Source organism: Procambarus clarkii, chromosome 81 (assembly GCF_040958095.1).
Source record: "Procambarus clarkii isolate CNS0578487 chromosome 81, FALCON_Pclarkii_2.0, whole genome shotgun sequence".
NCBI classification, from domain to species: Eukaryota; Metazoa; Arthropoda; class Malacostraca; order Decapoda; family Cambaridae; genus Procambarus; species Procambarus clarkii.
Genome location: NC_091230.1, coordinates 15,415,315 through 15,487,403, shown reverse-complemented (window position 1 = coordinate 15,487,403; position 72,089 = coordinate 15,415,315). Strand labels below are relative to the sequence as shown.

Here is a 72,089-nt window from a genome sequence, read left to right as displayed (position 1 = left end):
GTATTTAGTTTTGGCTCGTCTAATTATTTTAGATAGCAATAACGAGTAATTCTTTGAGAATTCTTTGGAGACTGTTCCTAGCCTATACTTCTTCTCAAGGTCATGTTTTTTGTTAATGGATTTAAGTATTCCCTTTGTAAGCCAAGGATTGTTAAGTCTTTTGCTTGTGACTTGTTTTGTAAGCATAGGACAGTGGGTGTTATAAAGGCTAAGAGTTGTTTGTAGAAAAGATTTCACTGCTAGGTTGATGTCCCCTATGTTACCTAACTCGGACTCCCAGTTGACATTATATAAAACTTCCGGTGAACTAAATCCATAAAAATATAATAAAATTATGTTGTAGTGAGACTATGATTTTGGTAATGTGGTATTATGGGATTGTGGAAGTGTGATACTAAGACACAAGTTCTGTGTTACAGGCACAGTACATCTTCAGTCATCAGTTGCTACAGGAAGTGTTGTCGGGGATCACCACCAGCTATACCTGTGACAAATTTCCTGAAGTGGTGGAGGACCTGCGTCTTCCTCACCCTCCCTCCAACACTTCCATCATACTCCAGCAGTTTCAGGTGAGATGTATGGTATTCCAGCATCAGCCCAGCACTAGTAGCAACAAAGTAACAACATCACAACCCCTTAACCCCAGCACAACCCACCCTCTAACACCAGCAGAAGCAGCAGCACATACTGGAGCATATTGTAAGTCCTGAAACGCTATGTGTGCCTGCCCGTATGTGTCAGTAACTGCCCAAAACGCTATGCGTGCTAGTGTGGCTTTACAAGAATGTAAAATCATCAATGCTATGTACTCTTATAAACCTAATGTACCTTCTTGTGTATATAAATATATATATATTCAGTGAAGAATAGAGATACCAGAGGCACAATCAGAGACCACTGTATGAACATCTCAGGTCCACAGCTATTTAATATCCTCCCACCAAAGTTAACACCCATTGCTAAAACAATAGCAAACATATTCAATAAAAAATTTGACAAGTTCCTGCAATAATTGCTGGACCAACAGGGTTGTAGTGGATATGCAGACCTACACTCTGCTCCAAGCAGAGTGGTGTAGGCCTGTTGGACCAAGTTATCAAAAGTCAAGCCTGGTGCCAGGCCAGGTTTGACGAGTAGAAGAATTCCCAGAATCCTCTCTATGTATTCTCCAGGTATACTGTACCCTCCCCTAAACCAACACCAGCACCACTACATTATAGTGGGAGATCTATACCATGGGAATCACCAGGCCTAAACTCAATAGTCCTCTGACTTATACTACACAGTGAGGACCGCTTAATACACACAGGATCTGCCAATAAACTGTCAGATTATTACCCAATATCTCTTCGCAGTCTTTTCTAGTTTATACCTTTAGTAATCTGTAGTGTTCTCCCAGCACCTTAAGATTATTATTTGTGTCATTCTCCTCAGGCTGTCATTGTACTGGCATGAAGCACTCTCTTTTACTGCTGTAGGCAACATTGCACAACCTCAACCAATAAGATTATTCAATACTTCAGCAGTCTAATACATACTCGGTAAACATAATATGTGTATTATATGCATGTAATACATGCATATAATAGTACTGTATTTTATTTATAATTATAATTTGTAAAAAATATGGGATCAAATTACATTGGTTACTTAGTAGGGACAGTATTTGTATATTTTATAAAACAATTAATTATGTGCAGCATTTTGGGTATAACCTTTTTTTATTATTTATATATATACAAGAATTCTACATTCATGTAAAGCCACTAGCACACATAGTATTTCAGGTAGGTTCTTAATCATACTTTTCCTTGGAATATGACCTGCCAAATCATTTAACAACCAAGTACCCATTTACTGCTGGGTGAATAGAGGTGTACAGTTAAGGATTGGGATCCAGTCAATCCTCCCCAGCCAAGATACAAACCCAGGCCAAATCTCTGACAAAGCACGGGTTGAGTGTGTTACCACTGCACCATGTGGTAAGATAATGAAAGATAAACCTAAGATAACCAACCTAAAATAATGAGTGTATTGAAGTGTATATTTTTAGGCTTATACTTAATGATGTTACTGTATTGTGTTATTGTTTGCAGTACCTTAAGAGCTTACCCAAGGACTTGAGCTTCAAATTTGGCAACAATCCACGTTGTGCTCACCTGAACAGGAACCTTAACATTCTGCCAGGTAAGTTTTGACTTGACCTGTGCTCACCTGTACAAGTACTACTACTACTACTACTACTACTAGTTGTAGTAATAATAATGTTAATAATTGCATAGTAGGCATTTATATTTTTATAAACCTACTACAGTATACCATTTGCTGTGTTTCGGAGAAACCTAAAGTTAATGTTTAGCTGTTACATTTTGAGTATTATGTATATAACATTATGAAATGCAAGTAAGTTAACATACTGTACAGTATATGAAAATGTATAAAAATAATGCTTAGGTTTGACTAACGTGTATCTGTCTGAGCAGGAAAAAGAACATTTTTCTAGTTATTTAAAGTTGTGATTAAAATGGATATACAGTACAATAATGCTGGTAACAATAAATATAATAATAAGACTACCTGTTTTATGTTGGCCAGCGGACAAAAGGATGGTGTTCCTACAGAACTTGGGTGGTGGCCTCGAATCCCAGTACATCAATGTGGTCAGGGTCAATGGCATTGACCAGAAGGTAGGTCAGCCTTCATTGTCCGGGGTCAGCAGTATTGTATTCTTTTCATCGGTTGGTGCTAATCTTGCCAGTAAAATCCCACAGACTCAGACACATATTAACACATATCTCTCAGGCAGCTATCCAAACTCTCTTCTCCTTTCACCAATCAGCCCGGCAGATGTTGTGTCCATCATACACTCTCTAAAAACCAAGGCAGGGAACACCAGTGAAATTCCGTCCATTGTGTACAAGAGAGCCTCCCATGCCCTTGCCCCACCCATAGCACTACTGTTCAACAAATCTATAGAGTGTCACACCTTCCCTGATATCCTCAAAAAAGCAAGAGTAACGCCAGTCCATAAAGGAGGCAATCCGGCGGACATAAACAATTATAGACCAATATCAAATCTACCCATTCTATCAAAAATATTTGAAAAAATTATTTACAAACAGCTCTATTCCTACCTCGTAAAATTCGACATACTCAGCCCCTGCCAGTTTGGCTTCCGGTCCCAAAAGAGTACCAATGATGCAATCATTAGTCTCCTTGACATTATCTACTCAGCCCTTGACAAAAATGAGTTTCCGATTGGACTCTTCATTGACCTAAGAAAAGCCTTTGATACTGTTAATCACAACTACCTCTTATTTAAACTCCAGCATTATGGAATCCGAGGCCTTGCCCTTGACTACATCCGATCCTATCTTAGTGACAGACACCAATATGTAACCATCAATGATACAACTTCTTCCACTCTACCAATTACCGTTGGAGTGCCACAGGGCAGCATCTTAGGACCTCTTCTATTTCTTATATATATAAACGATCTGCCTAATGTCTCTAATATTCTCAAACCTATATTGTTTGCTGACGATACTACCCTTATCTACTCAAACCTCAACCCACATACACTAAATAATGTTGTGAATAATGAATTAAAAAAAGTCCACTTATGGATGTCAACGAACAAACTAACATTAAACATCGAAAAGACTTACTACATCTTATTTGGAAGCAAATCATCAAATGCAATTCAGCTACAGATAGACAACATTAACATCAGTAATAAAAATGATGGCAAGTTTCTTGGCCTATTCCTAGACAAGAGACTCAACTTCAGCACCCACATTCAACACATAACTAAGAAAGTCTCTAAGACAGTTGGTATACTCTCCAAAATCAGATATTATGTTCCTAACTCTGCTCTCCTCTCACTATATTATGCACTAATCTACCCCTATCTTAATTATGGTATCTGTGCATGGGGGTCTACCACTGCAAACCACCTTAAGCCCATCATCACACAGCAAAAATCTGCTATCAGAATAATAACTAACTCTGCTTTCAGACAACACTCAGCTCCCTTGTTTAAATCTCTAAACTTGCTAAATATTAACTCCCTCCACACATTCTCTTGTGTCAACTACATTTACAAAACCCTGTTCTTAAATGCAAACCATGCTCTGAAACTCTCCCTGGACAGATGTAATAGGACCCATTATCACCACACCAGAAATAAATATCTCTTTGATATCCCCAGGGTCAAACTTAATCTGTGTAAACACTCTATGCAAATTAAGGGACCTAGTCTATGGAACTCACTCCCTAGTGAATTGAAAAACTGTAAAACTTTTGCCTTATTTAAAAGCAAAACCAAAAAGTACCTAACTTCATCTATTTAGTTTCCTACACTGAGCTTTAAATTTGCTCTGTACCTAGTGGTACCCAATCTCCTAATTTTTATGTAATATCAAACAACCTTATCATTGTGTTCATTGCTGTCTTCTTTTATGTGCTAGCCATATGCTGTATTGTGACTACCAATTTTTGTCAACTACCATTCAAGCTGTCATTGCAATCAATCTTATATTGTTTCTGCTGTATTGTGCCTACCAATTTGTTGTCAACTACCATTTTAAGCTGTCATTGCAATCAATCATAGCTACCTATGTGCTTTAATATACTGTACCTATAATTTTCTCTCATCTTTTTTTTTTTCATTCCATGTAATCTGTTATCATTTTTTTGTCTATAAATTTTGCAAGTATTTACCTCCTTAAAATTTTCTTAGATTAAGGACCTGCCCGAAACGCTGCGCGTGCTAGTGGCTTTACAAGACTGTAATTACCATAATTGTATCCTCACATTCCTTATGTACATTCTTGTATATGCATAAATAAATAAATAAATAAATAAATAAATAAATAAAAATAGGAGCATGAGTCAAGGTTCATTTCCCAGAGTCATCAGTAGTTATGGTTCAGTGTCATATAGTCGATCTTCTATCAAAGATCCACTATAACTCTCACATAAGAGAGAGCTGTACCTCTGTCAACCAGTTTAAGATAAAAACTAAGTCAAATCAAATCATATCAAATGTTTATTCAGGTAAAAGTACATACAGTACATAGAAGATTAGTTACAAACATAATGTTGGATTTATAGATAGAGCTAGTACATACAATACCTAAAGCCACTAGTATGCATAGCTTTTCGGGCAAGGTGAGGTGGGGAAAAAACACTTAGATTAAAACTTAATAGTAATTGAGCTCAAAGTATAAATTGCATTGAAAGAAAAAAATAAAAGGTATAAAAGGCGGGAACATTGTAGAAAATAGCAAATATAAAAGTTGGTCAACAAACAACATTGTTTAAAAATAGTAAGACATGGGTTGACATTTAGGGGTAAGGTAGGTTACATGGAGTTAATTAGGTAGTACTTAGTTTTCATCTTAAACTGGTTGAGAGAGGTACAGCCTTTGACATGATTGGGAAGGTCATTCCACATTCTGGGCCCCTTGATTTGTAGAGTATTTCTAGTTTGGTTAAGGAATATTGAGTTACAAGCAGAACGTTGGATTTCTAAATAGAGCTTGTATATACCAAGCCTAAAGCCACTAATACGCACAGCGTTTTGGGCAAGATGTGGGAAAAAATACAAATAAATGAATTATAAGACTTGGTGCCCTCTATAATAAGGTGCAAAATAAATCAAGAGAGCACAAAATGCCTATAAGATAATATAGACAGACTTTTAAAATGGATGAAAGATCCAACGTAATACTGAACAATGTAGGGTTCTGACCCTAGCTAGTGGTTTTCCCTATAGTGTTGTTAGTCTTTAATCCCTCAGCCATTGCTGTAAAGAGAGTTGACTTAGTCCTGGGATGATTTTTGTCACCACATTGAACTTCAAAAATAATGAAAACCATGAACATCTATTTAATGCAAAGAGTGATGATGTTGAACAGTACCATTTTATACTAGTGATCACATTAAACAGAACAATATTATAAAATTATTTTTTTGTTCAAGCATTTTATACCAGTGAACATGGAGAAGAGCATATATATATGCTCTTCTTGTAGTGATCATATTGTAGCAGACCATATTATATCAGTGATAATGTAGTAGAGGATCATTTCATATCAGTAAATATGTAGTAAAGGATCATAAAGTATAAGTACTGTAATCATGTTGTACAAGACTATATTATATCATTGGTCACATTGTACAGGATCATTATATCAGTGATCATGTTATAAGGGAACATATTATACACTAAATAGTAACCATGATGTACAGGACCATAAAATACCAGTTGAATACCAATATGTTGAATATTGTTGTAAAATATAATAAAATATAATAAAATACCAATATGTTGAACAGGATGCATACCTGGCTGGAGAGCACCCTCTGCCGCACACTGTTGGAAACCTGTGGAGATTGGTGTACGAGAGACGAGTCCCAGTATGGATTCAGCTGCACACATTGCCTCAACACAACCTGGTATGTTGCTCACCACCACACCCCTCTATGTTTTCCACCGCACCCTGCCTCAACTCCACCTGGCATATACAGTACCTGAATAAACCTGAGAGCCACTATCTTTCTAGTGGCCTCAATGGGAATAAGAAGCAAGTACCTTATGAACTTATGAAAGGTCCCCCCCCCCCCACAAGCATTTTTTTCAACTGAATTTTTAACTGGAACTTTTAAGAACAAGAGGTCATAGATTTAAACTAGCTAAACACAGATGCCGAAGAAATATAAGAAAATTCACTTTTGCAAACAGAGTGGTAGACGGTTGGAACAAGTTAGGTGAGAAGGTGGTGGAGGCCAAGACCATCAGTAGTTTCAAAGCATTATATGACAAAGAGTGCTGGGAAGACGGGACACTACAAGCGTAGTTCACATCCTGTAACTACACTTGGGTAATTACACTTAGGTAATTACATGAAATAGATTCTGTTACCATCATTAATAATTTTGTTTTTTTGTGTCTAGCGTCAGACACGAGCATGTTACAGTTATGTCTTAAAGAGATGAGATCAATTAAGGATGATAAAGTCACATAATAATTATAAAATCGTTTTCAATTACCCAAATACAATTAAGGACAGGATTAGTAAGAATAGAGTAGGAGAGGATAGAAATCCAGAAGGTGTTTATATATTATATATGTTTATATAAATAAGCGAGAATAACCCCTGTCCACAAATATGGTGACCCCACTGATGTTAACAACTTCAGACCTATATGAATTCTGCCAAACTTTTCTAAAATATTTGAAAAACTTATCTACAAGCAGCTTTACTCTTATCTAGCCAAACACAATATACTTAGCTCTTGTCAATATGGCTTCAGACCCCAAGAAAGCACTAACGATGCACTTATTTGTATGATTAACTTGATACATGCAGCTCTTGATAAAAATGAGTTCCCTATTGGGTTATTTGTGGACCTGCGTAAGGCTTTTGACACTGTCAACCACCAAAACCTTCTTCTTAAATTACAACATTATGGAGTCAGAGGTCACTCCCTGCAGTACCTTAAGTCTTACCTTACTGACAGACTCCAATATGTTTCTGTGAATAATTCAATTTCTCCCACCCTACCCATCAACATTGGTGTTCCCCAGGGCAGCATACTTGGCCCTCTCCTCTGTCTCATCTACATTAATGACCTCCCAAATGCCTCCCAACATCTCAAACCAATTCTATTTGCTGACGACACGACCTTCATTTACTCCAGTCCTGACCCCAATAGAGTACCCAAATTTAAAACAAAGTAGATGGCAAATTCCTTGGTGTTCTCATTGACCGCAAGCTGAATTTCCTGGGACACATTCTAAATATATAAAAAAAAAAGTTTCAAAAACTGTTTGCATTCTTTCTAAGATCAGATATTATGTACCTCGCCCTGCCCTGGTGACACTCTATTACTCTCTCATCTATCCTTATCTCAACTATGGTATTTGTGCTTGGGGTTCTACTACCCAAAATCATTTACGTCCTCTAATTACTCAACACAAAGCTGCTATTAGGACACTATCTAACTCTGGCCCTAGACATCACTCGATGTTGATTTTAAGAGATGTGAAATAATCTATATAAGTAATATTAGAATTAGAAGGGTGGTGGAAGGGGTTCTAATAAATACTCTCAATACTTTTGTTGGAAACAAAAGCTTTACTTCTTTAAAGCTTTACTAGGAAAATGATTCCGAGTGATTTAAAATTAGTTCTCAATAAATGGATGAGTGAAAGCAGTCCCATTAGCAGTGTTCCTTTGGGTATGGAGAGGGTTATGAGGTATAGCATCCAGATAAACACCTCTATTAATAACGAGTCCAGTTCCCAGAATAGCAGGATTACAGAAAGGATACATGACCATATTTCCGTAGACGATATTATCGCAGGTACATCACCAGTTGGGAATAGAAGTGACATGGTCAGGCGGTCAAGAAGGATAAGGGGATTGGACCCAGGATAGCAGCCTCATTAGACGTTGAGATGTAAGTCTCATCCTAACTACACACTCAGACCTTGACAAAGCACTCAGGAGAGTGCGAAAGACTTGGTGTAAATTCCTTACATAAATTTCACAAATACACGAGTGTGGGTTTTTGTTCTATATTATTATTATTATTATTATTATTGTTATTGTTATTGTTATTATTGTGTTGTCAGGACTACCCTGATGTGTGCTCCAGAGAGTTGCAACAGACAGTTGGTAACATGGTGATCACAGTGATTAGTCGACATGACTTCAGCAACTTTATTGAGTACAACGTGGAAGTTATTGCCCTTCAGTCAGTAAGTTGACAGTATTATGGTTTGCCTTATGGTTTGGTGCCCATCAACTTTTCCTAGGATGCAGCCCACAACAGTTGCCTATCTCTCAGGTACCTAGTTACCGCTAGATGAACAGAGCATCAGGTGAAAGAAATGTGCTTAACCATCTCTGTCCTGTCTGGGGATCGAACACTGGAGTCTCAGTTGTTAACTGAAAATGTTGCCCACTGCACCACAGTCAGTAAGTTACAAGATATATGGAGAAGTTCAGAGTTTTACAACCTGGATTCTGTGAACATTCCTCAGGGGTTTTATGATAAATTAATAGCACAGAAAATATAAATAAACTACCTGAATTTTCCTTGAAGACCACTAACATACTAGTGGCCTCGATGAGGACAGGAAACTGGTGGTCTGTCAATATTTTATTTATTTAGAGATAAAAATTTATTTTCTGTGAGGAAGCCCCATGGCTCCCTGGAACTATCGGACTGATATACGCTATGTTAGTCTAACGCATCAGGTAATTGGAGTTCAGCCTACCGAGGACCACAAGTCAGAACCTGGCCCCCCTCAGAGAGGCAAAGGAAGCAATGGCCTGTGGAAACCCCCGTGTGTTTAGAAGCATTCCATGTCTCCCATCAACCAGGGTTAGGCACCCAGAAAGGTAGGCATAACAAAACAGACCCCACTTGGTAAGAAAATTGCAACCAAACACCGAACAGAGAGGCAGAACTCCCCCAACCCAAAGAAACTAGCAAACAACATACACCACCACCGTGCTGCTTGTCCGCACAGCCCTCTCCTCCCTAGGAGGGGGAGAAGGGAACCCTAGGCCTCCCTGTGCCAGTTATTTACATCTCCAGTTCATAAGGCTGATGCGCTCTGGGGCGGTCATTGACTCTGGCCTCAATTTCTTGGCAGTACTTCTGCCTTAGTGGTGTAACCTGCTGTTTGTGGTGCAGTGGTCAGGTGAAATTAGAGTATTGGGGCTGCATGTGCTTAGGGCTGCCTTCCCTATGCACCCTGTACATACTACCCTTGGGTCTAGGGTTACCTTCCACAGGGCCTTCGGGACTCCATTTTAAACAATGCTGTTTGTTGACCAAATTGTATTTTTGCTTTTTTTCTGCCATGGTTCCCCCCCCCCCTTTTTTCCATTTTTTCTTATTTTTTCTCATCACAATTTATACTTTAATCTCAATTTGTATTAAGTTTTAGTCTTAGTGTTTTTCCTGCCCAAAACGCTTTGCGTAATAGTGGCTTTAGGCATTGTATGTACTAGCTCTATCTATAAATCCATCAACTTTTGAATCTTACCTTGTATGTATGTACTTTACCTGAATAAATATTTGTATTTTAAAAGGGGTTGTTGTTGCTGCTCGGCATTTACCCTGCCCTTGGAGCCGACTAGGGTTTTTGTAGCCTTTGTTTGGCCTTGGGTAAGAAGTGGTATTGTTGCTGGTTGGAGCACAAGGTACTGCACAGCTTGTCTACCTATGCACCGGCCGTGTTCCTGTTCCTTCTGGTGACGTACTTTTGCGGGGTTTTACTTTTATTTTTGTTTTCTTTACCATGTAGGGGGTCTGCCTTGTTTGGCTATTGGACCACTTATGGTATTTTGGTGGCCTTCCTGCTAGGCTGGTCTGCTTGTCTGCTCGCCTGCTCGCCAGGGGTGTGATTTTTTCCCAGCTTGCCGGGTTCAGGTTCCTGGTGAACTGGAGGAAGTCCCATCTGGTTCCAGCCCAGGTTTGGACCTAGATGGGCCTTGTGTGGAATTTTCGAACCGCTTCCTTGAGGCGCAACCTCAGCAATGCCTCCAGAGGCGATGCTGAGCTGTGATCCTGCCTTAAGCTGTGTTTTTTTTTTTTTTTTTTTTTTTTTTTTTTTTTTTGAAGGGGGGTCCTGGATCACTCAATGGTTGTTCAAGCAGTTGTGCAGGAGCCTGAACTTTGCTGTGCTGGTTTACCCACCGGGCCGGGTCTGACTTTGGCATCTGTTTTGGTTTCTTCAAGGCCATCCCTTCCACATTTCTCGTGATTGCTGGGTTCGGCCTCCGAGGGCCTTGCATCGGTTGCTGTGTCGTTGGCTTCCTCTTCTGGTTTTTTTGGGTTCAGTGCCTTGGCGCCTACCCAAGCCCTCACTCAATGTGTTCACAGATGCCTTGTCTCTCGGCTGGGTCTTTGTGACCAGTGCTTACCAGGCCGACCAGGGGCGGTGGGCGCCTTCCTTCTGATGGGCTCACAGCATGGTGAGAGAGTTTGTGGTGGTTTGGCTGTCACTTCAGAGGGTTCGGGTCACTCAGGGTTCCACGATCCGACTCTATTCATACTGCTCTCCAGTGGTTCATTGTCTGAACTGCAGGGGTTCTCTTTGGTCCTTTCCTCTTTGGGGCTGGTTGCTTTGAGTGACTTGTCTTCTGGATTCTCAGGGTTTGGCTTTCCGTGTGGTTCATATCTGGCGAGTGTCCAATGTCCTGGCGGATGGCCTGTCTCAGTTCATTTCCCTGGCCACAGATTGGACGGTTGACACCGACTCCTTCAGTTGGCTCTGCCGGACATACAGGATCCCGGAGGTGGACCTCTTCGTGTCGGTGTAGTCTCGGCATCTTCTGATATATGTGGGGCCCTTTCCCAACTGCAGAGCCACTGCAGTTGACGCCTTTCAGCAGGACTGGTCGAGGTGAAGTTACCTGTACCTTTTTCTCCCGGTCCAGCTGATGCTTCTGGTTCTGGCTCATTTGGAATCTTACGGCGGGAGAGTCATCTCGTGGCCCCTTGGTGGTCGGCCCAGCCTAGGTTTCAGGCGCTGCTTGCTCGGTGTCATTATTATGACATAAGGCATTATTATGCCTTATTATATTATACCTTTCTGGGTGCTTAACCCTGGATGATGGCAGACATGGAATGCTCCCAAACACATGGGGATTTCCATAGGCCATTGCTCCCTTTTCCTCTCTGAGGCGACCAGGTTCTGGCTCGTGGTCCCCAGTAGGCTGAACTCCAATTGACTGATGCCCAATTCTAATATAGCATACTGTATATCAGTCCGATAGCTCCAGGGAGCCTATGGGGCTTAACCAGAAAATGGTGTTTAATTACAGTCCACGCTGGTGTTTTATATAGTCTCTCTTTCAGAAATTTAACAGTACTACTTGGAATTTACTGCCTCATTAAGAAAGTTGGCAGCACTATGTGGAAGTTCTCGTTCTTCATTCATTAAGTTAATGGTGCTGTGTATAAGTTACCAGGTCCCAGTCAGTCAGTTAAAGTTTTTACAGAACAATCATGGGCCCCAGTGTGTAAGTTTGGATACTTGATGAGTATTTAATGGAAAATACTTTCCTGGCATGTTCAGGATATTTTAACAACTATTGGCAAGTTGTGCTTAAGTCGTCATGTTAAACATATTTACTGAAAGTTGTTGCAACCATTAAAGTGTAATGTAATCTAGCTCTCTTGGTACTTGTTACAAGATTTGTCTTATGATTTGGACAGCGTTTATCAGTACCCCATAAGTGTAAACTGCTGATGATGAAAGGTTGGCCTCATGAAGACTTGCTGCCTGCCTCCCCAGATCCTCTGCTGGCCATCATAGAGAAAACAGAGTCCACTGCTGACATGCAGAGCTACACCCTCTTCACTTGCAAGTACGTCATTCACTGCTATTTAGTTTCTTCCTTATTTACATATTACATAATATAACTTACCCAAAAAATTATTGGGTAATTTTTATGGACTCTAATACAGTACTGTATTAGACCTGTAATACAGTACTTGCTCAATCTGCAAAGCTTTACTAAAAAATATATATTGTTGCTAACTTCAACCACTGACAACTTTGCTGCAGCTGGTGTATAATAACTATAACACTATTTGACAGGGACGGGGTGACAGGGTGTGGAGTGATGATGGCCCTGCTGCTGCTGGTCGCCAGGATGAAGCTGGTGCAGGAGGTTGACGTCTACCGCTCTGTCCTCAGTGTCATCTATGACAGACCTCAGTTCATCACAAGTATTGTAAGTGACATTGCTCCATTACCTCCAGAGATCTTGTAATGTAAATTTTGTTGAAATAGCAGAAATGCAAGATTAAATTGTTCTTGTTCCATATGGGACTGAAGTCTTACTTATGGTTTTTAACAGGCATTAATATTATTTCATTATCTGAATATTATTTTTTCAAAGTACGAAGGGTATACTGTAATTTAAATATAACTGTTTAAAATAATTATATGTATTTTGTATTAATTTCATATTTTGTTGACATATGTGAGCGATTAATTATTTATCAAACTTGGCAGGAACAGTATGACTTCCTCCATACAGCTGCTATCTCTTATCTCAATGGTTTTAACAACTATGTCAACTTTAACTGAATACCAAGTCAACCTGGAGCAACTGAAGTCTCGTCAGTTAATCAGCTTGGTGATCTACAGTGACATGGGAACTTCATATGGTTGTTTTGTTGAGATTGTCATAGTCATTGAAAATTAGCAAATTTTCAACCATTCTGGTAATCTATAGTGAAAAAAATCATCCCAGAACTAAGTCGACTCATACCAGGAACAGTTGAGGGAGACACATGACTAACAACATTGCAAACCAGGCATGACAGGGCTGATCTCATCAAGACCTAAAATACTGAACAATTTGGAGGATATTAATCCAGACTACTTCTTTAAAAGATCATATGTACCACATACAGGGAGCAGCAGCTTCACGCTCAATAAATCAAAAGCCACAATATAGGACAGAAAACAGGAGATGCTTTTTTCAACCATAGGGTTATAAACCCATGGTACTGCTTATCCACCAACGTTGTAAATGCAAAGATACTAATTCAAACTCCAGTTTGAAAAAATCCTCAGGGACAATGTGCAATCTTTGACATGCAATCGGTTTCCTGTTCCTATCAAGACCACTAAATAGATGGTGGCCCTCGGGCAAATTACACGCTGAGATACGATTTCCTGATGTGTAACTCTGAGGGGCAGTTACTTTATGTAAACTTAAGGGACAGTCATCTCAATGTGTAACTGAGAGATGGCTACCACATGTATAACTTAAATACTGTTTGTATAATTAGCTGATTGCTCTATGTTTGCAGTGATGTGATACAATAATATAGTCTCCTGTGCTCCTGTATGTCATTAGTACCTACAAAAAGTACCTAATTTTATCTTCATAGTTTCCTACCTAGTATTTTAAATTCGCACTGTATCCAGTGCTATTCAATCCCCCAATATATGTACCTAAGCCATATAACTTTACAATTGTAATCATTGATATCATCTTATATCATGGTTGTTATATTGAACACATATTGTGTGCTACCCAATCCCTCAATATATGTACCTAAGCCATACAACTATACCATTGTGATCATTGCTGTCATCTTATATGTGCTATCAATGTGCTTACTAATCTTTGTCAAATTATCAATCAAGATATCAGTGCTATCAATCAAAGCTATCAATGTGCTTTAATGTGCCTACTTGTCAAATTTTTTTACAATGTACCTGTTAACATTTTATAAATTTTATTAGAAATTACCTACTTAATATTATCTGTTAGGTTAAGGACCTGCCCGAAACGCTATGCGTACTAGTGGCTTTACAAAAATGTAAACACATCATGCTATGTACTCTCATGTACCTTCTTGTGTATATATATAAATAAATAAATAAATAAATTAGTTTTATAATATGTGTTTTTGTATTTTTCATTAATTCAGTACTGTATTACTATTAATATAATGGGTGTTAATGCTGTGATACATTCTCATTTGTCAGTACAATATTGGCTTAATGGGATTTGTAATATAATATGTAAAAATTATGAAGATGTGATGTAATACTGTACAGTCCTGTTCTCCCGCATTAATTCATTGTGTTGAGGATATGCAGCCAGTGTAAATATATGTTAGATTTATATTGCAGTCCTCTCCAGGGTCAAATTACTGACCTTTTCCAGGATGCAACCCCACAACAAGCTGACTAACTCCTTGGTACCTTTTTACTGCTAGGTGAAAAGGGCATTAGGTGATAGGAAATGCGCCCAGCTATTTCTGTCCCGCCTGGTATTTGAACCCGAATTCCTGATTGTGAGATGAGAACAAACCCGACGGTACAGTACTACTGGGACCCTATAGTCTTCAGCCACTAGCTTTAATTCTTTAAGAATGACTCATCACATTTTAACCTACAAATCAACTATTTAGCTTTATGAAGCTCTATAAAGCTTACGAAGCTTTATAAAGCTCAACTAGCTTTATGACTTACCTGAAACACTATGCTTGTTTGTGCCTATATGCGAGATGGTCCCAATTACTATAATCACAAAAATGTTTAACAAAAGTATCCATGTACCTTCTTGCAAATAAATAAATAGTTTTTTTAACCTGTGTCATATGAGTTATACAGTATATTGTAATATTTGTCTGGCAATATTAGGCTTTGTCTTGTAAACTTTGTCTTTTAACCTATACTGTACCGTATTTTAATTTTTGTTTTGTATCTCTTTTTGTAACTTTTTGTTAATAAGGGTTTGTATATCCTCTAATATACAGTAATGTACTTTGAGTGTTTTTATCTATAATGTAAGACTAATTTTAAATTGTTTAACTTTTGTAATTGCATTTATATGACAAAATAATTAACTGTGCACCTGCTTCTCAAACCATTTCAGGTAATGTCATTACTTTTATATTTGAAGTACAATTATAATGATAAGTACTGTATTCATAATATTACATTTTATCATTATTAAAAATGTATTATATTTTTTTGTAAGATTAAGCTAATTATAGATGTACAATACAGTATAACCAAAGATGAATACAGTGTTTAGTCTGAAATTATTATTATTTTTATTTTATTAATCATTTATTAGTAACTTTGGTTGTTGCAAAATTAAACTGCACATTTTATGTTCTACGGTATAATATATTGTATTGTGAGTTTACTCTTGATCAAACAAAAAGAAGAGCATGATAATTTGGCTGCAATATCTGTCATTATGGTGGACTATTTATATGTACAAAACCTTGTTCCTAAATGCTAATCTTGATCTGAAACCTTTCCTTGAAAGGTGTAATAGAACCCATGAGCACCACACCAGAAATAAATATCTCTTTGATATCCCCAGTCACACTAAATCTGTGCAAACACTACATGCAAATATAAGAACCCAGTATATGGAACTCACTCCTTGACAAATAAAAAAAAAATTGTCCAACCTATGCCTTATTCAAAAGTAAAACCAAAGAATACCTAATTTCATCCTCATAGTTTCCTACCTTGTGCTTCAAACTCACACTGTAACTGTTAAATTTCCTTATGTACAGTACTTAAGACATATATCTTTACCAGTGTAATCACCTCTGAATTTATATTGTTGTTATTTGTTGATGTAAAACCTTGTTACAATGGACGTTTTCATAAGGACCTGTCTGAAATGCTATGCGTGCTAGTGGCTTTGCAAGAATGTACGAATACGAATCTAATGAAATCTCACCAACCCATTGCACCTTCTTGTGAATAATAATAATAATAATAATAATAATAATAATAATAATAATAATAATAATAATTATTATTATTATTATTATTATAGAAGGTATCCATACAAAAGAGATTCTAAACCCTTTACTCTGTGCAGCAATCAGATCATTTATAATGGCTAGTATGAGGTTCTTGCTGTCGATCTTGCAGAATTTTTCAACTCTTGAAAAGCAGACACTGAAATACAAAATAATATTCCTCCTGTGCTTTTAATATACCCTTTCCACTACTGCCCACAAGATGGGTATGGCATGCATAATAAATGAACAATATCAAACTCTGGTCCCAGACAGCACTCGGTACCCCTTACTTAAATCTTTAAATATGTTAGATATTAAGTCACTGCACATCCTCTCATGTGTACTCATATATATTTAAAACTGAACAGTACTGCCAATCCTGACCTTAAATGCTTCCTAGAAGGTTGTAACATGGGCATCACACCAGAAACAAATACCTATTTGATATTCCAAGAGTGCGCCTTAACCAAACCAAAAATGCTCTACAAATCAAGGGACCCAGAATGTGGAATGACCTTCCCAATCATGTCAAAGGTCTGTACCTCTCTTAACCAGTTTAAGAGAAAAACTAAGTACTACCTAATAAACTCCATGTAACCTATCTTACCCCCAAATTGTCAACCCATGTCTTGCTATTTCCAAACAATACTGTTTGTTGACCAATTTGTATAATGGCTGATTTCTGCCACGTGTCCCCCCCCCTTTTTTTCCCTTTTCTGTACAATTTATATTCTATTTATATTCAATTCTGTACAATTAAAGCTTAATTAGTATTAAGCTTTAATCTAAGTTTTTTTCCACACCTTGCTTGAAACATTGTGCGTATTAGTGGCTTTAGGTATTGTATGCACTGTATTGTATGTACTAGCTCTATCTATAAATCCAACATTATGTTTGTAACTCATCTTCTATGTATGTACTTTTACATGAATAAACATTTTGATTTTGATTTGATTTTGAACCTAGCGAATGCTAAACTCTACGGACTTTGAGTGGCACATTTCATATCCACCAACTTTATGAAGGAAGGTATAGTGGCCAAGCTGTACCCTCCTTCATGATAGGGCCGACCTCGACCCACATATTATTATTATTATTATTATTTATCTGTTATTATTAGTAATAATATTATTATTATTATTAGTGTTCATGGGTTAAATGGGAACCCTGGGTTCCATGGGTTAATAACCCTGTGGGTGAAAATCATATTCTGTTTTCAGTTCTATATTGCGACGTTGAGCTTGAACAGAGCATGGATACGAGGCAGACATTAAGTACAGCATGCTTTGTGCATATCAGTTCGGTCATGGATGCTACTTTTAATGTGCTTGAACAGACTACGGATACGCATTAGACATTAAGCACAGTAGACTTTGTGTTTATCAGTTCGGTTATGGATGCTTCTTTTAATGATGGCTGTGAGCTTGAGGGCCCCGCCAAAAATGTTCGCAGTTGGGCTCAGAAGCTTTGAAGGTCGGCCCTGCCACCCAGGGTGAGGACTGGATAACGCAAAGACTACAATAGGGTGTCCTTATTTTTGGGAGATTGTGATGAACACGACAGAAGAAGAAAGTTCAGATATTGTGGACGACTAAAAATGGACATTCCCCCAATTACTCTTAACAGTTCCAGCAGTTAAGAGATAAGTTTTAAGAATGAGACTGTATCAGTGACAGATGCAGCCTAATTTCTGCTTCAAAGGCCTGGCTAAACCTAACACCACTAAGTCCTATGAAATAGACAATTAAATTATTAGGGCAAAAAAAAAAGGATATGACAAAAATGAGTGGGGCGGGTGAAATTAATCAAATGCCGCTCAGAGTGCAGGGTCAAATAGAATTTCGCATTTGTTCTAGTCTATCAATACTTTTGCCATGACGTAGGAGTAAGGCTGGAGCATGATAGGCTACCAGATCAAGTATATATGCTAAGCACACATTTTTTATTTTAATATTTACACCGTATTGAGGGCTGTATCCCACTACCGTTCGAAGAGCCCTAACTTAACATTGTTAATGTAATTTTTTGACAGTAGTTCAGGTACAATTAAGGGACTGAAACACCAAGGTATTTGAAAAGTGAAGACATTGTCTATTGGTCTGTTATCAGTCTTTAGTATTTGTGGTCCACTTTGCGATTACCAATTTGTCTGTTAAATACCTTACTTTTTATGCGTTGATCACAAGACCAAGGCTCTCTTAAGACCAAGCACAAGACCAAGGCTCTCTTAAGACCAAGCACAAGATCAAGGCTCTCTTGATCACAAGACCAAGGCTCTCTTAAGACCAAGGCTCTCTTAAGACCAAGCACAAGATCAAGGCTCTCTTAAGACCAAGCACAAGATCAAGGCTCTCTTGATCACAAGACCAAGGCTCTCTTAAGACCAAGGCTCTCTTAAGACCAAGCACAAGATCAAGGCTCTCTTAAGACCAAGCACAAGATCAAGGCTCTCTTGATCACAAGACCAAGGCTCTCTTAAGACCAAGCACAAGATCAAGGCTCTCTTAAGACCAACCACAAGATCAAGGCTCTCTTGATCACAAGACCAAGGCTCTCTTAAGACCAAGGCTTGTGAGAGCTTATAGGGCTCTCACAAGCTGCATGTGTGTACTTTAAGATAAAAGCGGTTGTGCTCTCTCCAACTTTTGTTTACAGTTCCTCGCTATCCTTTCATTTGTAGGTGTAACATTTAAATATGGTAATTATATAACAACAGGTTTTGACATTTATATCCCCAGAGACATGATTACACTTTATCCAGCAGTTAAATGTGAGGCTCTCTGATCAGTGAAACTGTAGTCCGTGCATGTTGCTTAGAATTTGTTTTCTGCGCTGTTCAGTTAATCACTTCACGTTGTCTATGCATTGGAAAAAGCATAAATACTTAAAGGATATGTCGGAAAGCATCACAACTCAATATACATCGTAAATATATAAGATATTCTATATTCCATATTCTGCCATGTTCCCCCCTTTTTTATTTTTTTATTTTCTCAACACAATTTATACTTTAATCTCAATTAGTATTAAGTTTTAGTCTTTAGTGTTTTTCCCGCCCGAAACGCTTTGCGTTATAGTGGCTTTAGGCATTGTATGTACTAGCTCTATAAATCCATCAATGTTTGTATCACTCCTTGTGTGTATGTACTTTACCTGAATAAACATTTGAATTTGAATTTGAATTTTTTTGAAGACTGCAAGGCGTCCGGGGGCCACTCAACGAGCATATTCTGGCTTGCCAATTAATTTATAAATCTAATAAGAGAATATAATAAAAAAATAAATTTGTATGTTTTATAAAATTAAACTTAAATCGTCCTGTGCTGTAAAAATGTGTAGTATTATAGTGATTATTATTACTAATAGTCGAGAGAGGAGTACTACGCCGCGGTGGCCAGGTGAGTGTTCACGTGTTTGCAGCGGTTGAGACAGTTAAGGTGGGGGAGCCTGCCAGTTGCCATCAAGACTTGGGGGAAGGTGGTCGCTCCTCTCCCGCTGGAGTTTGTGAGAGAATTGAGTTTAGAACTTTAAACTGAAATTATACACCTGGAACATGAATGCTAAATTATGATCTAACGTAGCGTAAATTTTGTGGTGGTTCATAGTGATTGGGTAGGTTCAGTTTTTACAGTGGGAGAGTGAGTTTAATGCCAACAATGACGACCATTGGAAGGCTGTGGAGACAATATATTCCAGCCAGGTAAGTGTATATGTCATCTTGGGTAGAATAAGTGGTAAGCAAATGTACAAAAGAAGCTATATATAAACATATATAAAAATGTGTGTAAAATATAGACTACAACCTCATTCAATCCTGACAAATGTGTTGTATAGTTACTTTAAACTCACAAGACCCGTTTTATCCAATCCTAAAACGTGCCAAATTTCAGATTAAAGTTTCGCATTACTAGCAAATTATTGTTCCCGGAAAATTACATAGAAGAGGCAGAAAAGACTCCTTACTAAGAGTGCAAGCCACACATTACCAGCAGCAGACAGGTATTATAGGAGCAATAGACAGATGGAAACTATAAAGTTGTATCTAAAACATTAAACAAACTCTTTAATGCCATTCCCGGGAGACTTCAAGGGATCCCATATGCAACCCCACGACGTGATTAATTTTAATTTAATTTAATTTTGCCCCGAGGGGCGAGTTTATTGGGCAGCGCCACTCATCTTGTGAGTGGACATACCACCATAGCAGCATGTACAACACTTCCCAATTGGAAGAAAACCCGCTGGGTTGTTCATCCTGTCACTTGTACCTAGACACAGCTGGGACTTGCTTAACTGTCTCAAGTGAACAGCTCCTCAAACAAGAAGATTAACATCTGTCAACCCTTAAAAGCTTACGTTATCTTGCGGGTGCAAAATGGCCACGACGTGATTTCACGCAACCTCTTGGGAAGACAAACGACGAGGCTTTGTCCGTATGGATAATTGTAGCGATGAGAATGACAACAGTCATATATCACCCAGGTTCGAGCTCTGAATACCATCTCGGTCATTTTCAACACACTATGATCTCCGATATGGCTCATTACTCACATTTGACAACGTGGTTATACTGTAATTATCAGAAAGCGTCCCCTTACAATTATCAGAATACGTCCCCATACAGATGCGAAGCTATATTGTTTATTGAAACTATGTTGTGATACAAATACTATATTGATTTACCATGCAAAACCGCCCGTCGATCTAAAGTTGCTGAAAGGGGGGGGGGGTGATTTTTATAATCTCGGGACGCTAGTGATTAGCTATCTGCCTTAAAGTGCTCGAACGCTTTTGTAACACTACCCACACGCTACACGCCACACCTGTACGCTACCTACTTGTGTAAAGGAGGAAAATGTATATGTTTATCTCTCAGAATGTTCGGTAATATGTTTATTGTTTGTGATGTGTGTATATGTATGTATTAACACGTTGTACTGAACGGGGTGAGAATAGCTTGAGCTACCTCATCCCTTTGTGTGTATTTTACCTCAATAAACTTATTTCAATTCATATACGCTACCCTAACACCTGCTCTCTACTGGCGTCTAAGGTGACACCCGCACGCTACCCTAATACCCCTCTACCCATACCTGCCCTAATAACCCCCGCACGCTACCGTAACTCACGCTACTGTTACACCATGTTAAGGTAAGACTGTTATTGAAGAGCGAGACTGGGGGGAGGAAGAGAAAGACTGAAAATAAGAGAGGGGGGAGGGAGAACAAGACTGTAGAGTAGAGAGAGGGGAGGAGAAGCGATACTGAAGGAAGGAGAGGGGAGAGGAGCTAACTAAGGTGAGGAGAAGTGAGTGACAGTAATGACAGATTACTGATACAGGTTGGAGACAGCGGTCATTGGCCAGACGCCTAGTCTCGTTGGGCAGTTGACGCAGCATTCTTCTAAACGACGGCGATTATTTAAATGAAATATTTGAAATAAACAAGACACACTCGCTGCCATGTTCAAATGTTCGGACACACTCTCTGTCATGTCCACATGTCCGGACACACTCCCTGGCGTGTTAAAATGTTCGGACACACTCTCTGCCGTGTTCAAATGTTCGGACACACTCCCTGCCGTGTTCAAATGTTCGGACACACTCTCTGTCATGTACACATATCCGGACACACTCCCTGGCGTGTTAAAATGTTCGGACACACTCCCTGCCGTGTTCAAATGTTCGAACACACTCCCTGCCATGTTCAAATGTTCGGACACACTCCCTGCCGTGTTCATATGTTCGAACACGCTCCCTGTCATGTTCAAATGTTTGAACACACTCCGTCATGTTCAAATGTTCGGACACGCTCCCTGTCGAGTTCAAATGTTCGAACACGCTCCGTCATGTTCAAATGTTCGAACATACTCCCTGCCATGTTCAAATGTTTGGACGCTTACCCACCACTTCCAGGATGGACTGTAGTGTAGGTTTACTACGGGCTCACCATAGCCCGTGCTACTTGGAACTTTGTGTTCCAGGTAGTGAAGCTTAAACAATAAAACAACATGTATAGTGTAGGGACTTACGCTTCTCTTAGTGTTGGTGTTCACTTGTACAGTGTTGGTGTTCAGATTGTACAGTCATATGTCTCAAACCTGTGGGAGTAGTTGCAGGTAGGGGAGCCGGTCGGCCGAGCGGACAGCACGCTGGACTTGTGATCCTGTGGTCCCGGGTTCGATCCCGGGCGCCGGAGAGAAACAATGGGCAGAGTTTCTTTCACCCTATGCTCCTGTTACCTAGCAGTAAAATAGGTACCTGGGTGTTAGTCAGCTGTCACGGACTGCTTCCTGGGGGGTGGAGGCCTGGTCGAGGACCGGGCCGCGGGGACACTAAAGCCCCGAAATCATCTCAAGATAACCTCAAGATAGTGGAGAGTGGTCTGGGTGAAGGTGGAAGCTACATTGTGTCTGGTGCTGAGAAAGTTGTGTGAATGGAACATATCTTTGAATTCCTGTTGCGTGCAGGTTACTTTCTTTTGTCCAGAGCGATCCATACTTAGCTGGATATTATTGGGAGAGTTCTGCCCCTCCCGCAGGATCTCCACCTCCCCCACTACTCTCATGTGTGTAATATATACAATTACAGCTCACATTTCCTCCTGCTGTTACCTCTCGAGATGTGAATTGTTAAAAGTGGCATATACGAGTTTCTATGTGGATGACGCGCGAGTCGCAGTCTTGAATATCACAGTGACTTCATGTGTGTGTTGACTGCGGTAGTGAAGGCAGACGTCCTCCGTGGTGTCACTGACCGCTACACCCTCCCTTCTCTCTCTCTACTCCCATCATTCTCCAATCCTCATCCACCCTCTTCATCTCCTTATTCCCCTCCCTCCCATCTTCCCTTTCCCACTCTCTCGCTTCGCTTCCTTCATCCCTTCTCTTCCTCCCTAATCCCAACTCTTACCCATCCTCCCCAAAGCCAGCCACTCGAACCCTCAGCACTCCTATCCCAAACCCCACCCACATATCCCACATTACCGCTTTACGTTTCCCGTTCTCTTTGTTTACATCTTGATATAGTTTGGATACCTGATACCGGATCTGTGGTTGTGAGTACTCACCTGATATCGGTGTCCTCATCTGATACCATCTGATAACGTGAAGACCAACCGTCAGACCACAAGCCCCCTGCCACGAAAGAACTTAATTAATAACGACAAGCTCCACTCATATATACTTGATGCCAACCCATGGTGGACAAGCCACCTAACTTTCAAGCCTCCTCCTTCACCATCCAAACCCTCTTCAATAATTTCATCACATCTATCTTCCTCTCCCCAACCTTTCCAAACTCTTTGGACATCGGACTTCAGACATCTGATACCCAATACGATATCTGCGGCTGCGAGTCCTCACTTGATATCGGTGAGTCCTCATCTGATAGCCAATACCAGATCAGTAGTCGTTGTGGCCCTAATAACCCTCCAGTGGTTGATAGCCCAACATTAAACCGAAACTTATTGTCAATACTATTCCTATCTAGCAGTAATGCATTAATTACTACACCATTTAATTTATAGGTGTCCTTGTGAGTACATATACAATGATATATTATTAAAACCCTTCGAAGGCCAGATACAAGGAGGGCAGCGGCGTCCTGACTCTAAGAGGTCAATACTCTAAGATTAACAGTACCCTTTGCGTATATCACTAGAAGACCTCATCACTTGAAATAGTATTACCGCATGACACTACGTATCACTGTAGAACATAACAGTATACCTAACAATTTATGATAAGGATAAACACCATTCTTTGTATTGGCAAACGTCTAGTAATTTGTCTTGCTAACCGCTTTAATTCTCAGCATCTAAAATACACTAGCGTATAGGGGGGAGTCACACGTGTAGAGATAATTACTTCCGTCTTGAGCAAGAACATTCATCTATATTCCAAGTTTAAAATGTTCTCTGTAGGAAACTATTAATATGACCTAGCATCATTGCTTCTTCGATATTTGATAATATAGGTGGGGCATGAGCGGAATATCTTGAGGTTATCTTGAGATGATTTCGGGGCTTTATTTTTTTTTTAGTGTCCCCGCGGCCCGGTCCTCGACCAGGCCTCCACCCCCAGGAAGCAGCCCGTGACAGCTGACTAACTCCCAGGTACCTATTTACTGCTAGGTAACAGGGGCATTCAGGGTGAAAGAAACTTTGCCCATTGGTTTCTGCCTCATGCGGGAATCGAACCCGCGTCACAGAATTACGAATCCTGAGCGCTATCCACCAGGCTACGAGGCCCCCATGCTCATTTGCTCGTTTTCACTTAGGGAGTTCTCTCCATTCGTTTAGCTTTCAGTAGTAGTTTTAACCAGAATAGGGGTTTGTTTTGGGGTGCTTACATTTCTGGGTACCTGACCCAGTCGATGGCATAGAATGCTCCAAATCACATGTGTAATTCTATAGGCCATTGCTTCTCGTGTCTCTCCGAGGGGACCAGGTCCCGGCTCACGGTCCCCGGTAGGCCTAAAAACTCCATTCACACTAACTGTAATATTAGCATATCAGCCTGGATAGCTCCGGAGAGCTGAAGGGAGTTCTCCCCAGAAAAACTATTTACAGTAAGATATATAGTACAGTAAAAAATATCATTAAATATTTAAAAAAGAATATGGAGGTTCTTCTACCTTATTTGTGATTATTTGAAGCATTTGTGATCCTGCTTCTTATAAATTGAAGAATAATGCTGCGTTAATATTCTCAGGAAGCCTTTAAGACAATCAGAAGTATATTTACATGCTCATTAGCATGTCGCTAACGACTGTAATGTGAATGAGGCTTTTCGGAGCTTCTGCCACCGCCACACCTGTAAAGCCATCAAGGTTTAATATCCTATATATATATATATATATATATATATATATATATATATATATATATATATATATATATGTATATATATATATATATATATATATATATATATATATATATATAAAATATAGGAGCCAAATATCAAAGTGTTCAGTGAGGATCCACAAGGTCTTCTCTGAGTACTCACTATATATATATATATATATATATATATATATATATATATATATATATATATATATATATATATATATATAATATATATATATATATATATATATACTGTATATCCAAGAGACTGTTCTTGAAGGCTATTTCGGTATTAATAAACAGAACCGCAGCCTGTATTTATATCTTGTCATTCACATTAGGAAAGTTGGAATGGTGCTATTAATTTATGTGATCAGGAAATACAAAACGCATTATTTTTGTCAATTATGAAGTAATTACTTTCAAACTATTATCCAATATTACTTCGCTCATTCTGACTCTTTGAAGTGAATCTCACAAAATGCTTTACCCCACATACTGTAAATATAAATAATTGCAAACAGAAAGAGAACACAACCCGTCCTAACCTTCATCTAACTGTGCACAAAATTATATTAATTTATAATTGAATAGATAGGATTTTTTATTGCACAGTACAGGGAGATTACAGGGAGATTACAAGTGCACCTTTGGAGTCGGTCGTAGCTAAGATAAGCACAGTTTGAGGATGGTTTGGTGTCTGTCACAGTCTATAATTCATATTGTTATTTCATACGTATGGTAATATGTTCATACATATGGTAATATGTTCATACATATGGTAATATGTTCATACATATGGTAATGTGTTCATCGATATTACAATTTACCCAATATATGGAAGTTACAGATACCTTAATTTTCATTCTAAATTGGTAATGTTTAAATGTCATACATTACCTTTAATGAGGTATTTATTCAAAATAGTCAAGATATATATATATATATATATATATATATATATATATATATATATATGAATAGCAATTATTAATTACCATAACAAAAATATATACAGGTATATGGAAATAATACAGGGTGTTCCCATGGACGTTTCACAGCTTCGATTCTCATCATTATTTACAAAATTTATGATAAATTAAAAACAATATATATACAAACATTCAATAAATTTACTGAACGTACATTGCATTTATATTTAAGTGAAATACAACTGAATTTATCCGAGATCTAGGGTATGAAGTATTTAGGAACATTTGCATTTATGCATCTCCTTTAGACTATATGAAGGGTTACATAATTTGTCATGTCATGCTAAATAAAATCCTCATATCACAGGATGAATTAATTATATGTGGGCGTGAGCAGCCGTGAGAGAAGCCTCGCGCAACTTTCTTTTTTATTATTATTTTCTAACACAAACGTGGCCACCCATTAACAATGCTAACCACATATATACATTTTCTTCTGTCCTCCATGGACAGGGTGAGAGATTTGTCAAACATACATTTCTGGGATTTATTGAGCAATCAACCACAGAAGGTGATTGTAGTGCTTTTAAAATGCTAGGCTAAGCTACATACGTAAATACATAGATACACAGATTTATGTATGTTACATGAAGTGTTCGATGTGTCTTTTACATAGTGTCATTAATGTGCATTTACAAAGACGAAACGTAACTCTGATCAGCTTCGACATATACTTTATACACATACATACACACACATATACATACATACATACATATATATACACACATACATTTGTCTCTTTTACTCTGACAGGGTGAGATAGCTGACAGAGAAACTAGTGTGCAATTAAGAACTGACTGCTCCGAGTGCAGTGTAAACATCATCCTCATGTCACACATGTTGCTGGGACCCGTTATTGAACGGGCAGAGACTCGCGCCAACGGATGCCAGCTGGGACCCGTTATTGAACCGGCAGATGGGACCGATTACTTCAACGGCAAACTAACAGTAACGGATACTGGTACGAATTCTACAATTACACAGAAACAGTGATGATGGTTTTCCTTCATTGGATTACTCGTGCTGACCGTTAAAATTGCGTTTGTCAGGTCCAAATGAATCCTCGTGTCGCTTCTCACTAATACCTTGCCAAACAAAAGCTTAAAGGACAAAGATAAATCCTTTCTGAGCAATACGATGTTCACCAGAATGAGCGCTAAGTATCAATAGCATTATATTTGGGATTAATGAGGATATTAAGGACATTAGCCGACGATTTGGTCGGTTACTTTTTTTTTTTTACCTTTATTTAATAAAATACTGACCTATATTCATTTGTTATTAATACATTTTACCAGCCATAAAAAATATAAATATATAAGTGAAACGTTGCAATCTCTGAGTGGGCGTGGATGTACACCAAATGTCAGATGGTGTTCCAGGGAAAACTAGTTAGGGTAAACCTTAATATGCAGCCCGTTTTCCTAAGGTTTCCCATCGTCAAGAAAACAGCCAATTTAAAGTGTCCTCTCCTAACCTACCAGAGGACCCAGAACAGAAAACGGGAGAGTACGTCACTTTCGCCAGCCGCTTCCCTTTTTCAGTACGACAATTTTTGGCCTTTTGTAACGCATACGATCGAAAAGCGACGGTCTTTGAAGGAGGAAAGGTTGATGAGCTGTAGGGAGGTAGAGCGCCTAACCTGCAGTTAGGTGCTCTACTTAACATCAGTCAGAAAGTCAGAAGTATTTTCTCTCGCAGATATTCACACGATTCATAGATATGCTTTATATTTATATATTTTTTGACAATGACAGAATTTTCAGAAGATTTCTCTTACTTTCTCCTTGTCATGCTTCAAACTTTCCTCTGGGGGATTAGTGCTAGGTAAGCATTTACGAGAAACAACAGTTTAGGTGAGCATTTACGAGAAACAACAGTTTAGGTGAGCATTTACGAGAAACAACAGTTTAGGTGAACATTTACGAGAAACAACAGTTTAGGTGAGCATTTACGAGAAACAACAGTTTAGGTGAGCATTTACGAGAAACAACAGTTTAGGTGAACATTTACGAGAAACAATAGAGTAGGTGAACAGATGATGGGAGGAGCCAGGCGAGTGTGAGGTTCACGTGAGACAACTAATGTATGTTACGGAGCAAGCAAAGAGCACCTGTTAGCACGTCTGATTGTTGTGCTCGTGTGTCAGAGGAAGAGGAGGTGGGTAGGAGGAGGAGGAAGAGGTGGGTAGGAGGAGGGAGGAGGAAGAGGAGAGGGGGAGGAAGAGGAGAGGGGAAGGAGGAGGAGGAGCAGGGAAGAGGATTGGGGGGGGGAGGGGTCCAGGAGGGTGTAGAGACTCAGGCTAACGTTGCAACCTGCTCTCGCACAAGACAGCACATATATGACTTATTGCTTATAGTCACTATTCCGCGGTTGGACTAGGGGAGGGGGCCAGCTGCCCAGCCCAGTAACACAATCTGGCTCATGACAACTTTCGGCGTTACTCAAATTTGTGTCAATTTAAGATAGTTGATGCAGAAACAGCAGTTAAATCACGTGTTCAATTACAGACTGGGTAATTATCATAGAAGATTGGTATCATACGACAAGAGAGACACTTCACATACTCTCCGCTCCATCAGGTTACCTTGAGAGTACCAGACTACAGAATACGATTCATTAGCTAGAATAACCTTACACTATAAGCACACATTAATGTTCGCTTCAGCTATCTATAAGGACGGAGAGGAAAAGTTGGCAGAACAAAGCATTTAACTGTGACCGAAACCCGCGACGACCGGCAGTTATGACGACACTACCACCCCAATGATGGGCTTGTGTACCGTGCAGTGACGATCCCACGTGGTCAGGTTGGCTGTCAAGATGGTCACACGCACCACCGTGAACATGGAGGCCGTCCAGGTGGCCAGACGGAGGCCGTCCAGCTGGCCAGACGGAGGCCGTCCAGCTGGCCACACGCACCACCGTGAACATGGAGGCCGTCCAGCTGGCCAGACGGAGGCCGTCCAGCTGGCCACACGCACCACCGTGAACATGGAGGCCGTCCAGGTGGCCAGACGGAGGCCGTCCAGGTGGCCAGACGGAGGCCGTCCAGCTGGCCAGACGGAGGCCGTCCAGGTGGCCACACGCACCACCGTGAACATGGAGGCCGTCCAGCTGGCCAGACGGAGGCCGTCCAGGTGGCCACACGCACCACCGTGAACATGGAGGCCGTCCAGCTGGCCAGACGGAGGCCGTCCAGGTGGCCACACGCACCACCGTGAACATGGAGGCCGTCCAGCTGGCCAGACGGAGGCCGTCCAGCTGGCCACACGCACCACCGTGAACATGGAGGCCGTCCAGCTGGCCAGACGGAGGCCGTCCAGCTGGGTGTGGCCAGCTGGACGACCAGGTCGCTTCAGGCAGAGAAACTTGGCGTTGAAAGTTATAATGTCTTAGCGAGCAGCGACGTCACGTGACGTCAGATGTCAGGGGGGCTCTGCATTCTCCATTTTGGGTGTAAACTGTTGACCACATGGAGTCGGAGATGGTTAAGCTTTCCATTGTAGTGTTTTCAATTTTCTTGAGCACTACGAGAATACTACAGCTCAATTTCTAATATTATTATCATGAGATCTACAGAGGATTAAATTACAAGTTACTTGGTAAGTAGAGTATTTTTATATTTTGTGAAGTCACTAATTACTCGCCGCGTTTTCGGCATGACTTGTAAGGTGGATGCTCAGTTATTCACGCAGTTTAATTTCAGTTGTGTTAGAGATCCGTCACTGTGCATAGTTTGTGTGGGGCTTTCTGTGTGTTCATGGGCACTTAAATTAGTTTTTAGCCGAGTATAAAGTTTTTATATCTAATAAGTGTCCTGGTGGGTAAATCGGGGAGGGGGAGCGTATGTATGTGTCATGTATCGAACACACACATGTATGTGTCATGTCCTGTATCTAGAATAATTTTCTGCCAAGATGGTGGTAAGTTTTGTAGTTATTTTTTGTAACTTGTACAGTACGGGCATTCAATTATGAGCAAAAATATTTTCGTTAATTCTTGACGTTACTGCGTCCTGTCACTTGACATCTGTTGGTCTAGCACACAGCATCAAAGCTTGGAGCAATGACTGAGTTACAGCGTCCCTGAGTACTGTATTCTAACCCGTCCTCAGACCAAGTCCATTCCATCCAGCGGTCGACTCCAAAGCGGCATTCATCAATTTTAACATGCTGTTCATTCTTCAAAATAGGTATTTTCTCAAATATTAATTTATATTGTTATATATTAGCATATTGTGCATATTTAAGCTTTGGTTAGGTTAGGTGTTTAGGTTCTGTTGGCGATTATTTGTATTTGTAGTATGTGGGTGAAGCATTTGCAGCGTTGTGGTTCGAACAAAATTCGTCAGTGAAGCACTTGTTCCGGATATGTTAATTGTGATTCTTTTATCATCCTTAACTGCGCCCAACTCTTTAAGACAAAACTGTAAGATGCTCTTGTGTGAATCTAGACACAGATACAACAGAATTATTAATGATATCATAATCCATTTCATGTTGCCTTCTGAATACATGACAGAACTGATGAGTTAGCCAATCAATCTGCCTTGAAAGAAGGAATTGGCTATAACATTGGATTGCCTATAAGCAATCCAACTAATACATAAAAAAGGTCAACAAATAACCTTGTAAATCCAAGACAAAGTGAAGTCAACACTAGCAGTTATATCATCATATTGTTATGCAAGAGGAGCCACATATTCATATATGAATTATCTCATAAAATCAGCAGACTCCTAGATGTCACTACTGCTCGGCTTAGACTCGGTTATGAGTATCTTAGGGAGTTTGCATTTGTTGATGTAGACCTTACCAAATGTAAACTATCAGAACATTATTCGAACACCCTGCGTGTGATGGAGTGCGAAAAAAATAAACGAATTGAGAGATCAAATTTTTTTAAACATTTGTGATGGTTAAGTATGTAATTGAAAGTGATCTACCATAAATTTGATCCAATTATCAGCAGTTTTCTAACTGTAGGTAGAGTGCGCGGAGGTGATTGTAACCTTTCCCCCGGCGCCCACTGGATGGGTGAGGAGTGCGTGATAGGCAAATAACAATTGTATGTAATTAGCTCGGCTAACAAACTCTCACTCTTTATGCTAGGATCTCTTGAGCCCACATGTCGGTTTGATACTCTTTATGTTAATAAATTATGTAACTAGCTCATCAGGGCTGTAACTTGCTTAGCAAAACAAATGTTGAGGTTCAGTTCCGAAGCCTATTATGTGCTCCTGTAACATTTTCCACCACAACTCACAGGACGGGTGCGGGGTACATCCTAAATGAACTGAACAACATTGCAAGGGATGTACGTAACAGGATAAGGGTGTGTTTCCCTGGGGCAGAGAATAGCCATGCAACTGACAGCACGGCCAATATTTTGTCTGTTAATGGCAGGGAGGGAATTGTCAGGGAAAGCACCATGTTGTTGTTATAGATTAAGCTACTCGGAACAAGTTCCAAGTAGCACGGGCTATGGTGAGCCCGTAACTTACCTGGCACAGGAGCGGTGTAGAAAGCACCACGTTGTTGTTATAGATTCAGCTACTCAGATCAAGTTCGAAGTAGCGCGGGCTATGGTGAGCCCGTAACTTACCTGGCACAGGAGCGGGGCAAGAAGCACGGGTTATGGTTAGCCTCGGGTTGAAAGCACCAAGCCATTACGACTTATAGCACTTAGAAGGGGTCAGGATAAGGATTTGGGATGGGACGGGGGGGATGGAATGGTGCCCAACCACTTGGATAGACGGGGATTGAACGCCGACTTGCATGAAGCGAGACCGTCGCTCTATCGTCCACCCCAAGTGGTTGGCGTGTCTGTTAATGGATGCAAGCCCGTTTGTGGGGCATGAAAGAAAACGTTAAACAGGAAGTAAGATTCCAAAGGAGCCTATGAAGCCATGTCCCGTCAAACACGACGAAACTACAACGTTAGACCAACTTTGTAACACCTAACAAGTAGTAACACGTATCTAGCAAGTTGTATCAACTTTCTAACACGTCATAAAACGTTATAACAAGCTGTAACAGTTTTGTAACAAGTTGTAATAAGGTAACAATAGGGACCGTTACGTTGTGTGTTTACAGGGGGGGGAGCCAAAAATGTAAAGCTAAATCCAAAAATCCTTTTCAAAGTTTACCAGAAAACAAGTACAATGTAAACTGTTCCTCTTGTAAGTTACCTAAATTTGCCTGAGGTCCACCATCTCTAGTGTATCAACAGAGACAGGAAGCCGGCGGCCTGTCAAATGGTCTTTCATTATTCTTGAGGATTTTTTTTTTTTTTTTTTTTTTTTTTTTTTTTGACCGCTTGTATCGCGGTCTCTCAGCATATGTCTTCTGGTGCTACGTCCACGGCTCCTGGGCTTGGGAACCAGCGGGCTACGCGCGCCCTTCTCCAAGTGTGGTCACGTAATGCTCCCACGGTAGCCTCTCTATACAGTTCCTGTGTGTCTCTTGGTAATGCTGAAGCACTGCTCGTTGTTCCGTGCTACAGCCAGCTAGTGGAACACTGCTCGTTGTTCCGTGCTACAGCCAGCTAGTGGAACACTGCTCGTTGTTCCGTGCTACAGCCAGCTAGTGAAACAGGCTTTCACCTTGTATATGTTCTCCAACCCATTCATTTAACTTCCAGTCTATATGCCCCACGGAGAAAATTTTGAATATAGATATTACTAAGAAGTGGGCACATTTTTCACATTGTGACCTGCTCAGTAGGATCATGTTCATGGCCAAAGTATCCTTGCTAAGTGATCAGTAAGCTCATGGGATGGCTTTAATAAGATTCCCACCAAGCCAAAAGGTCCTGAGTAGTTTCGTGGTGAGGTGGGTGTTTGGATTCCAAGTCATCTTATCTATTCTGGTGGTAAAGTGGGTGCTTGTGTATTAGGTCCCCGATAGGTAATTTCGATAGGTTGGGAGTCTTAGTATTCTTGTTATAAGGTGTGAGCGTCAGGGGTACCAAGGTGAGCGTCAGGGGTACCAAGCCTTCAGTGTCCTCCTTGTAGGGGAAGTTTTGTTTATTTGGCTCGTGTATGTAACTGCAATGTTCTGATGCTGTAAACATAAATTTGAAATGTGTTCTAAGCTAGTAATATTATACCAGTTGATCAATTAGATGATTATTTTATTTTGATGCTGAAGAATTAATTTTGTTAGGCTCCGTGTGTTCCTTGTCTCGTATTAAGCTTCCTTCAACTTACTTTTTCGAGATTAAACCCGAGGTTAAAATTTTTATCTTGTTTTCCTCGATAAAAGACTTAGCATTTTCATACACAATTATACTGGTACAGTTTTAGCGATACTATATATAATCAGGTGTTTTACATGAAAAATAAAATGGGTTTTCGTTCAAATACTAAAATTCCTGTTGTCGGGGAAAGGAATTCTGTACTTGGGTTCAAGGTCCCCCAAGGTCAACTACTGACATTCCCCAGAACACAACCCACAACAGTTGCCTAACTCCAGGGGCACCTGTTTAACTTCTAGGTGAATAGACATCAAATTTATTTGACATTTATTTCTATGTGCTTTAATATACCTGCAATTTTTCTCTTATCTTTTATTTTTTTTCTTGCTGTGTAACTGTTATCATTTATATAAATTTTGCAAGTATTTACCTACTTAAAATTGCCCGAAACGCTGCGCGTACTAGTGGCTTTACAAGATTGTAATTACTATCCTATGTATCCTTACAATCCTAATGTACCTTCTTGTATATATATAAATAAATAAATAAATAAAAATGAAAGGAAACTTACCCAATCCTTTCTGTCCTGCCTGGGGATTGATCTCTGGTCCATTGATTGCCAACCGAGGACGTGGACTCGGAAGTCCACGTCCAGAAATAATATAAGAGAATAATATAAACAGAAGCCATAATATACGTATAACAAGAGAGGCGTGGGTGGGTCTAGGCTAGAGAATATATGGGTCACGAGACCGTGAGGAACGCCAGCGGGCGAGGCTGCACATCGCGGTCGGCCATCAGCACGGACGGACGCACTACACCTCAGTTTTTTTAGATATATACAAGAGTTGTTACATTCTTGTACAGCCACTAGTACGCGTAGCGTTTCGGGCAGGTCCCTGGAATACGATCCCCGCCGCGAAGAATCGTTTTTTCATCCAAGTACACATTTTACTGTTGCGTTAAACAGAGGCTACAGTTAAGGAATTGGGCCCAGTAAATCCTCCCCGGCCAGGATACGAACCCATGACATAGCGCTCGCGGAACGCCAGGCGAGTGTCTTACCACTACACCACGGAGACTAATTGTCTCTAGAGTCGCTCTACTGCTAAAAATCCACACTTATCATATCTCTCCAGTTTTCATAACTAAAACAATTATTTTTTTTTACACTTTAACACTGGTTGGGTGGTTGTTATCTCGTCTTGCATGGAAGATCAATTTAAGTATTGTCTCTTAATTATCATGATCCACTTTCAGTGTGTATGTAAATTGCTTTGTTGTATAATACAACACTTATTGCATCAAAGGCGATGTGGTGCCGCGATCAAGTGACGAACAGCTGACATTATCTCTCACACTTATCAACTTCTCTTAACAATCTATTCTTCCGGCCCCTTTTCACTACTCACCCTGTGGGTTAGTTTTTCTATATGTAAAGCCAACCCAGGCGCTAGATATTTGCAGAAGTGTACCCAGCTTATCTATATATACACCGAGTATTTTAAGTCCCGAGCTGTGTAAGCTGCTAAAATATACTTGCTGAATGGCCTGTAAGCATGTATGGTGGCCTTAATTAATTAATAACTCAACGGTGGTTGGTAGATCTTAAGCTCAATATCAAACCAATAAAGGTTGTTCCATCCCGTAATTGAATTTAACTACCTCATAATTTTGAAGTAAGTCTGGTACACTACACAGTCTGTTTTTAAGTCTGCTACCCTCATGTGGACTTGTATTTTATGTGTCGCATTATAATAACTGTATAGTAGATTAAAAATCTGTTGCAAAGGGTGTGTGCGCAGATAGACTTTATAACTGCACTGCAAAGATACGTAATATGAATAATGCATGCGATAACAGTAAATTACTGACATTTATGTTAAGACAAGATGGTGTACCCGGCTGCCCCCCCCCCCCGGGTCTCTCTCCCCCTCCCCTCCATCTTCTCTCTCCCAGTTCTTGTTGTTGTTGTTATAGATTCAGCTACTCGGAACAAGTTCCAAGTAGCACGGGCTACTTGGAGCTTATTGTTCCAGGTAGCGAATCTTTAATAACAACAACAACCTCCTCCCCCCCTCTATCTACACCTCTCCCAATTCCCCCTCCCCATCTCTTCACTCTCCTACTCTGTATCCCAATCTCCTCATATCCACCTTTCCTATCACTCACTTCCCACTCCCGTCTTTCAGATGTAATGTTACGAAGCACTGAAAAAACTGCGAACTCTATTGAAAATCCATTCAAGTTATCGTAGGAGTCACCGGTAAACAAGATTTAACAAACTAGATGTTATAAAAATATTCGACAATAATATAAAATTAAAGTGTGAGACATCATGCGATAAATATTAGAAATATCTTAGATCATTAGGAATTGTAATAACCAGAATGTAAAAAGCGTTACTGGCATTAAAACTGGCTATGCCAGCAGGTAAGGACCCCCTCATGCCTGTGGTAGGTGAAGCGTTCCTGTTCTTAATGAGATCTCCTTTAATGGGATCTGAATGAGCATTCATTTAGGCCCCTTAACTCGACATTTGGTTCCACAGCGCCAGTTCTGCTTACCAAAAATGGCCCACTAGATACTGCCACCTATGGGCTAAGATAGCATTGCTGTGACAGGCTACAAAGCCTAACCCAGGATTCGTTAATTAAGCCTAGCACTGAATTATAGTTAGTTGTTGAAAGATTCTTAAAATTGTAAAGTTAGTTCTGATACATGAAGAACAGCAATAAAACTGGTACACTAAATGAATGTGACAAATCTAACAGTATTAAGTTATATCATTGTTATGTGTAGTCTTCCACTACCGCTCACAGGACGAGTATGAAGGAAGGAATTATCAGGGGTAAAGCGCCAAGCCATTACGATTATGCTGTGAAGGGGGTCAGGATAAGGATTTGGCATGGGACGAGCGAGGGGGGGGGGGGTAAGGAACGGTGCCCAACCACTTGGACGGTCGGGGATTGAACGTCGACCTGCATGAAGCGAGACCGTCGCTCTACCGTACAGGACAAACATATCAATTGTGACACTAGCTCTCCACATATGTCAGTTGCTTAACTTAGACACTGTACTTGTGGTCGATCTCCAACTCGTTGTTGATGTGACGACTTATACTGAATTTTGTAACTAGCTCATCAAGATTGTAACTTGCTTAGCTAAATGAATTGTGGGGTTCAGTCCCTGAGCCCATTATGTGCCTCTAACTAAAACTACCGTCCAGTCCAAGTGGTAGGGAGGACGAGTATGAGCTGTATACCAAATGAACTAAACATACTCGTCCACAAGGAACAAAGAGCAAGTCACACCGTCACAAAAACACTAAAGCTCATGGAAACAAGTAAGAAACGTATCATCATCGGAGACAAAAAGTAGATGGCGTAACAGTTAGACCAGAGTGGGCGGGCTTCACTAGAGCGCAGCGGAGGGGATCTAGGCAGGTAGGTGACAGTATATTAAGGTCATTCATTTATCATCCAGCCCCACGGGAGACATTTCCCGTCACGCAGGGTGCAGTCGCACCTCCACAGATCTCCAGTATCAGCTAATGATACTGGTAATGGCTCAAAAGGGCCACCACTTACGGGCTATTCATGCTCTTGCCACCTGTTGGGTGGCTTAATCTTCATCAATCAATCAATCATCCAGCCCGTCCTCTCGAGCATTCACAACGTCACGAAACTGATGTACTAAATTGCCCCAACCTAACCTAACCGAGGACCCACCAATAGAAGACGGGACATCACGTCAATTTTGCGAGCTGTGATGATTTTAAATACATCAGTTCTTAGCCTGTTTGGGCGATTTATACGTCAAAATGCGATGTAATATTGTTATCGTAATTGGACTTTTGCTCTAAATAGAATAACAGACCCGGAACGGTAAAGCAGTATTAGTCATTTACACTATTCACCAGGCCAATAATATTGAGTATTAGATGATAAAATATATAGTATTTTATATATGTCGATATACAAATATATATCGTCATTTCAAGTATAGGAGTTATTATATGGCATGTATAATGAGGCACGCAGACAGACGCGTACACCGTTAGCCGCAGGAGGTATAAGGGGACCGCTGGCAACCTCTCCAGCGGTGTCTAACGGTACGCGAGCGAGCGCCTGACGGAGTTGACCTCACAACCTCAACACCCATATACTGCAAGCTCCAAGTTGACGTTGTTTTAAATTCACCTACTGAGTTCCCAGTAGCACGGGCTATGGTAAGCCCGTGATGGACTTACCTGGCACAAGAGCGGGGCTGAAACTTGAAGTTCCAAGTCGTCACGGGACATATATATATATACATCACTCTAGATAAGTAATACGCACATTTACACACACTATTTATTGTATTTATTTATTTATATACAAGAAGGTACATTGGGTTTGTGAGAATACATAGCATAGTATTTACAATCTTGTAAAGCCACTAGTACGCGCAGCGTTTCGGGCACGTCCTTAATCTAACAGATAATTTTAAGTAGGTATATTCTAGCAGAATTAATAAAATGAAAGCAAATACATCGCAAGAAAAAAAATGAGATGAGAGAGATTAGTAAGTATATTAAAGCACATTGGTATATTAAAGCTCTGATTGATTACATTGACAGCTTGATTGGTAATTAAACAAGATTAATAGAACCATACAGCAGATTGATAGCACATACACACTACTGTTGTTGAGATGTATACAAACACAACTGTAGATGATAAATATACAAACATAATTCTAAATGAGAAATATACACATATGTATGAATATGTCTGTATGTATGAATATATACAGACTACTTTAGATATGAAATATATACACGACGAACTGAAAAATGTACATACACACAACTGAAGAGGAGAAACACATGTCTAGATAAGTATATATATGCACAAAGCTATAGGTAAGAATATATATACAAATCTAGATAAGAATACATATCCGACTTTAGATAAGAATATAAATATTCGACTGTATATGTGAATATACACACATGGCTGTAGATAAGAATATACACACACGACTGTATATAAAAATATACACTCACGTGCGAATATATACACTTAACTGTCGATAATGATATACACACACGACTGTAGATCAAAATATTGACTGTCGATAAGAATATGTACTATAAACGACCGTAAATAAGAATATATACATACGACTGTAGATAAGAATATACACGAATGTTGTTGATCTGTGATCCTAGTTGGGTTAGCCATGATGCCAGTGTCCTCACACAACTCATTATCAACTGGCGTGTATTCTTTGTATGTATGTATGTATGTATGTATGGTGTATGTACACCATACATGTACCGGCTCCCTGATGCTCGGTCACATCTCTAGGATTATGGTTGTGGATTATAAGGATTATAAGTTGATTAAAATAATGTCAAATAATGAAAATCAAACTACACAAAATTGAAACGAACAAAACAAGATCCTTATCATTTGGCACTAATGTGAATGAAAATCTGAAAAAAATATATATATTGCCGGAACACAAATGAAGGTGTTTAAAGAGGCAGTTGGACAGGTTCCTACAGGAAGTACTTAGTCAGGTGAGACGCTCCAAGCAACACCATTTCAGATTAAAGTTACCAGAAGACAACCCTGGCTCCAGGCCGAGCTTCGGGTGTAGAAGTCAACAAACCGACTAATGTTATCTTAACTGGCAAATACGTCAGCTGGAAATGGCCGAGTGAAAGCCTAGGCGTGAGTTGAGGACCGGCCGCCATGTAGTTTTCGATTTTTAGTCTTTCACGATTTTAAGGTTGTTTAAGATTCGCTACCTTGAACAAATAGTTCCAAGCAGCACGAGCTATGGTGAGCCCGTAGTGGTCTTAAAATTTTAAGGAATTCACCCAAGTGCCACCATAGTGGTTGCAATGCAGGAATAAGGTCGAAATCTGAGAGCACTTTAGATATTAATATTGTCCGTGAATTCACTAGACAATTTTGGCCGAAACACCCCTCAGCGGGTGTCACTAGTGGGTGAAACAAATGACAAGATACACTATAATATGCAAACTGTTTTTATATGAGACTGATAATTCCGCCACCGCCCACAGGATGGGCATGGAGTCCGTAATAAACTAAGTAACCTAACTAGATGAAACTTTAATTGTATCCTATCATTAAATGAAAATGTCCTAATTACGTCAACCCATCCTCCTGAAACTTGTATAACTATTTGGTCGAAAGTACCAATATGACGTGATGGACCAGCTGATAGAATTGTGTATTATTAATTTTAGAGAGTCCGGAAAAAAATAAAGCTAAAAAACAAACTTACATTCCTTGGCCTATTATAGCACACACATATATGTACCTAAGTGTGTATTAGGCCTAGGATTGTTAGGGGACCTTATGTATTAGGCCTAGGATTGTTAGGAGACCTTATGTATTAGGCCTAGGATTGTTAGGAGAGCTTATGTATTAGGCCTAGGATTGTTAGGAGACCTAATGTATTAGGCCTAGGATTGTTAGGAGACCTTATGTATTAGGCCTAGGATTGTTAGGAGAGCTTATGTATTAGGCCTAGGATTGTTAGGAGAGCTTATGTATTAGGCCTAGGATTGTTAGGAGAGCTGAGGTTTTATATTAATGTTGCTGATATATATATAAAAGTTTCGACCATAATATGAGAAACAGGTCTCGTTAACGTGGTTCTTATACGCAACAACGTTCACGTGTAGACTCTACCGGTTCTGCCCCAGAGATGGTTTTTCTAAGGCAGATGTAACTCAGTCAAATGGCAGGCTACGACGACTAGGGCGTATGGAGAGAAACCGGCCGTGACCTAGAAACTGGAAGTGGTAGTGGGGGGCGGGTTCCCACAACCCACCAGACAGGATACTGGCGGTAACGCTTCCCCTCCAAGATACATACTCCCCTTCGGCGTGTGTGTATGTGTGTGTGTGTGTGTGTGTGTGTGTGTGTGTGTGTGTGTGTGTGTGTGTGTGTGTGTGTGTGTGTGCACTCACCTAGTTCTGCTTGCGGGGGTTGAGCTCTGCTCTTTCGGTCCGCCTCTCAACTGTCAATCAACTGTTACTAACTACTAACTCATTTCCCCCCCCCCCCACACACACACTCCCAGGAAGCAGCCCGTAGCAGCTGTCTAGCTCCCAGGTACCTATTTACTGCTCTGCTAGGTAACAGGGGCATCAGGGAGAAAGAAACTTTTTGTCCATTTGTCTCCGCCTCCACCGGGGATCGAACCCGGAATCTCAGGACTACGAATTTGAAGCGCTGTTCACTCAGCTGTCAGGTGCCCTAACATCTCCAGTTTGGCTGGCTGCCACCAATACGGCAGCCATGGTCTCATCTATCGTAAGACACAGGGAAAGATTGCCAGACATGAAGCAGTCAATGACATCATCAAGAGAAGTTTAGCTATAGCTGAGTGTCCAGCACAACGAGAACCTCAGTTGTGCAGACCTAACAACAGCCACAAACGCCTAGATGGAGTCTCCCTGCAGCCATGGAAGGAAGGTAGACAGGTCGTATGGGAGTACACGTGTGCGTCTACACTGGCTGATACCTATCTACCTCACAGTACAGCTGAGGGAGCCGGAGCAGCCACCTTCAGGGAGATCCAGAAAACTAGTAAGCACAGGGGCCTAGAACGTTCTTACAGCTTCGTACCAATTGGCTCTGAGACCCTGGGCGCCTGTAGTAAATGTGCATTTAAGTTCCTAAAGGAGGTGGGTTAGGAGCTCATTAGACAAACTAGAGACTCAAGATTGGCCAGTTTCCTGTTCCAACGCCCTGGATGGGGTCTTCCAACTCTGTTTTCTGTAAATTATTCATAATAAATAAATATATAATATATATATATATATATATATATATATATATATATATATATATATATATATATATATATATATATGTATATATATATATATATATATATATGTATATATATATATATATATATATATATATATATATATATATATATATATATATATATATAAAATAAAAACTCGGGATAAAAGATAAAAACTCGGGAGTTTAGCCTTAACATTTCGACCTCCCAAGGACACTCGCCACTCGCCATGATAAGAGATCTATACATATATATATATATATATATAATATATATACACACTATACATATTGTATAGTATACATACTATACAATATGTGTCTATTGCGTCTTAACGGAAGGATTAATTATTAAATCCAACCTTAATGGTGTTTGGTTATTTAAGAAGTTTTCATAGAAGTACACAAAGTTTTCATCTTCCTTAAATTGCTTAAGCTGAGACGTCTTGTATACCATAAATCATCAAAAACTTCTTGTTACCTATAGTGTAATTATTTGTTACCAAGTATTTCTTAAGGTGCGTTTTTCTCCCTCCTTCAAAAAATTAATTTCGTTAAAAACTATTCCAAACTAATATGCTTTATTTGCTGTTAGGCTTACGGCTTAATTAACCACGAGGGTAATATGCAATCAGTCAATACAGGGAGATGTCAATCAGGCATCTACATGGAAGAATTGGCGCTGTAACTGCTGGCGCGCCTCGCTTAACCTGCGACACTCACTCAGGTGAGACGCGCCTCACCAATCAAGGAAATTGAAATTGAAATAAGTTTATAAAGGAAGTCAAACGTTCACCAACACGTCCGCGTACATTAAATCCTCACCTCTTGAAGGCGTTTCGTTCGGTGAATACCAATGGCAATCTATGGATTACCCTGGGCATTAGCCCAACGCTGTAGGTGAATGAGGACTTCTTGTTTGTTGACATTTTATTAGAAATATTCATTTACTTTCACCAAAAGTATCTGGGTTGCTTGAGACTTCCAGAACCCAGGTCTGGGGGAAAGTTAAGCGCCTGGGAAACTTTTCAGATGGCGGATTTGCTTATATTATATTTTATACTAGTGGGTGAGTGTGTGTGTACTCACCTAGTTGTGCTTGCGGAGGCTGAGCTCTGGCTCTGGCTCTTTGGGACCGCTCCTCAACTGTCAATAAATCAACTGTTTTTTTTCACACACGCGCACACACCCAGGAAGCCGCCCGTAGCAGCTATCTAACACCTGTTGTGTGTGTGAATGATAAAGATTAAGCCACCCAAGAGATGGCACGGGCATGAATAGCCCGTGGTATGGTGCAATGCAATTAACTGCTTCTGACACCTCAATCCCCATGGACAAAATGAAGGAGATCGAGGGAGAGAATATGTAATAGGAAAAATTCGTTTTGGATCCAAGTATTTATGGAGATTTTGTATGAAAGCGACAGAGTAGCAGAGTTGCAGAATCTGTGGTACGGGAGTGGATATCGCCTTGCCCACTTGAGAGAATGTACCTACCTAATCAACATTAGATACATTCGTAATATACTAAATATCACTTTGTTTTAGGTGGGAAACAGACAATTTATCAAAGATATTATTCTTTCTCAGCTGATAAACTGTTTTATAAATGCAACCTAAACCCTTATGACTGAGGAAAAATCTACAGGTTTGGTAAAGTTGCTTGATGAATCCTTGGTGATATTATAACCCGACGTGCTTCTTTGTTCCTCAGAGTGAGCGAGCTGCTGGCCGTCGTCAGTCTGACGTCCACCTGCATGTTGTTCCTACACACCAGCCACCTGCAGGCCCAGCTGGCGGTCTACACCAACCATCTAGACCAGACAACGGGGCCACACAACCAACATCGTAAGGCACATAATATATTTACCCTATAGCTTTGATTACTATAACAGTTATGAACAAACATCGTTACAGGAATTTATTGGAAAATAAGCCGAAAACTGTTTTTTGGATGAAAAAACATCGATTATGCCAGTTTTTTTATTGGTTCGTTTGTTTAATTTTGTTGGCAGAGTACTAAGCCTATTATTGTTCTTGTGCAGGCGATGAGTCACAATAACGTGGCTAAAGTATAAGGACCAGACCACACACTAGAAGGTGAAGGGACGACGACGTTTCGGTCCGTCCTGGACCAGTCTCACAATCGACCTGAGAATGGTCCAGGACGGACCGAAACGTCGTCGTCCCTTCACCTTCTAGTGTGTGGTCTGGTCCTCATTGTTCTTGTATTTTGTTTTATTAATATATTTAAGTAGGTGCACATTAATACAGTAACACTATACCAGGTGTGTGTGTGGCCCGCGACGCTCTGGCTCCTTCATCCCCACCTCCACCACCAAACTAGCGTTGTTTATCTTAAAAGTACTGCATATGTATTACCAAATTGATGTGGTGAGTCTATTTAAAAGGAGCCTGAAGGTTCCAAAGTGTAGGATTTTTGTGAATATTACTCCAGTAGATATCAGATATTTTCGGGTTTAAGCAACCTAGTGCACGAGTTTTAGCAGTCCGTTTCAAAGATAAATTATAGACCTTTACTGCATTGAACATTGCAATTGACGAAATTGATGATGTAACTGATACAGTAGAACATGCAATATTTTTATGGATTGCTGATGAAATTATGCAGGAAACAAGAGTTTATGGAATTTATATCAGTAATGAGCTTGGTCGGAATGCTTGTCAATTGGGCGTTTATTGGACAAAAGCTGTAAACCCGGCTTCAAATGATGGGTGGAAAAGCTGGTATGGCTTTAAACCTGAAAGAATTGCTACTGATTGTAAACCCCAGCCATGTATTTCGCAATTGCCATTGCATTATTCATACAGAAACGTTGTGCAATAAACATTACACATTGATAGCACGACCCATCCCACGAGTAGTGGGATGGGTCGCTCGTGGGTAGCACAGTATACCCACGAGCAACGGCAACTATCCGAGCACAGTCTTAACCACAGACAGATCAACTGATACACTAATGAGTTACGTGGGGGAAATACAAATTTTCATGGAGCAGAAAGGAAAGTTACCTCAGGGCACAATCAAATTAATAACATTTTCCACAACATAATATTTGAAATACCCAAAATGTGTCCAAGTGTGAAAACAAACACAATTGGGAACACTAAAGTTACCATACAAGACCGAAATGTTACCACAGAATAACGCCTTGTTATCACAAAGTACTTAAAAAGTGGCTGAAAAGTACCTCAACATATAACAGAGTATTACGAACGCCACAAAATATATCAGTCACCATTAAGCTGCCACAGAGTGCCACGATCTATCCCAAAACAAGCAGGAAAATAATATGAACTCTCCACAAAAGACCCAAAAGGAAGGAAACTTACAGCGAAGTCCCGCTGAAACACTGATTCCCGAAATCAACACCAGGTAGACGGCAGGTAAGTAACCGTACTCTACATTTATCATAAAGTACCATAACGCTTGTGCTCGATCTCCAATCCCTTTATGATGTGACGCCTTATACTGAATTTTGTAACTAGCTCATCAAGATTGTAACTTGCTTAGCTAAATGAATTGTGGAGTTCAGTCCCTGAGCCCATTATGTGCCTCTGTAGCACTGTCCACTACCGCCCACAAGATGGGTATGGGGTGCATAATAAATGTACTAAACTAACTAGCTACCACAAAGTATCCCGAAAATGGCACAAAGTCCCCCCCGAACAGATTGCAGTACCAACATATATTTGAAAGGCAAATATATCAAAACATATTTTACTCAAATAAAATAATTCATGCTAAATACACAAAAAAATGTTTAATATACGTTTATCTCGGTGGCTAAATTCGGCACAGCACGTGTCGCAAGCTCATTCCCAATGTAAATGTATGAGACCAAGAAGTATTGGTTCCATTCACCTGGGCTCTAGGAGACTCGAACTGCGGACCCCACGCATATGAGGTCGAATCTCTATCGACCGAGCTATTGAATAGTATTATTAAGATAAGTTTCCAGGTTTGGATAAGTTTAGATTTAGGAAAGACTTGGGGTAAATACTGGTTCAGTAATAGGGTTGTTGATTTATGAAACCAATTACCGCGTAACGTGGTGGAGGTGGGGTCCCTCGATTGTTTCAAGCGTGGGTTGGACATGTATATGAGTGGGATTGGGTGGTTATAAATAGGAGCTGCCTCGTATGGGCCAATTGGCCTTCCGCAGTTACCTTTGTTCTTATGTTCTTATGTTTTATTTCCACGAAAAGTTTATTTCCAGGGAAGTGTGGATGTAGAAGTATTGGCTCTCCCAGTCTCGTCTCCGGTCACTTGAGTGCTCTAACGCGGCCATAACAGCAATACAGACGCCAGAGTTGCACAAGACATTCCAGCTCTAATAATAACACATCAATCTCTAAGCATATTACGTTCACATGTTCTAACTGTTCTTCAAAGACACAACTGAACACGTGGGAATTGCCACCTTGTCAGTGACCAGTGGCAGGCTGGGTTGGGGGGGGGGAAGCTGGTTAACGTTGATATAACATTGAATCAACGTTGATCCAGCGTTATTTAGGGGTTATTCTGGCATTTAATTATAAATAAATAAATGTTTATTTAGGTAAGGTACATACATACAAGAGATTTTACAAAGTTTGTTGGATTAATAGATAGAGCTAGTACATACAATGCCTAAAGCCACTATTACGCAAAGCGTTTCGGGCAGATTGGTCTTCGAGAGTGTACATCGTCATCACTCTTCTTCCTTCTGTCGTCTAAAGGGAAGCGGGCGTTTTAACCCGCTTCCCTGGTTTTTGATTGTGATGAGATTTAGGCTGGAGGCCGCTTATTGAAGCAGGTTTGGTTTTTATGCACCATTTGTATGAGTGTATTACATATTTGAGGATGTGTGTGTTGCCTCAGTTGTTGGAGTGACTCCGGAGCCCCACGAGGAGGTAACAGTAGGACTTGCACTATTTATAACCTGCTATCATCTCGCATAGTTCTTTCAGATCCCATATACACACTTGTGGTATTTTGTACAACAAAATTACTGGAACCTCAAATTGTAGTGTGGCGTTGGCAACTTCACCTACGATGTGCAGTAGTCCACTAGGTTTTTCTGAATAAGTTTCTAAGTGGCATTTCCAAGTGCAGCACTGCAGAAGGCTTCTTTCTTTGAACTCCCCCTCGGCAACTGTATATTTGTCGTCATCTAAGAACTTTCTCTGTCCATGAAAGAGGTCTGAATAATTGCCACTTATCTTCTGTGAAACACACAATGACAGTTTCACTGACATACAGTTATCTAATGAGAGGCCGACCTTATTAACGAGATAGTCAGCTTCTGGTACAGTTGACAGCCTAACACGTTCAGCCTTCAGTGAGTTTGGTCTACGCTCACCGCCCGGGCGTCCCGCGCACTACAGCCGTCGGCAAGGTTGCTGACCGGGTTTTTGCCCCGTCTAAATTTTTTGGGGGTTTATCAATGATACCTGGTTGATGGGATTCTGGGAATTCATCTACTCCCAAAGCCCGGCCCGAGGCCAGGCTTGACTTGTGAGAGTTTGGTCCACTAGGCTGTTGCTTGGAGCGACCCGCAGGCCCACATACCCACCACAGCCCGGTTGGTCCAGCACTCCATGAAGGAAATAATTTAGTTTCCTCTTGAAGATGTCCACGATTGTTCCGGCAATATTTCTTATGCTCGCTGAGAGGGTGTTGAACAACCGCGGACCTCTGATGTTTATACAGTGTTCTCTGATTGTGCCTATAGCACCCCTGGTCTTCACTGGTTCTATTCTGCATTTTCTTCCATATCGTTCACTCCAGTACGTTGTTATTTTACTGTGTAGATTTGGTACTTGGCCCTCCAGTATCTTCCACGTGTATATTATTTGGTATTTCTCTCGTCTTCTTTCTAGTGAGTACATTTGGAGGGCTTTGACACGATCCCAATAATTTAGGTGTAATGTGACGTTGACTATCACCGCCTAAATACCACAGGTATTGCATTCGTTCGTGTCTGTGATTGATGAATATCTCAGAAACGCCTTTATCTATTTCAGTGTCCACGTGTTGTGAGTGCCCAAAGTCACATTTGTTATTTGATTAATTTAACAGCACGGAACTCAGGCACTGTATCGTGTTGCAATTGTTAATAACTCACTTCCGAACAGTTTGGCCTAAATAATTAATATTTGTGAGACAATAATTGACTGGTAATTGGTTCCAGTCTACAATATGATGCGTGTAACACTTCCTTCCACCCCGCCACCCGCGCGAGTATAGCGCCTACCTCTGCCTCCACACGATGATGGGTGATAAAGATTAAGCCACCCAAGAGGTGCACGGGCATGAATAGCCCGTAAACCGCCTCCACACAAGTATAAAACATATTTATATCTACAGCCACGTGTGCCTCACCTACGCTTGAAACAATCCTCACCTCTATTATGTTACTTGGTAATGTGTTCCTTAAAAGTTCAAGACTTTTTACAAACCAATAAGCCATTACCACCCACAGGATGGGTATGGGGTCCACTACCACCCACGGGATGGGTGTGGGGTCCACTACCACCCACGGGATGGGTATGGAGTCTATTACCACCCACAGGATGGGTATGGGGTCCACTACCACCCACGGGATGGGTATGGGGTCTATTACCACCCACGGGTACCATTCACTTTATAGAGTCCGGAAAAAAATAAAGCCAAAACCAAATATTCCTTCACGTAGTATAGCATATGTACTATATTAGGCCTCAGATAGCGTGTATTGGCCTAGGATGGGTATGTTAGGTTTTATTAGCAACATAAATACAAAACCCTTTCCAGTTTGTCCAAATTCAATAGTATCAAATTTGACTTTCTAATTGTCCACTTCATCACTATATGCACGATGGTCCGCGTCGGTACTCTAAGTACTGTCTAAACAGGACACTGTCTAAACAGTGTCTAAACTACTGTCTAAACAGTACTGTCTAAACAGGACACACCCATTAATTCAACTATCGAAATTATAATGTGAAATTGACTAAAATTCGATTATGCAAGTAAACGAGGTAGACGAGGTGATAAGGACTGGGGTAACGAGGTAGTATATCGAGATGATAACAGAGTGATAACGAGGAGATAGATAATCAGTCTTGATCTGTTTCTTAACATGATTACGTTTTTAATATGAAGGTGATTAAATTATTTTTTTTATCTCGTAATGACTTTGATGGACTGCTGTCATGAATGGAGTTCATCATTAGTGTCTTGTTTATTCCTGCATGCAACATGTTATAGTGATTATCTGTGATTAGTTTTACCATGCGTGACGTTAATGACTTGCGCTAATGATACTGTGCATCCTGCATGCAAAGTGTGCTGCAAGAAGTTCAGCCTTCTCCGTGGCACTGGTGGCTACAGAGTGTGTGTGTGTACACAGAGCTAGTGTGTGCACAGAGCTAGTGTGTGCACAGAGCTAGTGTATGCACAGAGCTAGTGTGTGCACAGAGCTAGTGTGTGCACAGAGCTAATGTGTGCACAGAGCTAGTGTGTGCACAGAGCTAGTGTGTAACAGAGCTAGTGTGTGCACAGAGCCACCATCAACCTATAAAAATTAGTATTAGTCACTTCAGTGAACAATATTACTGAATAGACATTCGTCCCTACACTCTTTCTCGCAATAAATAAAGCTGCGTTTTGACCATTCTTATGATATACATAATATAAAATAATGTCAGCCATCTTCATTCCAGCGGATGTACTTGTACTGTTGATATATTCTTTCCAAGTGTTCATAAAAGGTGATGAACCATGTTTGTGTTGTTCCTTGCAGACGACGGCCTCAGCGACACGCTAGACCGCAGCGCCAGTGCAAGCGGCGGACATGATCAACACTACTCCCCACAGAAACTTAAATTTGGTGGCTTCAATTTGGAGGAATTTCGAAATGTGAGTAACTGTGTACGGCCAATATACATTTACCCTTCCCTTCACTCCTTTCCTCATCACCCTTTCTCCCTCTACCATTTCCCTTATCATTCTTCCTCCCTCCATCCCCTCCCTCATCAGTCCTCTGTCCCTAGTAGTAGGGTGTAAGCGCTACAGGGGATATTTTTTTTCTGGCCGAGGACCCCTGTGGGGTGTAAGCGCCACAGGTGATATTTTTTTTCAGACCAAATATCCCCTGTAGCGCTTGGGGGTTTTCAGGTCAAATATCATGCGTAGCGCTTCGGGGTTTTCAGGTCAGAAATATCGTGTGTAGCGCTTTAGGGTTTTCAGGCGAATTTGGGGAGTCACAGATTTGGAATTAGGGAATTCTTATAATGAAAAATAATGTCATACGAGTTTGCTAAAGTTCTTATAAGAAAAATAATTTCCGAGACTTAGAAGTTTGTTAAGGCCTTATGGGAGAAATTCAAATAACGTGTGTAGCACTTTAGGGTTTCCATGAGAACTCTACGGACATGTTTTACCTGTTTTCAACTTACAAATATCGTCTATGTAAGCCTTAGTTATTCATGTAAATTTAGAAAATCACCTGTGTAAGTCATAGTTTTCAGGGTTTCGTACATCACACCCCCCTCCCTCCCCCCTTACCTCGCAATCTCTCGCGTCACCTTTATTTACTTTACGCCCGGCCAGCCAGACCTCTTATCTTATCTTCTCATAATATCTGGACCGTCCCTCCTCTCTCTCTCTCTCTCCTCTTCATATTATTCTCTCTCTTGCTATTTTCCAACATCGTATGTTTTCTCCTTTTCATTAAGCAAGTCAGTTTTACACAAATAAATCGTGTTAGTAAGCAAGTTCTAGCTCACGTTCCCCACCTTACTCCCCTGTCATATAATGAATACTATCATTCCAATCCCTCTAAAATTTAAAAATAATCATATTTCAAACGTAGTTCAATACAGTAATTTAGTTACCAAGCTCCAGCGCTTGTCCTCCGCCTTAGTTCTCTCTCGTATCTTCGTTAGTATCAGTCCAATTTCCCTGAAATTTTTACCCTCTGTATTTCGGGCACCGTAAATAAGATCAAAACAGTTACCAAGCTCCAGCGCTTGTCCTCCGCCTTAGCTCTCTCTCGTATCTTCGTTAGTATCAGTCCAATTTCCCTGAAATTTCTACCCTCTGTATTTCGGGCACCGTAAATAAGATCAAAACAGTTACCAAGCTCCAGCGCTTGTCCTCCGCCTTAGTTCTTTTTCGTATCTTTGTAAATAACCCATCAATTTCCCTGAAATTTTTACCCTCTGTATTTCAGACACTGTAAATAAGATCAAAACAGTTACCAAGCTCCAGCGCTTGTCCCCCACCTTAGTTCGTTTATACAAGATCGTTAGTAACAGTCCAATTTCCCTGAAATTTTTACCCTCTGTATTTCAGACACCGTAAATAAAATCAAGTCAGTTATCGAGCTCCAGCTCTCGTCCCCGCCCTAATTCTCTTTCGTATCTTTGTAAATAACCCATCAATTTCCCTAAAATTTTTACCCTCTGTATTTCAGACATAGTAAATATGAAGTAAACAATTATAAAACTCTAGCTCTTGTCCTCTGTCCAAGCTCACTTTTGTAAAATCATTACTCTCAGTCCAAATCACCCAACTACATTTTCAGACATAGTAAATAAAAACCAGTTCAGTTATCAAGTTTCAACTCTTGTGCCCCAGCTTAGTTCATTTGTACAAGTTCTTTATTTTCCAACTAAATCACCCTGAGATTTAAGATCACCGTATTTCTAACGTAGTAAAATTAATCGGGGCATTAACCAAGCTCCATTCCCTCTGCCTTAGATCATCAGACATAAATATTTTCGATCAAGTCCGTCTCCAGCTTAACTCTTACCCTTTCCCTCCCTTACCTTCTCATCCCCAACTTATCCAAACCTTCAATAATCATACTGTATTTGCATATTTTCTCTATATTCACTGTGTTCTTCATATTCTCATCCGTGTTCACTCCATGTTCTTCAAATGTTCACAGTCCCATTCAGTTCATATTTTCACAAGTATCTCCATTTTTTATGTAATCTTTCTCTTAGTCTCATTATGTTCTCTACAAATTCTAGTCATATTTTCTATGTTTTCATATTCATCACATGTTCTCTTTACAACTTTTATACTCAATATTCATGCTAACTTCCATATTTTGTGTTCTTTGTCAATATTCATGTTCTCAATGTTCTTAGCTTGTTCTTCACATGTTCAGTGTTCATTCTTTGTATTCCCTATGTTCCTTATCATGTCTTCATATTCTCTATAAGTTCATATTCCCTGCATGTTCACTCTATTCATCAACTGTTTCTTACATGTTTTCTGTGTTCACCGTATGTTCACTGTGTTCATTCCCTTACTTAACCTCATTTTTTTTTATGTTCTTTGTTTCTTCCATTCACTAACTAGTTCTTTGTCAAATAATAGCATCAGCAATACAGTTCCCTCAACAATTTTAGTCACCAAGTTTTATTTTCAAAACTATATCAAAGTAATTCTCGTTGTCAACTTAATAGTTCTACCAACCCCGTTCTTAAACAAATCTACACTTTATTCAGTTCCAAATTTACAAAAGACAAACCTTTCTTGTAACTTCTTAACTAAAAATCTTTCGCCAATCAACTGAAACATAGTCACTTTCCTCATTTCTCAACTAACTTATTATCCAATCAACCAAAAATTGTCAAAGGAATCTTTCCAACACTGTTCATAACTAAACTTATTCCCTAGTCATCAGAAAATAACCGTGTTCTTCATGTTTCATTGTCATTTCATAACTAAAAAAATCTTTCGCCAATCAACTAAAACATAGTCACTTTCGTCATTTCTCAACTAAACTTATTATCCAGTCAACTAAAAATTGTCAAAGGAATCTTTCCAACACTGTTCATAACTAAACTTATTCCCTAGTCATCAGAAAATAACCGTGTTCTTCATGTTTCATTGTCATTTCATAACTAAAATTATCCATCAATCAACAGAAAAAGCCATGTTCATCATGTTTTTGTCTTTTTGCTTAACTAAAATTATGTTTTGTCAAGTAAGAAAAAATAACCAAAGATATCTTTCATCGCTGTTCTTAACTGACATTATACTTTGGGGAGCACAAAAATAGTCTCCCTCGTCATGTTTTCTCTTTTTTCCATAACTAAAAGTATTCATCAGTCAACTAAAAAATAGTTACTTCATCATGTTTCCTTGTCATTTCTTAACTGAAATATCACTTCTCTCATCTGAAATAGTCATGTGTAGCCTCTTTCCAACACTGTTCTTAACTAAAGTAGCCTTTCACTTCGCTAAAATAGTCATATTCGTCATTGTTCCTAACTAAAATTATATGTCGTTAAGTAAGAAATATAGTCAAAGACTCTCTTCGAGACATCAAAGACATCCTTTAAGACTTCAATGGGACTCATCGAGATATCAAAAGACACTCTCAAACACTCAAAAATTTACTTGCATCCTCAAAGTTAATCTCAGAGGCATAAAAGTTATTCTCGGAGCTATCAAATTAATCTCTAAAACAACAAAAGTTAATCTCTGTCATCAAAGTTGATCTGCAAGATATCTTCGAGACATCAAAGTTACTTTTCATTACATCAAAGACGCATTCAAATACTACCCATGTTCTCAGAAGTCATTCTCAAAGTCATCAAAGTTATTCAAAGAGCTAACAAAAGTTATTCTCAGAGTCACTTTCGTTCTTCAGAGAAACTTTCCAAAACATCTTTGTTCATCAAAGTTATTCTCAGAGTTAGCAAAGGTAATCTCTAACTCACTCTCGTTCATCAAAGTTGTTTCAAAGACATCAAAGTTAATCTCGGAGTTATCCAAAGATATTCTCATGTCCACAAAAGTTATTCACAGAGTCGTCAAAGTTAATCCAAGACATCATTTTTCATCAAAGATATTCTCTCTAAACCATCAATGTTCTTCTCTAAGACATAAAAGTTATTCTCAGAGTCACCTTCGTTCTTCAGAGAAACTTTCCAAAACATCTTCGTTCATAAAAGTTATTCTCAGAGACATCTAAAGTTAATCTTAGAGTTATCAAATGTAATCTCTAACTCACTTTTGGTCATTAAAGTTAATTTCTATGTTATAAAAGTTTGTCTCAGAGACATGTAAAGTTAATCTTAGAGTTAACAAAGGTAATCTCTAACTCACTCTCGTTCGTCAAAGTTGTTTCAAAGACATCAAAGTTATTCTCAGAGTTATCCAAAGATATTCTCACGTCCACAAAGTTATTCTGAGCTATCAAAGTTAATCTCAGACATCTTCATTCATAAAGTTATTCTCAGTCATGAAATGTTATTCTCTAAGTAACTTTCCGTTCATCAAAGATATTCTCTAAGTCCTGAAAGTTATTCTCTAAGACAGCAAAGTTATTCTCTGAGCTAACAAAATACTACTCATGTTCTCAAAGACATTCTCAAAGTCATCAAAGTTATTCACAGAGTCATCAAAGTTATTCTGTAACTCACTTTTGTTCATTAAAGTTAATTTCTATGTTATAAAAGTTATTCTCAGAGCTAACAAAATACTACTCATGTTCTCAGAAGTCATTCTCAAACTCATCAAAGTTATTCTCAGAGTCATCAAAAGTTGTTCTCTAAAACATCAATGTTGCTATCTAAGACATCAAAGATGTTCTCTAAATCATAAAAGTTAATCTTAACTCACCTTCGTTCATTAGAGAAACTTTCCAATCCATATTCGTTGACCAGAGTTATTCTCAGAGTCATCAAAGCGATCTCTAATTCATCTTCGTTCTCCAAAAGTTGTTCTCTAAGACACCTTCATTCATCAAAGAAACTCTCCTTCTTCCATCATGTTATTCTTTAAGACATCTTCAATCATAAAATTTTCTCTCCAAAATGTAACTAGTTCAGCTTTTCATACCAAGCCTGCACTTGTTAAAATATATTTTCTCATTCACTTTACCCTAAAACTGTTCTCTGAACTATCCTAACTTAACTTACCTTACCTTACCTATCTTACCTAACTTTACCTATCTTACCTAACTTAACCTGCATAACCTAACTTTACCTATCCTAACCTAACTTACCTTACCTTACCTTACCTATCTTACCTAACTTTACCTATCTTACCTAACTTAACCTGCATAACCTAACTTTACCTATCCTAACCTAACTTATCCTGCATAACCTAACTTTACCTATGTTACCTTACCTTACCTATCTTACCTAACCTAACCTAACTTTACCTATGTTACCTTACCTTACCTTACCTATCTTACCTAACTTAACCTGCATAACCTAACTTTACCTATCCTAACCTAACTTACCTTACCTTACCTTACCTATCTTACCTAACTTTACCTATCTTACCTAACTTAACCTGCATAACCTAACTTTACCTATCCTAACCTAACTTATCCTGCATAACCTAACTTTACCTATGTTACCTTACATTACCTATCTTACCTAACCTAACCTAACTTTACCTATGTTACCTTACCTTACCTTACCTATCTTACCTAACTTAACCTAACTTTACCTATGTTACCTAACTTAACCTTCATAACCTAACTTTACCTATCCTAACATAATTTACCTTACCTTCCCTATCTTGCCTAACTTTACCTATCCTAACTTACCTTACCTATCATACCTAACTTAACCTGCTTAACCTAATTTACCTTACTTTACCTAACTTATATAACTTATCTTACCTATCCTAACGTAACCTAACTTGCTATACCTAACTTAATCTTACATTCCCAAACTGATGTATCCTAACTTATCTAGTCAAACCAGACATGATCTAACTTACATAAGTATTCCTTCTTGTCTTTTGTGTTTCGTCAATCATTGTCTCATATTCATTTACTCATTTCATTAGTTAATTTCTCAAATGGTCACTTATGCATTTCAAGTGCTATTTGTTAGAGATTGGTTATTTAAGCATTTCAAAGAATTTTTGTTATATATGGGCATTTACTCATTTCAAGGGATAATTTCTCAAATGGACGTTTTTTGCATTTCAAGTGTTATTTGTTTAAGATTGGATATTTAAGCATTTCAAAGAATTTTTGTTATATATGGGCATTTACTCATTTCAAGGGATAATTTCTCAAATGGACGTTTTGCATTTCAAGTGTTATTTGTTTAAGATTGGGTATTTAACCATTTCAAAGGTTTTTCTTATATATGGGAACTTACTCGTTTCAAGGGTCAATTTCTCAAATGGTCATTTTTGCAGATCAAGGGTTATTTGTTAAAGTTCATCAAGTTGCTCATAAGTTGTATTTATTATGTTTGTTATCATTTATTCTTATTCCCCAACCCCTTAACCTAACCTCTTGTAATCTTAGTGTATTTAGTAGGTTCTAGCTTATGTTCTTATTCCCCAACCCCTTAACCTAACCTCTTGTAATCTTAGTGTATTTAGTAGGTTCTAGCTTATGTTCTTATTCCCCAACCCCTTAACCTAACCTCTTGTAATCTTAGTGTATTTAGTAGGTTCTATCTTATGTTCTTATTCCCCAACCCTTTAACCTAACCTTTCAGATGTAGTTTGTTGAATATATTATCCTTTTCCTAACCTTTCAGATGTAGTTTTGTTTCTCCTTTGTATATTTTTACCCAAACCTTCTTTCCTTCTTTACTTTGATTCTCCTACTCCTTCTAACCCTCCTTTTCTATCTCTCTCCCTTATTCTCTCTCTTCCTCCCCCTCTCTCTCCCTCATTTGCTCAAATGCTCTCTTGTTTCTCAAATTCAAGTCTTATTGCTCCCATTCTCACACCCTCATTCTCATTCACTTAGTTTTTCTTTTTCTCAATTCAAGTCTTAGTGCTCCCATGCCCACACTCTCTCTCATTCTCTCTTCTTTGGTCCCATTTTCTTCCGCCCCCTCTCTCTTACTCCTTGCTCTTCTTTCATGCTCTCACTCCCTTGAGCTCTTGTTTCTCAATTTCAAGTCTTAGTAGATCTGATTCTTTACTATTGTAATTTTATTATTACTAAGATAAAGAATGAACTTATATGTGAAAACAAAGTAAAAGAAGGAAAGAAGGTTTGGGTAAAAATATACAAAGGAGAAACAAAACTACATCTGAAAGGTTAGGAAAAGGATAATATATTCAACAAACTACATCTGAAAGGTTAGGTTAAAGGGTTGGGGAATAAGAACATAAGATAGAACCTACTAAATACACTAAGATTACAAGAGGTTAGGTTAAGGGGTTGGGGAATAAGAACATAAGCTAGAACCTACTAAATACACTAAGATTACAAGAGGTTAGGTTAAGGGGTTGGGGAATAAGAATAAATGATAACAAACATAATAAATACAACTTATGAGCAACTTGATGAACTTTAACAAATAACCCTTGATCTGCAAAAATGACCATTTGAGAAATTGACCCTTGAAACGAGTAAGTTCCCATATATAAGAAAAACCTTTGAAATGGTTAAATACCCAATCTTAAACAAATAACACTTGAAATGCAAAACGTCCATTTGAGAAATTATCCCTTGAAATGAGTAAATGCCCATATATAACAAAAATTCTTTGAAATGCTTAAATATCCAATCTTAAACAAATAACACTTGAAATGCAAAAAACGTCCATTTGAGAAATTATCCCTTGAAATGAGTAAATGCCCATATATAACAAAAATTCTTTGAAATGCTTAAATAACCAATCTCTAACAAATAGCACTTGAAATGCATAAGTGACCATTTGAGAAATTAACTAATGAAATGAGTAAATGAATATGAGACAATGATTGACGAAACACAAAAGACAAGAAGGAATACTTATGTAAGTTAGATCATGTCTGGTTTGACTAGATAAGTTAGGATACATCAGTTTGGGAATGTAAGATTAAGTTAGGTATAGCAAGTTAGGTTACGTTAGGATAGGTAAGATAAGTTATATAAGTTAGGTAAAGTAAGGTAAATTAGGTTAAGCAGGTTAAGTTAGGTATGATAGGTAAGGTAAGTTAGGATAGGTAAAGTTAGGCAAGATAGGGAAGGTAAGGTAAATTATGTTAGGATAGGTAAAGTTAGGTTATGAAGGTTAAGTTAGGTAACATAGGTAAAGTTAGGTTAAGTTAGGTAAGATAGGTAAGGTAAGGTAAGGTAACATAGGTAAAGTTAGGTTAGGTTAGGTAAGATAGGTAATGTAAGGTAACATAGGTAAAGTTAGGTTATGCAGGATAAGTTAGGTTAGGATAGGTAAAGTTAGGTTATGCAGGTTAAGTTAGGTAAGATAGGTAAAGTTAGGTAAGATAGGTAAGGTAAGGTAAGGTAAGTTAGGTTAGGATAGGTAAAGTTAGGTTATGCAGGTTAAGTTAGGTAAGATAGGTAAGGTAAGGTAAGGTAACATAGGTAAAGTTAGGTTAGGTTAGGTAAGATAGGTAAGGTAAGGTAACATAGGTAAAGTTAGGTTATGCAGGATAAGTTAGGTTAGGATAGGTAAAGTTAGGTTATGCAGGTTAAGTTAGGTAAGATAGGTAAAGTTAGGTAAGATAGGTAAGGTAAGGTAAGGTAAGTTAGGTTAGGATAGGTAAAGTTAGGTTATGCAGGTTAAGTTAGGTAAGATAGGTAAAGTTAGGTAAGATAGGTAAGGTAAGGTAAGTTAAGTTAGGATAGTTCAGAGAACAGTTTTAGGGTAAAGTGAATGAGAAAATATATTTTAACAAGTGCAGGCTTGGTATGAAAAGCTGAACTAGTTACATTTTGGAGAGAAAATTTTATGATTGAAGATGTCTTAAAGAATAACATGATGGAAGAAGGAGAGTTTCTTTGATGAATGAAGGTGTCTTAGAGAACAACTTTTGGAGAACGAAGATGAATTAGAGATCGCTTTGATGACTCTGAGAATAACTCTGGTCAACGAATATGGATTGGAAAGTTTCTCTAATGAACGAAGGTGAGTTAAGATTAACTTTTATGATTTAGAGAACATCTTTGATGTCTTAGATAGCAACATTGATGTTTTAGAGAACAACTTTTGATGACTCTGAGAATAACTTTGATGAGTTTGAGAATGACTTCTGAGAACATGAGTAGTATTTTGTTAGCTCTGAGAATAACTTTTATAACATAGAAATTAACTTTAATGAACAAAAGTGAGTTACAGAATAACTTTGATGACTCTGTGAATAACTTTGATGACTTTGAGAATGTCTTTGAGAACATGAGTAGTATTTTGTTAGCTCAGAGAATAACTTTGCTGTCTTAGAGAATAACTTTCAGGACTTAGAGAATATCTTTGATGAACGGAAAGTTACTTAGAGAATAACATTTCATGACTGAGAATAACTTTATGAATGAAGATGTCTGAGATTAACTTTGATAGCTCAGAATAACTTTGTGGACGTGAGAATATCTTTGGATAACTCTGAGAATAACTTTGATGTCTTTGAAACAACTTTGACGAACGAGAGTGAGTTAGAGATTACCTTTGTTAACTCTAAGATTAACTTTACATGTCTCTGAGACAAACTTTTATAACATAGAAATTAACTTTAATGACCAAAAGTGAGTTAGAGATTACATTTGATAACTCTAAGATTAACTTTAGATGTCTCTGAGAATAACTTTTATGAACGAAGATGTTTTGGAAAGTTTCTCTGAAGAACGAAGGTGACTCTGAGAATAACTTTTATGTCTTAGAGAAGAACATTGATGGTTTAGAGAGAATATCTTTGATGAAAAATGATGTCTTGGATTAACTTTGACGACTCTGTGAATAACTTTTGTGGACATGAGAATATCTTTGGATAACTCCGAGATTAACTTTGATGTCTTTGAAACAACTTTGATGAACGAGAGTGAGTTAGAGATTACCTTTGCTAACTCTGAGAATAACTTTGATGAACAAAGATGTTTTGGAAAGTTTCTCTGAAGAACGAAAGTGACTCTGAGAATAACTTTTGTTAGCTCTTTGAATAACTTTGATGACTTTGAGAATGACTTCTGAGAACATGGGTAGTATTTGAATGCGTCTTTGATGTAATGAAAAGTAACTTTGATGTCTCGAAGATATCTTGCAGATCAACTTTGATGACAGAGATTAACTTTTGTTGTTTTAGAGATTAATTTGATAGCTCCGAGAATAACTTTTATGCCTCTGAGATTAACTTTGAGGATGCAAGTAAATTTTTGAGTGTTTGAGAGTGTCTTTTGATATCTCGATGAGTCCCATTGAAGTCTTAAAGGATGTCTTTGATGTCTCGAAGAGAGTCTTTGACTATATTTCTTACTTAACGACATATAATTTTAGTTAGGAACAATGACGAATATGACTATTTTAGCGAAGTGAAAGGCTACTTTAGTTAAGAACAGTGTTGGAAAGAGGCTACACATGACTATTTCAGATGAGAGAAGTGATATTTCAGTTAAGAAATGACAAGGAAACATGATGAAGTAACTATTTTTTAGTTGACTGATGAATACTTTTAGTTATGGAAAAAAGAGAAAACATGACGAGGGAGACTATTTTTGTGCTCCCCAAAGTATAATGTCAGTTAAGAACAGCGATGAAAGATATCTTTGGTTATTTTTTCTTACTTGACAAAACATAATTTTAGTTAAGCAAAAAGACAAAAACATGATGAACATGGCTTTTTCTGTTGATTGATGGATAATTTTAGTTATGAAATGACAATGAAACATGAAGAACACGGTTATTTTCTGATGACTAGGGAATAAGTTTAGTTATGAACAGTGTTGGAAAGATTCCTTTGACAATTTTTAGTTGACTGGATAATAAGTTTAGTTGAGAAATGACGAAAGTGACTATGTTTTAGTTGATTGGCGAAAGATTTTTTTAGTTATGAAATGACAATGAAACATGAAGAACACGGTTATTTTCTGATGACTAGGGAATAAGTTTAGTTATGAACAGTGTTGGAAAGATTCCTTTGACAATTTTTGGTTGATTGGATAATAAGTTAGTTGAGAAATGAGGAAAGTGACTATGTTTCAGTTGATTGGCGAAAGATTTTTAGTTAAGAAGTTACAAGAAAGGTTTGTCTTTTGTAAATTTGGAACTGAATAAAGTGTAGATTTGTTTAAGAACGGGGTTGGTAGAACTATTAAGTTGACAACGAGAATTACTTTGATATAGTTTTGAAAATAAAACTTGGTGACTAAAATTGTTGAGGGAACTGTATTGCTGATGCTATTATTTGACAAAGAACTAGTTAGTGAATGGAAGAAACAAAGAACATAAAAAAAAATGAGGTTAAGTAAGGGAATGAACACAGTGAACATACGGTGAACACAGAAAACATGTAAGAAACAGTTGATGAATAGAGTGAACATGCAGGGAATATGAACTTATAGAGAATATGAAGACATGATAAGGAACATAGGGAATACAAAGAATGAACACTGAACATGTGAAGAACAAGCTAAGAACATTGAGAACATGAATATTGACAAAGAACACAAAATATGGAAGTTAGCATGAATATTGAGTATAAAAGTTGTAAAGAGAACATGTGATGAATATGAAAACATAGAAAATATGACTAGAATTTGTAGAGAACATAATGAGACTAAGAGAAAGATTACATAAAAAATGGAGATACTTGTGAAAATATGAACTGAATGGGACTGTGAACATTTGAAGAACATGGAGTGAACACGGATGAGAATATGAAGAACACAGTGAATATAGAGAAAATATGCAAATACAGTATGATTATTGAAGGTTTGGATAAGTTGGGGATGAGAAGGTAAGGGAGGGAAAGGGTAAGAGTTAAGCTGGAGACGGACTTGATCGAAAATATTTATGTCTGATGATCTAAGGCAGAGGGAATGGAGCTTGGTTAATGCCCCGATTAATTTTACTACGTTAGAAATACGGTGATCTTAAATCTCAGGGTGATTTAGTTGGAAAATAAAGAACTTGTACAAATGAACTAAGCTGGGGCACAAGAGTTGAAACTTGATAACTGAACTGGTTTTTATTTACTATGTCTGAAAATGTAGTTGGGTGATTTGGACTGAGAGTAATGATTTTACAAAAGTGAGCTTGGACAGAGGACAAGAGCTAGAGTTTTATAATTGTTTACTTCATATTTACTATGTCTGAAATACAGAGGGTAAAAATTTTAGGGAAATTGATGGGTTATTTACAAAGATACGAAAGAGAATTAGGGCGGGGACGAGAGCTGGAGCTCGATAACTGACTTGATTTTATTTACGGTGTCTGAAATACAGAGGGTAAAAATTTCAGGGAAATTGGACTGTTACTAACGATCTTGTATAAACGAACTAAGGTGGGGGACAAGCGCTGGAGCTTGGTAACTGTTTTGATCTTATTTACAGTGTCTGAAATACAGAGGGTAAAAATTTCAGGGAAATTGATGGGTTATTTACAAAGATACGAAAAAGAACTAAGGCGGAGGACAAGCGCTGGAGCTTGGTAACTGTTTTGATCTTATTTACGGTGCCCGAAATACAGAGGGTAGAAATTTCAGGGAAATTGGACTGATACTAACGAAGATACGAGAGAGAGCTAAGGCGGAGGACAAGCGCTGGAGCTTGGTAACTGTTTTGATCTTATTTACGGTGCCCGAAATACAGAGGGTAAAAATTTCAGGGAAATTGGACTGATACTAACGAAGATACGAGAGAGAACTAAGGCGGAGGACAAGCGCTGGAGCTTGGTAACTAAATTACTGTATTGAACTACGTTTGAAATATGATTATTTTTAAATTTTAGAGGGATTGGAATGATAGTATTCATTATATGACAGGGGAGTAAGGTGGGGAACGTGAGCTAGAACTTGCTTACTAACACGATTTATTTGTGTAAAACTGACTTGCTTAATGAAAAGGAGAAAACATACGATGTTGGAAAATAGCAAGAGAGAGAATAATATGAAGAGGAGAGAGAGAGAGAGAGGAGGGACGGTCCAGATATTATGAGAAGATAAGATAAGAGGTCTGGCTGGCCGGGCGTAAAGTAAATAAAGGTGACGCGAGAGATTGCGAGGTAAGGGGGGAGGGAGGGGGGTGTGATGTACGAAACCCTGAAAACTATGACTTACACAGGTGATTTTCTAAATTTACATGAATAACTAAGGCTTACATAGACGATATTTGTAAGTTGAAAACAGGTAAAACATGTCCGTAGAGTTCTCATGGAAACCCTAAAGTGCTACACACGTTATTTGAATTTCTCCCATAAGGCCTTAACAAACTTCTAAGTCTCGGAAATTATTTTTCTTATAAGAACTTTAGCAAACTCGTATGACATTATTTTTCATTATAAGAATTCCCTAATTCCAAATCTGTGACTCCCCAAATTCGCCTGAAAACCCTAAAGCGCTACACACGATATTTCTGACCTGAAAACCCCGAAGCGCTACGCATGATATTTGACCTGAAAACCCCGAAGCGCTACAGGGGATATTTGGTCTGAAAAAAAATATCACCTGTGGCGCTTACACCCCACAGGGGTCCTCGGCCAGAAAAAAAATATCCCCTGTAGCGCTTACACCCTACTACTGTCCCTTACACCTGGCACAGATAAAATTCTTCAACTCATCTCCCAACTCAAAATATAGATTTAACCATTTCCGAGTAACAATAAACCATATGTATAAATCAGTAAAATATGTTTTCGTTAAATATAGTTTTGTCATTTCACGCAATTTTTCGTTTTTTTTTTGTTTACACCATTACCCAGCTTTGGGATGAATATATCTAAACTCTTCACAGATTGACCCCATGAGTCTGAACAACACTGTGAACCACCACAAGTTAACTTTGGTGTTTAACCGCGTGCCCAAAGTGGGCAGCCAGAGTACTATGGAACTGCTGCGTACTCTCAGTTACAGGAACGGCTTCACTTTCCACAAGGACCGCCCGCAGAAGGTGGAGAATATTAAACTCACAGAGAGAGAACAGGTTCGCTTGCAATGGTATTGTGTTCTCATTTTCTCTAATTTTCTGGTTGGAGAATTTGTTTATGTGAGCTTGGTAGTCATATATTATCGTAAGGTATACGGAGCTTCTTGGTGTTAGACTGTATCAACGTCATTCTTGGTGTTAGACCTGTTCAAGTGAGGTTAGGTATTTAATAGACCATTTAATGAATGCTAGTGATGGAGAGGTCTGGCGAAGTGTGGCGAGGTACGTGTTAGTCCAGGTCAAGTGTGGCACTAGTTCTAGTAAAGTGTGGTGCTTGTTCTAGCAGACAGTACTAGTAAAGTACTAGTTGAACTACTCGTACTAGCACAAGTAAAGTGCTAGTGTGGTGCTAGTACTAATAGAGATGGTGCTAATAAATTGTGCGAGGTGTTTGACAGCCCAGGTCAAGTGTGGTAAAGATGCAGGAACACTGGTATAATGCACCGAGATGTGGTAACGACAGGCATCTCTGAAGTGTGATGTAGTGACTGACAGTTCATGTATGGTTAATATAATAGACAGTCATATCCTGGCTCATCTGGCAAGACCGGTTAATTCTGACCTGTTATTGTTGCCCCACAGAGACGGTTGGTGCAGCTGGTGGACGTGTTCAGACCCCCGTCCGTTTACGTCAAACACGTGTGCTACATCAACTTTACAATGTCAGTGCCTTTTGTGTACCATTTTGTAGTATATTGCACCATTTTGTAGCATACTGTACCATTTTGTTGTATATTGCACCATTTTGTAGCATACTGTACCATTTTGTTGTATATTGCACCATTTTGTAGCATACTGTACCATTTTGTTGTATACTGTACCATTTTGTTGTATACTGTACCATTTTGTAGCATACTGTACCATTTTGGAGCATACTGTACCATTTTGTAGTATACTATACCATTTTGTAGCATACTGTACCATTTTGTAGCATACTGTACCATTTTGTAGTATACTGTACCATTTTCTACCATATTGTTCATACCTACAAGTACCTATACACCTACTTATATTACTACTAGTAAGAGTTGACTTTTAAAGTTTGCAAGTTTGAAGTGCATTTTGTTGTACACCTGTAGCAACAAGGGGGATTATGGACGTTTATTGATACTACTTTTTATTAGCCATTCATTTACAAGATTGTTTCAAGTGATGAAGTGGTAGTGTATTGTGATCGCCAGCCTCTTGCTAAAATATCGGTCTCTTTCCTTCCTGCTGCAGCCTGATCGAAATGATTACAGTTCCTGATCTGCCTTGAAATTTTGCTTTACATAATGTTGCAGATTTCAGGCGATAAGAGCGTCAAAATTGTTATGATCGTCCAAGTGTGCATCTTTATTATTACTTTTACTGCTACAAGTATTACTGATAATGATTATAATAATAAATGCCATTAATGCACTCGCCGCAGTAACTCATGTCTGAAGTAAAGATAACCATTCTGTTCCATATTACTGGCTTATAATGAACATATATTTCGAATTTCCGTGTAATCTTCATCATTCATGTTAGAGGTTTTGTAAAGGTAATATCTAAGCCATGTCCGAAATTCTTTGTCTACTATATAAGCTTCTTATAAATATATTGTACACAGTTAAAAAAATGCTGTACAAAGCTAGATCAAATTATATTTTTTAGAATAATTATTGTAATAGTCAAATTACGCTGCAGAAAAGCTCAAAACTGTTTGTTGAGAAAGTTGGTTGAAAATTCCCAATTGCAGATTCAACATGACACAGCCACTGTATGTAAACATGGTGAGGGACCCCGTGGAGCGAGTCATCTCCTGGTACTACTACGTTAGAGCTCCTTGGTACTTCGTGGAGCGCAAGCAGGCCTTCCCAGAGCTGCCTCTGCCCTCAGCTGCCTGGCTTCGTAAGGTAGGTCAACGACGTCATATTACACTAACCCACCCAATACAGTGACGACGTTTCGGTCGGTCCGGGAGCCTTACTAAGTCTAGTCACGACGGACAAAAACGTCGCCACTTTCATCTTATCTCTCGTGTGGTTTGGCAGCTTTGTTTCAGACACGTTATTGTCACTTATACTCAGCATGATATTACATGGTCATGATGGGTACTGTATATTATATATTTACAACAACAGAGGCTTCGAAAGGTAGGCTGCTCTAAAGTAAAAAAAAAAAAAAAAGGGACAAAAGTTACCATCGAAAAAACGTGAATTTTGTTAATATTTTTCTGCCTTCCTCTGGAGTTGAATTCAGTATAGCGTCATTATATAAAAAATCACTTTACAAAACATTTCTTTTCTGCGTTTTTGATGATATTGAAAGCCTTCTTATTTAAAATGCTGAAATTGTAATGTTAAAATTTTAAATTTCCGATTGTTTCTCTTTTTTAAAATCAATACATTTATTTTTGCAAATTATTTCCCAATTAATTAAATTTATGCTCAGGTTTTGCTTTGATTTGATGTTAAGCATAAGGCCCATCAATCGTTGGGAAAGAGGAGAAAGCCATGACTATAGGCTACTGACCAACCATTAAGTAAACTTTAGACCTGAGTAAATTTCAAGATAAACGCAACACTTGCGCACTAACAGGTGGGAAAACCCCTCTCGATCGCTGTATATATACTAAAAGGGCACGAGTCCCTTTGTGTAAGTACACTAACAGGTATAGGGATACTCTTCAGGATATATGCTGACAATTCGTTGTGCTTTAAATCTGCTGGCCTAAGTAGTCTTGACACATCTACAGCATTGCATTGAACACGAATATTTACAGTATTAAAAATGTGTACATAATTAATACTGTTACATTACTATGTAAAGTAACATACAACATGACTAATTCCACAGGACTATGAGACGTGTGTCCTGACGGGGGACAAAGAGTGTCAGTACCGGGAAGGAGATGAGCGCCCGGACTTTGCACAGCTTACTGAATTCTTCTGTGGCCAAGAGAAGAAATGCACGTATGTATTATTTGAGATTTTATTCTTGCCTTCCATGCAGTGAGGATGAAGATTAAGTAATTTGGTTATAGGCTGTTGAATTAGGCCTACGGTTGATATACAACTATTTTGTAATAATGTGGATATAGATTGGACTAGTTTATACAAGGACCCGCACTGCTGAAATGCTTAAGCTCTTTCAAACGGCTCTGGCTGAGGCCAGGGAACGTATGGTGGAGCTGAGGCAGAATAATAATGACAACATACTATAATGACAGCAAATAAAGTTATGTGAATTTATAAGTATTTCTGGATGCCGGGGACAGAAAGCGCGAGCTTGTGTGCGCAATAAAATAAAATAAAATAAAATAATAAAATAAATTTAAACTTTAGGCTTGCATCTACGTCCCCTTTAGGTTGAATTACTGATCTTCCCAGGATGTAACCTCGCAATCATGAACCATAAACTTACTAGATGTTGTTAATTGATCTTACTAGATGTTAATTGTTGGTGCGACTGGTCGTTTTGATCACCAGCCTAATATCAAAATGGCGTTTCAGAATTTGTTAATGCTAAGATCGAGAAAATTTCTCCGCTGACACCAACTATGCCAAGTGATCATCTGACACATAGTTACTCCTGTGGATGATTATTCTCTCGTTATTGAGGAACTACAAATGTGTTAAATAAAATTATCAATCTCTAATATGCTGATGCATTCACTTAGTCGCTTCTCAACGCATGTCTGGCCCTACATTGCGTTTTATTCAACAACTTTATTATAATAATAATAATAATAATAATAATAATAATAATAATACCTTTAAAAATATACAGAACATGACACTGGTTAATTAGTTAAGAGTACATATTTAATAAAGCCATTATAGTACGCAAATTCTCCATGGTCGCATATGAAGAAAATCCTGTGTATTTGCATTTTTACCACAAGATTAAAAATTAGGAGTAAAAATATGACATTGCGAATATGTTTAACAAAACATTTATTTTCACAGAGGCTTCAATACAGACTATGCGCTGCAGAAAGCTAAAGAGAACGTTGAGAGGAACTATGCTGTAGTTGGGGTTCTTGAGGACCTCAACACCACCCTGACCGTCCTCGAACACTATGTTCCCAGGTTCTTCAAGGGAGCCAAGCACCTCTACTGGAGTCAGTACCTAAATCCTCATGTTAAACTTAAATGGTGTGAATGGCGGGAAAAATATTTTGGCTATATAATTATAGTGTGTGGGTTGTAAACAAGCAGTTCTCTCTTGGTCGTGAAGATGGAATCATAAGAGAACGAACCTACATTTGAACTCGCTGTTCGTAACTGGATGTAGAAGTTCGTCTTTCTATCAGCATGACAAAGAGAAAACTGCCTAAACGTTGAGATTGTTGGGGCTGACGGTCCCTAAATGGGAATGTAAACCGTCAACACTAAGGGGCTGGAACATGAGACGTGTCCCTCTATGGGCTTTAGTTTCCCAAATTTAGTTTATCGACCAGCTTTTTCGGGAACTTTAGTACGTATTTGCCCTATGAGTCGAGGGGGTTTCCGAGTCAATCGGAACGAAACTATAGCAATTTTAGTTCACATAAAACTTCAGGATTTAAAACTCCTGTGGCGATAATAATTGATTTTAGTTTTGCAAAATTAACATTTCTTATATTGACAATAAATAAGTTTAATTTCAAAATGTCATCTACATTGCAAAATAAACTATTGTATATTTTTTTCTCTCAACAGACGAGGTTCAGAAATTCAATAAAATCAACCGGAATATCTACAAGCCACCTGTTGCAGAGAACATCAAAGACATTGTGAGGAAAAACTTCACCAGAGAAATCGAGTTTTATGAGTTTTGTAAAAGACGCTTATATATGCAGTACGCCGCCCTAAATCTTCCAGAGACTCAACCTACACAACCCTAAAACGCCCAGAGACAAGCTATGCTACCTAGAACTTCCAGAGACTTAAGCTATGCTACCTAAAACTTCCAGACACACTTTAGGTACACCACCCTAAAGTCTTCAAAGACTTTAGCTACACCATCCCGAAGCTTCCAGAGACTAGCCATGCCATCCAATTGCTTTTAGCGACAATACCTAAAACTAGGTATTCCCCAAAAGCTCCCAGACACACTAGATGCGGCTCCAAAAACTTCCAGAGACTTTAGGTGTTATCCTAAAGCCTCTACACGCCACTTCAGGCATGCCATCCTAAAATTTCTTGATATGCTTTACATACGGCTCTCTAAAAGCTTTCGAACCACTCCGTATACTCCGTCCAAAATCTTCCAGAGGTGCTAAACACACTACCCTAAAATATAAGTGTGTGGCGCTATGAACCTTCCCGAGACACATTAGGTATGTCCCCTCAAGCTTCCAGAGACACTTTAATAGTAGTGCAGCATTTTACAGCAACTTAGCATATCTGAAGATTATACGATAATGTATCTCCCGAGACTGATGGATGCCTACTATTTATCTTACATTGCAACATTTTGCTATTAAATTGCGTCTGCGCCATTTTTATACAGATATGGAAATAATTTAGCATATTAAATACTGTACAACTTACTGCAGTAAAACAGTATAATAATATGTACGTGGTTAAATTAACACTTTTGTAATTTAAACTTTATACAAGAAATAAAACTATTGCTAGGTTAGACGAGGTAAGGTAGAGACTAAACACTTCAGACTCTTTGTCTGAAGTGTTTGGTCTAACATGTCCAGTGTGTTAGTTGATAGAATGTTTTTGTGATATGTTGTCGATACATCAATGAAGAACGAACCTAATATTATTCATTCAAAATTCATGATAACTGCTACACCTATTTGATAATATACCAGTACACTAAAAGCAGTATGTTACATTTTTGATGCCATATGTTACATCAAATATAATTTAAAAACCTGGGACCACTAGCTGCTTTAATTATATTAATAGTTAATAATGCAGACCTGAATGTCAGTGGTTCTTATTTAGTGCAATATTATAATTTCCTTACAATGTTGAATTCATGCGAGTTCAGGATATATACACACACCAATATGTATGCCATGCCTTTCGATGACTATATACATCGAGTTTATTTTTGTCCTGAACCATGTTCAAGACTAAAGACTATTTGCAAGTTGGTCAGTAAGGCCTTAATAACCCTCCAAAGGCTGATAGATTTCATGCCCAAAACTAGCCAAAACAAATTCATGTATGAAGATCTTAATCTATTTTTTTATGAGTGAAAATATTATCTCAGAAAGTGTCAGTATTATACCTCTTGTAGTTTAAATTATTCGTGTACAGTACCTCTTTTATTGAGTATCAGTTTTGTGGATAAAATTAGCTTACTTAATTTTTAGGCTAGTTGTAGAGGATGGATATTTTAATTGTCATTTATAAGTATTGGCAATCACATTTTGTACTTTTGACGAGGGTTTGTGATATTGCCGTCCAAGCTTTAGATTAGTGTTTTAGAGCGAGTTGTTATTCTTCATACATCTTTTGCGTGCGTCGTTTTATAATTCATAATTTTGTTATATCACACATTACTCCCATCCTTATTAGGTACCTTTACTAGTCCATTGTTAACTATATTATTACGTATTCATTGTACTTTCTCATTTCATGTTTTGATTCTATGCACAAATATTTTTCTCATCTCACCATTTATTGTTTGGTCATTTATTGTTGAATCAATTGTCAGTAAACCCATTCCTTATTTCATAATTATAATTTATCTACGGATCTCTTAATTTATTTTCAACCCAACCTTGAAGTATGGATAGATGCTCAGTACATTTCAGTAGATATATTCCTCCGGGATTGTTGACATTGTGTTATATACGGTACTTCATTATCAATGACAAACCAGCCCGTCCTCTCGAGTGTTCACAACGTCACTAAACTAATGTACTAAATTACTCGAACCTAACCGAGGGCCTACGAATAGAAAACGCGACGTCACGTTAATTTTTGCGAGTCGCTATGATTTTCAGTAAATCATTTTTTTGGCCTAATGGGATTTATACGTCAAAATGAAATGTAACATTGGCAGGGACGGGTTGGACAGACATCATATTAGCATCTCGATGTTTTTTTGAGCATGAGAGATTGTAATGGTATTGTTTGGTTCACATGTAAATAATTAGTTTTGTCACCAGCTGCCGAGGACTGTTGAGTTACCATATACTGAGAACAATTATTGCGTTTGTTACCACGAAGAAAGTTTTGTTAGTCACCAATTACATGTATATACTAAGGAGTTGTTTTGTTTGTCTCTGTGGTACTGTCCATACTGTGGGTGATACAACACTGCCTTCACCGTCGGTGATAGTCTTTACTGTGGATACTGCAACCTTCACTGTGGGTGACAGCCTTTACTATGGGTGATACAGTACTGCCATCAATGTGGGTGAAACAACCTTCACTGTACACAATGCAGCATTCATTGTGGGTAATACAGCCTTAACTGTGGGAAATACAACCTTCAATGTATGTGATACAGCCTTCACTGGGTAATGCAGATTCACTCTGCGTAATACAGTCTTCAGTGTGGGTATTGCAGCCATCAGCTAGGTAAATAATGTATTAGAGTAGATGAAAACCTTTTGTGTAATTTTAAACTTAATAATCGACATTCTTGCAGGCAAGAAAGTTAACTGATAGCCTTTATACCCTTTTATATTGAATAGTTGTTATATACTTGACAGTTTGTTTTACCCCACTTGATAATGTTTGGTCCCCGGAGTGAATATGAGCTCCAGATCAATAATATTTGAGTTTCATACAAAGTACTGTACTATTCTTCAGGTATTGTACTCTAATGTGTGTAATGATTGTCAAAATTAAATATATTGTACATATAATATTTTTATATCCACTAATACAAAAATAATATTATCAAATAACAATTTTTACTATAAAATACCTGAATTTCAAATTATTTCCACGAGGGAGACTCAATACCCAGCTTGATGATAGGTAGTTTGTGATATTGAATAATGGTATCAAAATACTACTGTAATATCTTTGCTTCTTAAGTTTGTCTTACGAAACTACTCAAATTATGTTGTGCTGAGGTGGTTCAAAATATAAATGCAGCAAATTATTCAGTAAGTGGTGTTAAAATACAAAATAAGAAAGATCTGGAAAAAGATCTTTCCGGAAGTGCCAGTGGCTCCCTGATTTTGGACATCATTCCTTTCCCGCCGTCCAATCCCAAATCCTTATCCCGACACCTTCCCACTGCTATATAGTCTTGTTCCCTCTTGTTCCCCATGGAGTTTAGATACGATTCCCCATCGAGCCGCCACGATCACCCGCATAGAGCTCCGCGACTCCGGCCTCACTCAGTTCTCTGCTCTGCTCCAAACTCCGTCTACGACACTGCCAATAACCGACAGCTGTAATCAAGACTACTAAATAAATATGAAACCCACTAAACACTGTATCTAATCTACCCAACAACGTAACATAATCGTACGTTAGTCACATCAGTCGCGGAATTCTCAAAAGAGGGCACCGAGTCGGGATCAGTCGAGGAAGTTGTTTGGCTTACCGGGTCCCAGAGCCAGTCTCTGTATACCCAGAGAGGCAGTCAGCAAGCGACAATCCACCACCCCACCAGAAAAAATAAGCCGCCCGAAATCTGCCAAGCGTTACACACAATTGGAGGGCTCACAGAAATCCTCGAAACCGCCTAAGAAATCTTGGCACGATTCACACACAAGAAATTCATTCAAACTAGCTCGACACTCGTTAGTACAGATTTCAAGTAGCAGACGGCCCGGCCCTCAGCCGGCTGCCCAGGTCAGCTTGGGAGCTGATAAGCAACCCACGATGATCGATCCGACGAACATGGAGGGATGCAGTCATCGGGAGGACAATCCCTTCATGCAAACTGCATCTACTATGAAGAAGAAGAAGATGGAGGGGGAGGTAATTGGGGAACCACCGGGGCTTCTCCTGAAAGGGACGTTTCATGCCATTCAATACTGGGTCTCTGGTGGAAGCCCCGCCTCAGTGGCTCGCTGAAGATAACTAACTACAATGAACAAAAGCAGGACTTACCAGAGAGGCGGCAGGTC

The 72,089-nt window shown here is 38.8% G+C and overlaps 2 protein-coding genes across 2 annotated transcripts in view; both read left to right on the top strand.

Annotated features, from left to right (window-relative positions):
• LOC123773055 (receptor-type tyrosine-protein phosphatase mu) overlaps nt 1-15,609 on the top strand; it is a 39,768-nt gene extending 24,159 nt beyond the window's left edge. Inside the window, exons 14-21 of the mRNA XM_069315178.1 lie at nt 420-569; nt 2,097-2,187; nt 2,596-2,687; nt 6,343-6,462; nt 8,645-8,770; nt 12,247-12,398; nt 12,632-12,767; nt 13,052-15,609. Of these exons, the coding sequence (XP_069171279.1) occupies nt 420-569; nt 2,097-2,187; nt 2,596-2,687; nt 6,343-6,462; nt 8,645-8,770; nt 12,247-12,398; nt 12,632-12,767; nt 13,052-13,126 (942 nt within the window). The 3' untranslated portion in view covers nt 13,127-15,609. The remainder of the gene's footprint in view (nt 1-419; nt 570-2,096; nt 2,188-2,595; nt 2,688-6,342; nt 6,463-8,644; nt 8,771-12,246; nt 12,399-12,631; nt 12,768-13,051) is intronic.
• A 4,164-nt stretch (nt 15,610-19,773) lies between these two features.
• LOC138349815 (heparan sulfate 2-O-sulfotransferase pipe-like) lies at nt 19,774-70,868 on the top strand. The gene is made up of 9 exons (XM_069315180.1): nt 19,774-20,032; nt 42,934-43,067; nt 49,010-49,125; nt 62,882-63,070; nt 63,656-63,735; nt 64,797-64,953; nt 65,897-66,012; nt 67,009-67,163; nt 67,744-70,868. Exons 1-9 carry the CDS (start codon nt 19,980-19,982, stop codon nt 67,926-67,928), a joined length of 1,185 nt encoding a protein of 394 aa, XP_069171281.1. The 5' UTR covers nt 19,774-19,979; the 3' UTR covers nt 67,929-70,868.
• Nucleotides 70,869-72,089: the final 1,221 nt, after the last annotated feature.

Coding starts and splice junctions, on each gene's coding strand:
- LOC138349815 (XM_069315180.1), top strand. CDS start 19,980: ATGCCAACAATGACGACCATTGGAAGGCTGTGGAGACAATATATTCCA. Junction 49,126..62,881: donor ATTTGGAGGAATTTCGAAAT/GTGAGTAACTGT, acceptor AACTCTTCACAG/ATTGACCCCATGAGTCTGAA. Junction 63,736..64,796: donor TGCTACATCAACTTTACAAT/GTCAGTGCCTTT, acceptor TCCCAATTGCAG/ATTCAACATGACACAGCCAC.